Source organism: Corylus avellana, chromosome 4, assembly GCF_965113065.1.
Source record: "Corylus avellana chromosome 4, dhCorAvel1.hap1.2, whole genome shotgun sequence".
NCBI classification, from domain to species: domain Eukaryota; kingdom Viridiplantae; phylum Streptophyta; class Magnoliopsida; order Fagales; family Betulaceae; genus Corylus; species Corylus avellana.
This window is the reverse complement of record NC_142493.1, coordinates 5921049-5993137: the sequence shown is the minus strand read 5'-3', so window position 1 is coordinate 5993137 and position 72089 is coordinate 5921049. Positions and strand designations below refer to the sequence as shown.

Sequence of the window (72089 nt, the reverse complement as noted above, 5' to 3'; positions counted from 1 at the left end):
TCTCTAGATATTTAATTGTTGTATTAGTATGAATTAGTATACTTATGAGTTATGTCATATTATATATGTATAATTTGTTATTATATAATCAAATGATTTAATAATCAATCTCATGTGATATAATCATATAAATTATAGTGATAATATATTAATACTCAAATTGTGATTTAATTATTTTTTTAAAAAAAAATTGTGATTTAATGATCAAGTGATTATATAATATAATCATATAAATTATAGTGATAATATATTAATACTCAAATTGTGATTTAATTATTTTTTAAAAAAATTGTGATTTAATGATCAAGTGATTATGTTATATGTATAATTATAAAAATATATTATATAAAAAGGCGGTTAGCGGTTAGCGGTTACGGTTAGTAGACCCAATAACCGCTAACCGCTAACCGCTAGGCGGTTATGGCGGTTAGCGGTTAATGCGGTTAAACGGTTAGGCGGTTAGGCGGTTGGCGGTTATAGCGGTTAGCGGTTAGCGGTCGGTTAAAAACCGCCCGCCTTTGCACCCCTAGTCAGTTGGGCAATTGAGTAGATTATTTGCTTGCTGGACGGTGAGTTGAGGGTACAAATTCTTGAAATTGTTTGTTGGAACATGGAAAGCCACTGATTATGTGGTGCAATTGATGGGGATTATACATATTTACTAAGATGTTGATTTCCTTTTGTCAAAAATTGAGATGAGGTGGGAAACTTATTGAGTAGAAGGTTATAATTTTTTATTTTCTTGGTGCTCTATATGTAAATTAATAGTGTGACCATTCTTTTCTATTATGGTGAGGCTATGTTACCTTGAGAAAGTAGAGAAACTATTCTTGCATTTAATTAGATTTGGCTAATTTTTGTTTTCTTTGTTGTCTTTTTTTGATACGTATGTTTATTCTGTTATCATTTCATTGTCTTAGGTTATTTTTCTAGAATAACCTCTTTTAATGGTTCTATAATTGGTACGCATTTGATTCCAAACCGGTGCCACTCACAGGGTGGACTGTTAAGTCTCATGGTCTTAAGTTGTCTTCCTTCATGTACATCCTAGTTGAAGTGGTTGTTTCTGTTTCATTGGTTGATCAACTCCTCATTTCATGATCTACCTCCTTATTTTTTATTTTTTATTTTTTTATACTACTGTCTTTCTGTCTTTCTGTCTCATGTTATGGGTTATGTCCAATATCATGTGGTTCTTCTAGTTGCTTGTATTGTAATATGCGTGTTCTAGATACTTTATTTGTTATTTATAACATAATAGATAAATATATAATGATCATATGGATCTCTATATATTAATGTTAATCTATATACATAATAATATATATAAAGTCCTATTCTATATATTGTGCTTTGCTTAATTAGCCTTCTCTCGTAAAATTATTTCCTTTCTCTTCTTTTGTCTTCTCTGAGTCGCACCACAAGTCTTTCTTTAAACAATTCTCGCACTCTCGTGTAGCATGTATTTCATTGAGTAAAACTAGAGTTTCAACAACAATATTCTTGGCAATAGGAGATCCGTTGAATTGATCACTTCTTATTCTTAGATTTTTAATCAATTTATGGATCTTGAGATCATATAACAAGCCCATAGACCCTTTTCTCTTTTCAAATTCCAAAATCATTTCGTTGTTCCAAAAATTGAACATCGGCCAAAACCATCCATCTTTCGATTTCAATTAAATATTTTAGTTTATATTTTTGGAACAAGTAGTAATTTAATAGGTTATGTTATGTTATGGAGATTAACATCTTAGAGCGTCTTTCAAATATAGCATGTCACTTAAATTAAAACTTAAGCTTATAGATTTGAAAAGTTACCTATCTTGAGTATCGTCACTTAACTTGTATAACAGCAAACAACAAGCAACAGAGTCCAACAAATTCAGGACACTGGTGATGCATTAAATAAATGATGACAAGTTATGCTGATATGGCAATGTTAGTAATCTTTCTTCAATCTTGAACTCCTTTTCGAACGATTTCAACAAGACCACCGAATGAGCCAATTTAAAACTAACAAGTTTTTGAATGTAAGGTTTGTTTAAAAAAAAAAAAAAAAAAAAAGCTAACAAGATTTATTAATTGTTTACTCATTAGAGACTTTCTTTTCTGCAGTGAATTTTTTGAGGAGGTTGGAAATTTTGATTGTGGACTTTTACTTGATGGAGTTTTTCTTGATGACTTTAGGATGGTTTTTTGGTAATTAATATGGATGTCCAACATCTTTTATATATATATATATATGGTTATAGAAATTTATGTGATGAAATTATTAGTTGCTCCAATTGTTCTATATATATTTTTTTTTTTTTGTAACAATTGTTCTATATATTTGATTATGAACATTGTTGCAGACATATATAGCTTTTATCATGCCTTTGGGGATTGGGGCGTGACACAGATTCTATATATGTTATATCCATCTCACATGTTACTTATTTGATTAACAGGTGAATGGATGGTTCTCGTTACAAGAATGACAACAATGACATAGGTTGGGATTATATGGGCGTCAACCAAATTCTTTGACATGTCATATACAAAGAATATCCAAACCTAGCTAGCTCGGATAACATTCAGATATTTGCACTATAAATGAGAATGAAATACACCAGCAAAGGATCATTATTTCCATTTTATTGTTCTAACAAAGGACAAAAACAAGAAAAGTACCAACAACCTCATGAGCACAAATGATTTGACTTCTCTAGACGTACACCTGAACTCGGATTATGGCTCATTCCACCATTCCATATTCCACTAACAAACAAGAAAAAGTAACATAGCGTAATACATCACTCAACATTCAGCAAACATCCATGTGATTCGTGTTATAGGGCATAAGATGATTAACTATTTATTAATCAATCATCGATTATTAACCAGGAATTTGTGGCACAACACTTATTCTCTGTGAAGTGTAAGGGAATTTGCACATATTCCATTAAAATGACACTTTTAATGTAAAACTGAAAGTGCAAATTAATTATATCATACTACATCATAGTAAATGCATATTACAATATCATAGAAATTGCCATAGTTCAAGTATAAGCATAAGTCATGACCAATGTTCCTTTGTGACAGAATGATGCAATGAAAATAATCAACTGTCTCACTGCCTCTCAGTCTCCGACTTTACACTTGCAATACCAATCTAAATTATCTTCTTCCGCTCTCTAAGATATCCACCAATTGACTATCAACCAAGTTGCTAGCCAACCCGTTGGTGTATTGAACAGCATAAATTAAACATAGACAATTCATAAATCAAGAAACGGAGCCTAAATGTGACAATTGTATGAAATAACATGGTTTTTTATTCTAGATTTAACATAGTTTGGTGGCTATTTTGTTTAAAACAAGTCTGGCATTTAAAGGTCATAGGCATTGAATCTCTAACCTCATCTTCCTCCATCAAATGTAATAGATCCAACAATTGAAACCATTAAACAGTTTTTACTATGAATCCAAAATTTAGCTTGAATTCATACATATATACACACAATATATAAATACTTAACACAAACATACATACATAAAGGTTTAACAAGCCATTCAATTTAAAAGTTCTTGGCGATACCTATTTTTCTTGTATGCACTCTCTTTTTTTATGCATCGATCCTCATGCCAAGGCAATATGACAATTATATAAACTTAAATAACCGAAAATAAGTTATTGCTTCAGAATTTTCATAATGTCCTATTCTATATATTGTGCTTTGCTGAATTAGCCTTCTCCTCTCAAACAATTCTTTCTTTTCTCTTCTTCGATCTTCTTTGAGCCGCACCACAGGTCTTTCCTTACACAATTCTCGCACTCTCGTATAGCATGTACTTCATTGAGTAAAACTAGAGTTTCAACAAAAGTATTATTGGCATGAAGAGATCCGTTGACTTTATCACTTCTTATTCTTAGATTTTTAATCAATTTATGGGTCTTGAGATCATATAACAAGCCCATAGACCCTTTTCTCTTTTTCAAATCCAAAATCATTTTGTTGTTCCAAAAACTGAACATTGGCCAATACCACCCACCATCTTTAAGGGTAAGTTGTTTAGTCCAAGACTCTACCACGCCATATTCCTTCATCAACCAAACACTCGCATCTTGCAAATTATCCTCCAGTAAAGAAAGCAATCCACCAGAAACCCCAATTGTAGTAAAATCTTCATCCAAACTACTTAGACAATCCGGAAGCTTCATCACTCGGAATTCCTCATCACACATATGAAACAACAAAACCACCAATTCAGGAAAATCGGACCCCATATCTCTTTTATGATACCCAACCCAGTGGCTTGCCCCATTCACTAAAGCCTGCCTATTATTTGGTATGGCATATTGAAAATCTTCGGCAACCCTAACAGTCTCCCAAGTGCCTGTGCGAAGTTTATAAAGCTCCGCATGAGATAGAAATGGCAGCGTGGATAATCTACTACCTAACTCGGCAATTAACACCATTCTCAGCACCTTGTAATCATTACTTGTATGATCAAAACCGAACCCGTAAATAAGGTATTTTCTGTCGGTGCTATCAAACTTGTAAGGTTGAGAAAGAGTCATAGACATTCTAATTGCAGGGTTCCATAGAACTAGGGACGCCAAACCATTTTTTCTAACCAAAGGCGCAAAAAGTAATAGTCTCTTGCAATCAAGGACCACTTTATAACTTCCGCCTCTAATTTGGCATGGATATTCAAGTTTTTGAAACTCGTTGAATGAATCATTGATATGGAATAATTGGTATTGCCCATCCATCACTCCGTCTTCTTGATATGCATAGCAATGTAGAAGGTGGTGAGCGTGATTGTGGGTGCTCTCACTATGATGGGCGTGCATTGAAATAAATGTAGGGCTAGAGATAATGGATTTCCATGATTTTGAAACACACTGGAATCTTAAAAGCGATTTCACGGGTAGGCTTACCAGGATTTCAATCCAAAGATCGTCTGGAACTGGAAGTCGAACCCCAAGCCGACGCCGATTTGACATCTCAATGCGGTGCGTATGCGTCTCGAAGAAGAAAACAATCCAAAGGTTCAGATTTTTCTCTGTTTTTTACACCCAAAGCAGAGGCTCTTTCTTTGTGTTTTATAGAAGAAGATTAAAGTCGGCGAAAATCAGAACACCAAACCCAATAGGAAAAGTAAAAGAAGGGTGGGGCGGTGTATCAAATAAATATATTTACTTAATATACCGCGAATTATTTATCAGCTCAAGCAAGTATTGACTGTATTGTTATCTATCTTCTTTGAAAATAGGAAAAGTAAATAAATATATAATATTTTAATAAATTTTTATAGAATTTTATCTAAAAAAAAAAAAGTATTTAGAAAAGAATCAAATATTTTATATAATTTTCTCTCAACATTTTTTTATAATTTTTCATATTCTTCTAACTCAAATGGACGTTGGAGAAAAAATTATGCATGTTGGAAAATTTTATGAAGGTTTGACTTTGATGCATATAAAAATTGGACTTTCAAAAAAAAATAAACATGATGAACTTTTCAAATATTTATGGACGTTGAGACTTTTTATGGATATGAATAATGACTTTTAATCAATAATTACTATTACCATATTATTAAAATTATTCTCTTCATTTCTTTTGAAATTGAGAAGAACCAGTTAGGCAAAAATATGAGGACAAAATGGTCTTTTCAATTGAACTAACTGGATTCTTTTCTTTCTTTTCAAAGGAAATGGAGAGGATCCCATTCCCATAAATTAGGGGCTTAATTATATACTATTAAGAATAAAACTTTCACCCATTTTGCACTTTAGGATTGCGTTTGAGAAATAGAGCTTTTAAGTCAAAAAAAAGTTTTTTTTGACAAAAACGCGTTTTGCACATTTTTTTTAGGTTTTTTGGACCCTTAAAAACGCTTTTAATTTTTTTTTACTAAATGAGTACTTTTCTCAAACAGACTTTTTGAGTGTTAAACGCATTTTTAAGCCACTCAAATATAATCTCAAATAGGCCCTAAGCAATAATTCCCAAATGGAGTGTTACAAAATTCAGTAATAGCCCAAGAGATGGTAAGTGGACGACTAAGTTATGAGACTTCGGGCTCGTTTGAAAGTGCGATTTCAATAAGTGCGATTTTAAAAATTGAATTTTTGAAATCGTTATTTTTTAAAATCGCATAGGTATTTGGTAAAATATGTTAAAAAGTTTTTTTTATTATTTTTTTATCAATTGAGTGTTTTGATAACATTAGCATATAATTGCACTTTCATGGCCAAATAGGTAAATATTGCGCCAAATATTATTTTAAGCAAAATCGTGATTTTGGTTTAAATTCGCACTTTTTCAAATAAGCACCTCCTAGACAACTTATAGAAATCGCAAATTTTTCCATGAATTTAAAATTTGTGTTTTTAAAATCACAATCCCAAACACTCAAAAATTGTGATTTGGTTAAAAAACGCAAATTATTTTTTAAAAATGCAGTCCCAAACGGACCTTTCATTTTATTGCTAGGAAATGATCGTTTATCTTTTTTGTTTGTTTATTTGTGTTAAGGTCCAAAGATTTTAGATACCGTAAGCTAGGAAGTTATGGTTTTTGCTTTTTGTTTTTATTTACTTTTTTTTCTATTGAAAGCGGGAACAAGGAAAACCTGAAAAGAGAAACAACTGAAAACTTGATTAAGCACTAAAAAGACTATTACTTTTTTATTTTTATATGCGCATAGCTTTATTTTACATCAGTTTGTTCTTAAATCAAAAATGGAGCATTCCGTAATAGTAATAGTCTTTTTAGTGCCTAATCAAGTTTTCAGTTGCTTCCTTTTTCAGGTTTTCTTTGTTCCTGCTTTCAATAGGAAAAAAAAAAAAAACAAAAGGCAAAAAACATAATTTCCTAGCTTACCGCATCTAAAATCTTTGGACCTTAACACAAATAAACAAACAAAAAAGATAAAAGATCATTTCCTAGCAATAATATGAAATTTTGGAGTGCAAAAAGAATTAATCCATTGGATAAAAGTGCAAACCTTTTCAACGAAAACAAGGAAGGGGTACTCAAATGCTTTCAAACAACTGTTGATAGAAGAAGGGGGTATGTGAACTTCTCTTCTTCCTTCATACCAAACAGGACGGCCCAGTGTTGCAGGACCAACAGACTGTTTAAGACTCCCAATTAGAGCAACACCAGTAATGCCATGTTCAGTGGCTGCCACATTAAGGTATAAACCTGCACATAGTATAGTAATTTCTTGCTGTTTGGAGGCTTAATTTTTGACAATTAAGAGAAACTTTTACAAAATATATGATTGTTCGTAAAGTGGGTGTGAAACTGATGTGAATTACATCACAAAAAAGTCACTTTATGGAAACAAATCATAAATCGCCAAAAGGGCCACATCATGGCAGGTACTTGTAGAATTTGCCCTCTTGTTTGTCTCTTTCAATATATCCTCTTTCGATTAGAGATTCAATGCGGATCTTTACAAGCGTCCTATCAGGCTGCAAATTCACATTCAAGAAACAGCTGTGAGTTAAAACTTATCAAAAGAAACAGGACGTTAGTCATATAATGAGGACAAACAAGTGCCTAAAAATACCTTGAACTTGCCATCCAACTGAGCATCTAACTTGGCCAGCAGGTCCAGGTGACGTAAAGACTTACGGCTCTTCATGATGCGCACAATAGCGGCATCAATTTCATACCGTCTATCGCAGACAACATCTTTTATCTCATCAACTGCTTTGTTCTTAACAAGAGGAATCTGCAAGTCATACAAAGCAATAGATATATTATAGCCAGCACCATCAGTGAATTAAAAGAGAACAAGATAATTTAGAAAATATCTAAGTACCTTGATCCTACTATTTATGTCAGTGAACTTTGAGTTGAACTCAAAGTAATCAGTAGGAGATATATTTGTTGTGTTCGGCTCCTTGTTCAGAATCTTATACTTGGCGCCTGATAGGGAGTGGAGTAGTTGAACAACGTCATCATCGGTCAAGTTCAATTCACTCTTTATGTCTAAATAACTCAACCTATCTGAGGAATTGAAAAGTAAGAGGACCGAAGCCTATCCCAGAAGAAACCCTATATTAGTATAAAGAAATCCAAAATAGCATTCATAGAACTGAAAGGATATTAAATATCACCTGAACCGTGCTCACAATAAGCTCAATAGCTCTGGGTTCAAAATTTCCAGTAATATGACATACACCCAATGGGTGTATCCATCTCAACCTTTTCCTCTCATCTTCCGTCCCATAAAATTCGTTGAAATTACTAACACAATTTTCCTAAGATTAAAAGAGAAAGAATGTTAGTGACTTCCAGAAAACAATTAACAAATTTATAAAATGTCGAGAACAAAATTTCAAATCACCATCTCTGGGGGAAGCTTGAGGACAAAAGACTTGTAATCTGGCCATGAGTTAGAATTCAGAACAGTAACAGTAAAGTCAATCTCCCGATTTGTGTGTGGATTATTGCTTAGATACTCCTCGAATCTGGTATGATATTCCCCTACCAATCTTAAATCTCTGACCTACAAGAATAAAAAGCAATATAAAATGAAGTCTAAGGTTTCAATTGACAAAAGATTACAAGGGCAACTGACCATTCCCTCCATCTTATAGGTTAATTGATGACCACACTGCTGCGTAAGCTTTTCCAAAGTACTCCTCTCATGGTCATCATTTGCAGTATTGTGAAAAAGAAGTCTTCGAGCAAGCTTCTTTCTGCCAGCAATCATGCAACATAAGTAATATTCATATATATATATATATATATATATATATATATATATATAGACGTGAGGTATCGATCCTCAAGAAATCATCTAAGCAATTAGTCTGATTACCCTACCATAGAGCTACATCCTCCAGTAAATAAGGTTAATCATATACAACTTTTCATTAAGTAAACACAAAGCAACCATCAATGTGCTTTCAATTATTAATATAATTGATAGAACTATGTACCTGTAGAGTTCTATGAACTGAGCGACATGATCTTTGTCGCTATTATAAGCAAGCAACTTCACTGCCTGCAGGCAATAAAAAAAAAATGATGAAGTCCACAAATGTCTATGAGAAGTTAACCAAAATAACTCATCACAAGTAGGTAAGACCTTTCCAAGTGTTTCTTCAACAGCTTCATCACTCAATTTCTTGCTTCCACCTTTCTTAAGAATGTTATGAAAGAAAGTAGCAAGTAGTTTTGCACTTGGCCTTCCTGCAACACCATCCATCCAGAATACCCCAAAAGCCTCCTTGAGTGCCTAGAACAATAGAAGGAACATTTAGATGTAAAGGAAGATATGAGTGCGCGTGATCATGACAAAACGTGAAGCCATTCTCTAATACAAACCTGGTTATAAATGGTATGGTTTTGGAAACAATCATTCACATATGCAAGGTACTTGTCATGCAGCTCAATCACTTTTCTAACAAGAACCTGAAGAGCACACCCTATATCAATTTCCAATCATTAAATAGTCTAGACAAATTCTACAAGTACAAGCTTCATACAGTTACCTGCTCCTGCAAACCAACCACATCCTTCTTCTCCGCCTGTGAAAATAAGAAAATTAAGAAAAAACCGTAGTGAACATCAAAACAAAATCAAAAGTTCAAGACAATGGTCTTGATGGTTACACTTTACTACATTGGATAAAAATGCTCCACTTCGGGTGGGAGTCAAAATTCAGTACTGATGGGATCTTATACATGATATGACAACGGAATAATCCCAAAATCTCTTCACGAGATCATGGATAGATCATATATTAAAAAAAAATGCAAAGAGAAAGGCACTCAGTTGGGGTTTACATGTCAATGAAGATAATATATGTTCATTGACATATAAATGGAAAATGAACCTCTTGGAAAAGTATTGTAAAAAAGAATAAAGAGGAAAAAAAAAAGTCAAAGCAAAGACATCAGCAGTAACATGCTGCAATATAGAATAGCAGAGAAATTTGTATTAAACACTTAATGAGAGAAAGGCCAATAAACCTCTCTTTAACTAGAAGAGAAAAGAATGAAGCCTAAGTTGGAAGCTACTAACCTGCTTATATATGCTGGAAACGGGATCTAAGCCTCGAGATACTTTAGAAAAGAGCCTGGACATTCTTGACAAATCTCCCACCTTAGCCGTCATTAAGCCGGACAAGATAAGATTATAAGAAAGCAGAAATAGTTGCCTGATTTTCAAATACTTTCTGCAAAACCATTTAAATAATAAGATAATCACCCAATACCTTGTCACCTCTAAGCAACGCAAGGGGCCGTATAGAGACATCTTTGCGAAGCAGTTTGGTTGCATACACAGACAACAACTCACGTCGAACTTTCTAATTAAAAGGAAGAATAAAGGATTTACAACAACGAAGTGACAGTCAGATTTGCAGATTATGCAATAAAACATGGAAAGGGATTGTAAGAATCAATAAATGTTTTTTAAAAAAATTTCATTAGCCTAATAACTCATGATCCATTAAACTAATACACCAAAAAGCTGGATTATATTAAACAAAAAGGGAAAAAAAAATCAAATTTAGTCCCTAATTTTTTATGTGATTTCAATTTAATCCTAGGTTTTCAATTTCGACAATTAGGTTCTTAGGTTTTTCTCCGGTTTCAAATAGGTTACTCTATCAACCTACTGTCCATTAGTTAACGGTATACCATATCAAACCAATCAATTAATGCTAAGAGTTAAGTGGCATTACCAATATACCCTAAAAAAAAATTTTTTAAAAAAAAAAAAAAAATGAAAAGAGAGGTGGCCGACCACCCCTAATTGGTGAGCGGTGGCAGCCCCCTCTTATACTCTACTACAAGAGGCAACGTCCCTTCACAGGGGTTTGGCTACTCATGGCCGCCCCTCACAGGAGGGCCACCAACCCCTCATCTGATGAGGGGTGTCTTTAATTAATTGGTCTAATGTGTCATGCCGTTAAATGGTAACTTGACAAAAAAACTTATTGGGAACTAGAGGAAAACTTAAGGACTTAACTACCAAAATTTAAAATTTAAGGACTAAATTCAAAACGCATGAAAACCTAGCGACTAAATTTTATTTTCCTATAAAAAAGTACAAACCTGCAGTAGCTTTGGCTCACTACTTGGATGCAAGTAATGAGAAACCCTATCTTTCTCTTGTTTCAAGCAGTCCTCGCCCTGAAATACCGTAACACACATTAAAATTCATTATGGGCTGTGAAATTTACTTCGTAACCAAATGACATAAATATATAAAGCTTACTTTCTGTGTATAATCTGGACAAGAATCTTGTGAAATCCAGTTATTAGCTTCCAAATAATAATAAGCAGCAGTTTCTTTAAGCATAGCTGCTTCAAAGTCATTTTCATACAGATCCATTTGCCCCATTCCAATCTCAACAAATATATCTAAAACATTCTTCAATAGAACTCGGTCAATCTGCTTTCCCTCACGTTCTTGACCAATCTGATTTGGAAAAAAAAAATTAAGTAAACCTATTTGGGAACTATGCAAGTGTAGTCTATATTTCAGGCGAAAGTGCAAACATACCAGACAAATAACAGCGTCTCTTACTTTTCCATTTAATTCCTGGTAGACCTGAAATCACAATAAATGCACCCTTTGTATCATGATTTGATATATCTTATGAAGAAAATGAACACTAAATTGGATACTGAAAAACACCAAATTGGATAGAAGATATTGTAAAGTTTTAATGCTTTAATTTAGAATATGAAGTTACCAAGAGGCAATGAAATGATCTATACAACATGAATTAGGACGAAATCATCATGTCAGGGTTTAATCATGACACACCTGATCACGGAAGCATGTAAGTCCAACTCCATTGAGGGGAGGAAGTGACCTCCATGTGATAAAATATCTATCAAGATAATGGAAGAAATGAGAAAGCCACCTCACCATAACTTTGTGATTTGCCCACCTTTTTTGAAACTCTCTCAAAAAAGTTTCACCATGCTTCTCCCTTATAGATGGCAATACCTGTACACAACACGAAGCCATCAAAGTCAATTGCATGAGAATTTAATATATATATATAACAAATTAGAACTAAGACTCCATAAGACAATTCTTGAGCTAAGAAAGAGATCCTGATCAAACAAATTAACATCCTACACATCTTGGTAATTTGGCTTTCCCCGTAGTTTTCCTCACACCAAATAACTTAAGATGCTGATATTTAATACTAATATCGAAACATAAAAAACAACAATGCCATTAATTTTTATTTTATTTTTTTCTAAAAGAAAAGAAAAAGAATATTTCTTTTTATTTTATTACGATAGTGGTTGCCATTGAGAACTTGATTGGCAGCAAACTTCTGAGAATGGTATTAGAAGCAGTAATATTATATGGCAAAGATTTTGTTTCCAATGTTTCCTGGAGATTCCATTTTCAAGGGGGGAAAAAGGCAACAATATATCAACTTAAGCTTTAATAAATATGCAGCGGATGACATCAACTAGTAAATGGGAAACCTATTGAAAAATAACAAATAGTTCTCTAGACTAAAACCTTTATATTGAATTCTCTACCTCCCAACGTGATATTCAACAACAAGTAGTTTTAGCCACAGAAAGCCACATTTCACATTTTATGCTACACCAACAAATTCAAGTGATTTCAATGCCATAGTAAATGCAATAACACATAAATACATAAAATGTTCCTTACCACTGAAGTTATGTAATCTTCAAATGACTCCCGGTACTTGTCATAAAGCTGTTGGGAGTAATTATGAGGAGGCTCCTGAGTACACATGTCATAGATGGTCCTGTACATAATAAATAAAGGAAAAAAAAAATACAAGATTATAATCATCTCCATTAAACTCAAACTTCAAAGTATACTACAAGTACAACAATAAACAAGTAAACTAGCAAAACAGCATAGAAATGGATACGTGTAGAGCATCATGTAGTCCTCAGAGCTGAAATGTGGCTCGGGCAGCCCTTCTAGAATGTTCTTCAGCTTTATGATCCCCTTCTGCATGAACTCCCATCCCTGTTCTAAATGCATGGTCTTTCCCTCACTCATCGTCACCTAAATCCTTAATCCAAAAACCAAAATCTGCAAAACAATGCACCGAAACTTAAACCCATGTCAGAAAAGCTATCACAATGCTACATTGACAACCTCCAAGGAGATATCCATAATGACCAACTCCAAATTTTAAAGAACCCCAGTAGAGAAAACGAACGAATTCCCTAGCTAAGAACTAACAGCAAAGGGAGTATATAACAGTAGCTTTATATAAAAAATTACAGAAAACAATGACAAACAATTCAGGTAAGTACCTAAAACAATGAAGAAGAAGCAAAAAAACAGAATTGAAATTGAAAAATATATTCATGAAACCATAACATATTCATGAAATCAATACAGTATTTGCCTTCCCTTCCATTATAAAAGCTTCTTGTTCTCTGCATTATGAGCTTGAAAGGAACTCAAGAATACATGGGGGGGAAGCTTAGAGTTTGGATACTGCTCCAATATTGCGGTCTCCTGATCTTTTTTATTTTTTAATAGTTACTTTCAACATTCAGGCATTATGTGGTATGGCTTGTTAGCACATTATTATGGTACCATGGTACATGAATTACTTCTTTTCTTATTCCATGTTCAATTGATTCTGTTCTGCACAAAAAAACCAGCTTTACTAAACCATCCATGTAGAATTAGGTTCTCCTAAATCACCATCCTAGCGCTATTTAAATCCCAGAATTTTTCAGAAGTTTATCTTCTTTTAGATTTTCTAAGAAAATTTGTTGAATGTACAAGGTAGATCAAGTATGTTGGGTGGATAAACAGGCATTGCTAAAAAAGAGCAGAACCAACATTACCAATAAAATGCACCGTTAAAACTAAATCCAGGACATAAAAGAAGTACACCAAATATATATATATATATAGTTATTAAAGAAGTAAAAAATTCCCCAAACAGGGGAGAATTAACATTAATACAAACCAAAACATCCAAATTGTTTCTACCTAATTAGTCATTCGTTTCACTTCTTTTATGTCATGTTCATTGTTCTGCTGCTGGTCATAGTCAGAGGCATCCGGAATAGTTCAGAGTTCAGAGGAATGCTGAAAAATTCCGATGAAATAAAAGAGGAAAAGATGATTGATGTATATATGTATATATGTATGTAAACTTCTTAAGGAGATAGACAAACTCAAATCAAATAAAATTTTTTGATATTAATTTGTTTAAAGCAGGAAAAGACTTGTTAAGGCGTTGGTTGTGCTTTGATTTGATTATAACAAGTACAAAATTTTCATGTTGTCACTTAACCACATATGACATATAAAAAAACGGAGAGAAGCATATTTACAGATCAGAGCACCCTGCCTCAAAGAAAAAAAGTGCTCACACACACACTATTGCAGGTTTTGCTGGGATAGATCGATGATCCTTACGAACCACCATTATTGAACAGTGAGGTATGTAAGTACGTACTCACACACATATACAGCAACAAATAAACAATTAATGCACTCAAAATAAAATAAAATAAAATTGTTCTTAAGTAGAGGCTAACGTTTGAAGCTTCAAAAAAAAAAAAAAAATACCATTACAAATTTCGGAGTACAACTGAGAACGAAACTACAAGCATGAATTATTTGAAAGAAAGGGCATGCAATTATTGAGAACAACGTTTCACCTTAACTAAACGTTTTCTTGTTGGCAACTAATGTGAAATCCCTAATTTTATTCAATGGCCGCGAGTGGATTAGAAATGCACCTTCTCTTCTCTTCCCTTCGGTGGCCGTGGAATCGCTGATGTTATTCAATGGCCGTGAGTGTATAAAAATGCAGCTTTGCTTCTCTTCAATGGCCGTGGAATGTATAGAAATGATTAAGGAATGAGAGAGTCTGAGAGAGAGAGATAGCTGGGAGAGAAACTCACCAGAAAACAGTGGCATTTGGGCTGTTTAGTCGTTTGGACAAACAAACGAGCGGATGTTCATGTTAGTGCAATTTATGTGGGCTTTTTCGTCTTTTCTCGTTAGTATTGTTAGTATACCCGCTCTTTTTGTTTTAAACATTGTAATTGACTCTTTTACCATTGACATCAAGCATGTTGAACGAATTGACCCATAAACGAATTTATCAAGTATGTTAACCGGGTCCGGGTCCGGGTCCGGTTAAGGGCATTTCGATTTCGTCGTTCGCAATCCAAGGTTTGGTTTGTTGGTGATTCTTTTTTCGAAATTGTTTGGTGTTCTTTTCTTATTCTTTGGGAGTTTGATTGATAATGGGTATGGTTTTGATCTAAGCGAAAAACTTTCTTTTATGGGGTCGCTTTCTATTTTTTAACCTTTTTTTATTTCTTTATTGAGTGTAATTTCAATTGGGATGATTTGATATGAGTGGTGGTTCGAATTTATTGTACATTCTTTTAGAATTATGCTACTCTTTTGCGGTGTAGTTGGGTTTAATTTGATAATGGGTAGGGTATGTTTATCAAAATGTTTTTAATCCAAGCTTTGCTTTTAATTTTTTCAACTTATGCTTGTTCTTGGAACGGAATTGCAGTTGGATAATTTGATATATCAATGTCAAGATTATCAGTTTTGTTGAACATGAATATATGATTTGATGCTTTTAGTCTTATTTTGTGTAGTCCATTCACTTTGGGTTCTCCTTGTTTTAGGGTGTTCCTCCATCATCAGTCGCTGATTCTAATGGCTATAGAGATAATAGGTAATTTTGTACAAATTAGCATCATTTTGTTTTGTAAATTCAGAATTATCACTTTAATGGATCTTTTGTTGTGCTTCCCGTAGGGATAGAAGCAGAGATGACACATTGACCACTGTCAGAGATCGGAAAGTAAGTCGATGCTTTTGTTTGTTGATCATTACAAGTTTAAAGAAGGCATTGTGATAATATTTTAATTACTTTGTTGTTCACCTAAAGGGATTTAGGGCATGGATAAAGAAATTGTTTGAGTTCCCTTGTTTAGAATCGGTGAAATTATTAATTAATAAGGATTTGGAAAGAAATCCACACAGCTTATCTTCTGCCCAAAGTGATTGGATTTGGCTGGAATTGGAATGGGCAAAGGAGCAGTACTTTTTTGTACCCCTGTTCTAGTTAATTTTGAGGACAAAAACCTTCAATGTCAATTTTTGTTCTTTTTGTTTACATTTTTTCTATTTGCCAGACAGGATAAAGGAATTATACTCGCTGCCACCCCATTGGCATCCCTAAGGCTCCCTAATTCTACACCAGTCAACTATAACTACAAAAAGAAATGGACAAACACAAGTTGTAGTGTGTTTTAAGTTCTATCATTTGGAGCATTGATCTTTTATGAAAACATTTTTGCAGTCTATAGTTTATAAGAAGAATGTCAAAAAGACATTGAGTATTTGGCCTTTGGTCTTAATTCTTTTGTTGCTGTTTATGTTTGTGGGTCAGAATAATAGATGGGGCTTCTCTATATGCACTTTGCCGATCATGGTTGAGGAATGGTTATCCAGAAGAAAATCAGGTTTGCATCAATTACAATGGGAATTTCCCTTTCTGTGCATTTGGACTGTGCTGCTTTCTTCTTTTGTTCATTTTTTTTATTTCTTTCCTGCATAACATATTGTAACAAATTTCAACATGCATAGATTCTTAATGAATTTACTTGAAGCTTTACATGTAGATACTTAACATACTTGATTGCACAGAGAAGTAAATGTGTCAAGTCTTACTGGAAAAGGTGATGGCATGTGTGCTTATAGGCTAGTTTTGTGGATTCTGGGATAAGCAAATCATAAAGCTAACATTTGCGTGTGTGTGGATTATAGAGAGATTTGGAACAGTTCTGAATTATTACTTGTGTGTGTTTTTGGAATAATCTAACGAGAGGAAATTTGATACTTTTTGCATTGGAGAACCTGGTCCTAGTAGGGAAAATTAATTTCTAAGAATCTTAAAGATATGCTTCATTTGTACTTAAAAGATATCAGATTGTTAATAGTAAAAGTGCTAGTATTTTGTTCATCTGGAGGCATGTGTGCAGTGTTCTCTCTCCCCTTTTTCTTCTTCTCCTCCTCCTCCTCCTTGTTGCAGTTTCACAGCTAAAGAACAGCCTCTTGAACCCTTTTTCCTACCCTCTTTTGCAACCCCAATTCAAAAATCTTAAGACCGACCACATAAACACACATAGGGCAGTTTTCTAATCTGATCTTCATCACAAGTTCATGGGCTTAAAGTTTGTGGCATGTGTTATGATCTAAGCAAAAGAGAGAAAATGTGACGCAAATTTGTACTCAACTGTTCACATTGCTTGTATATTTGATTCTCAAAACTTATTTGGAGATGTTACATATACTTTCAATTCAGACTACTGTTTTTTTTTAATTATTATAATTCAGACTACTGTTACTTACCATTAGCCTTTTGACTCAGAACCGATCTCTCATAGACTTTGCTGTGAACTTGGAAACTGAATCTTCTCTTTTGGCTTTCCTCTTATATATATATATATATATATTCTAATATGGGTTTCAATTTTCTCTTTCCTTAAATTAAAAAAGAAAAGAAAAAACAAAAAAAGAAAAAGAAAAAGATGATTGAAAAGATGAATATAGTCTTTTTTTTTTCTTTTTCTTTTTTTTTTTTTTCTACTTATGATTAAGAAAGATGAATATGTCATAACTCTATTTGAAGTTCATACATTGTAGTTAGAGGGTCTTCGAGCAAACTAGTTTTTGGGTAAAAAGATTCATATTCTGCTTAAGTACATTTATCTGAGTAATTTTTCATTCAGTTCTATCTTGGGCTCATCTTCTGTTGAAATCACTATTCTATAGTTTTCCCACTGCTTGAAGTCATGTTCTTTTTTACTGTCCTCTTGTCCTTATAGTGCCTTTTAACATGAACCTGATCACACCTCTTGTTTGCTTAAAGCCACTTTATTTCTATCTGTCAAATAGTTGACAGTATTGGCTTTTGTTTGAAAATATTTGTTGTTGAAAGTATTTAATAGTGCGGTTTCTCACTTTTAACTTATTTTCTAATTTGTAATTCAAATGTATGTGTAAGATTTTGGCTAGGAAAATGCAATTTCCACCCCCTCTTTCTCCAACTTAATCTCTTCATATAGAGTATCCCAAGCAAGGTGGATGGTGGAGGAATGGTTAAGTTGAGATTAAACTCCTTGTCAAACATCTGTCACCATTGAAATGTTGAAGTCAATATTATTCTTAAGGGCAGTTACTGTCATTTCCTGTTTTATTAGCATTGTAGTAATTTCCTTGTAATTGCTTTTAAGAACAAACTTACATCAGTATATAGTATATGCAGAATATGCCCTTTGGTTTCTTTTTCATTGTGATTTGGGCCATCTGAGTTGTGTGTGGGAGTTAAAATGTTTGGAGACTAGAGTAAGACTTTATTCTTTTCACCCCCTGCCCTTAATAAATGTTTTGGTTTTATTTTTTCAATTGGCAGCCACAGTATGGGGATGCTGTGAAGTCTCTTCCAAAACCTTTGCCTATACCCGTGTCAGCCACTCATCTGCCAAAGAACAAGGAAGCTGAAGAAGAAGAGGCAGAGGATAAGGAGGTTGTCTATTGGGTTATCAATTTTTTGTTGTTATTTTTACTGTTTTTCTATTTTACCGCTCATCTGCCACAGTATTACAGTTAATTTTTTTCTTAGTATGATTAATCAATTGAATAATATTTTTAGAATAAAATAAAAAGAAATGTATTTGATGGGCGTATGAGGAAACATGGCCATAGAAGCGTCTGGAGAACTTTAAAAAATTTAATGAGAATGCTTAGATCCATATGTGTGTGTCTGCTTGTCTTTGCAGACGTGTAGATGAAATGCCAAAAGGTGTTTGGTGAGTCTTCAATCGTGAAAATTTGCATGTCACTTTTCCCTTCAGATTAATGGTTTTTATATAATATCTAGCCGGAGTTTGGTCTGTGCCACAAATATCCTCATTTATGTGGTGATCTTTTATCTCTATGCTTCGAAATTATAAAGATTTATCCCTTTGATCAAAGGAGTTTTTACTCAATATTTAGATGTATTTGCATGCATATATTTTGGTAGAATAAAACAATATAACCCATTTTAAGCATCTTTATTTTCCTTTACATTCCACAAATATGAGGTTATAGATATTTATCAAAAAAACAAAAAAAAAGCGAGGTTATTGTTGTTTATTCATTTTAGTTGGCTTTTGGATGAACCCTGAATTATTTGTCTTGTTTTGGTGTATTTCTTAAATAATCCACTGATATCTTGACATGAAATGATGTAATTTATTTTTTAAACTGAAAACCAGGCAGTAGTTTTAGTAGTAGATTAGTTGGATAATTCTAATGTTATCTGGGGTTTATTGCAAGTCAGTCAGCCCACTTTTCTAAGTTATAACTTATGTTCTCTGACTGATAATCATCCTTCATGACCAAACTTAATTGCGGTCATTCTTCTTCTATGGCATGTAGGAGCTGTACCCATTAGGTATGCATATTGAAATTAGCACTTTAACTTTGGAGACCATATTCGGTAATTCTTGTATCCTCTTGGGTGAGTAACTTATGATTTTTCAATATTAGGATATGAACTTGTTAAGTATAGACTTAAAAAGCAATTCTAGGAAAAATATAGAAAGCTATGACAAGTTTTTGACTAGTGTATATTGGGGAGGCTTGCATATGATAAAGTTGCTACACCATGGAATATCACTATTTGACAACAAATTGACATATATTTACAAAATATATGATTTTTAAGTGACATGGACATGTTTTAGAGTTGAATATTTATACTACTGAACCTTCAAGTGTCCTTTGTGTTTTTACGGGGCTTAGGAAATGAAATAAGGCTTTATTTTCATTGCACATACGTCGATAGAGACATACATACATACGTGCATTTTCAATTGAAAGTTTTGATCTATTGTAGATGCTCCTCTAACTCCTCCAAGCTAACTTACCTGTTTCTGCATTCAGGATGAGGAATCTGTTGAGCATTTGTCACCGCATGATCTTTTGAAAGGACACATCAAACATGCTAAAAGGTTCGAGCACGGTAAGTTTCTATATTTCCTATTTGGTGCCATTTTTTTTAACTTCTCATCTTTTAAATATTATTCTTTCTAGTCAGAATGAGGCATGGTTTAGTTAATTTGAAATGGTGCTGAAATTTTTTGAACTTGATTGTAGTTGAAGTAGGACAGTCTGATAGTGCTTCCTATGAGAATTCATAGATGGATTATGAAATTAAATGTCCTCGTCTAACTTGGAAAATAAGTCCAAGGAATTATAGTACCTTTAAATGATTGTGTTGAAGTTCTTTACTCATTCTCTATATATCGTCTTAGGCATCTAATGTAGAAATATAGAGAATGATTAAAAATCTTCATATGTTTTTTATCGACTTAGAGAAAGCATATGATAGGGCACCTAGAGGTAATATGGTGGTTTTGGAAAAGAGAAGGGTTCCCTATAGAGTATGTAATGTTATTTGGGATATTATGATAGAGCCGTAACTAGTGTGAGAACTATAAAAGTATCTAAGCGAGTTTCCTATCACAATAGGTTTATATCAAGGATCACAATAGCTAACTAGATCGATCCAGGATGAGGTCTCTGGGTGTGTATGTTCTTGCAAATAATATCATGTTATGACGAGACTTGAGTGGAAAATTACTTCAAGCTGGAAGTTTAGAGGGATATTTTAGAATCTTGAGGTTTTAGGTTAGTAAGACTAAACCAAGTATATGGAGTGCAAGTTCAGTACAACTAGAAATAGAATTGGCAGGATAGCATAATTTGATGGTCAAAAGACACTAAAGAATGATTACTTTCAGTATCTCAGATCATTAATTTTATAAAGATTGGGAGATTGAAAAAATGGGGCTCATAGAATAGAGCATAGTGGATGAAGCGAAGAAGTGCATCGGTAGTATTGTGTGATCTTAGAATACTCATTTAAGTTAAAGGGAAAGACTGTAAGACTGCTATAGGACATGTTTTTACTATCATTGTAATGGTTTTTTGTTTTGTATAACAATCTTCTCACTCTCAAGGAGTCCAGAAATTCCGCAAAACTAGAAAAGTGAGGACTATTATACATCACCAAGCATAAAGAGATTTGAACATAACATCTTTTAAACACCAATCTCTCGCAATATGCAAGGATCCTCGCATTCTGCACTCTCCAAATGCACCACATTAAGCACAAATGGGCTATTTTCCATGTAACGACCCAGGAAAAAACGTTAATCATATCTACACTATCACTCCAAAAGAACTAGTCAATTTGGAGTTTCCTTAGAATTCCTTCACCTAGTACTTAAGCAATGTGAAACTTAATTCTCATGACTATTTTTATAAATCACCCATTATATGTGGGGTACTCTTCATCTTCCCAATGTGGGAACAGAGTGTTACAAACTCCCCTCATTAAATCCTTGATGTCTTTGTTAGGATCATGTCATGCAGTGCTCAAGTATAACATGGCGTTACTAGGTTGTTTTGATACCATTTGTAACAGCCCAAGGAAAAGCGCTAATCACATCTTCGCTATCATCTTAAAAAGTCTAGTCAATTTAAAACCTCCTTGGAATCTCTTTAAGAAAGCCCATCATTATAATGGATATATAGGCTTTCTTAAAATCGTACTATTTCATATGTTTGTGTTCATTTTTGCAATGGCTTCCATTCTTTTACCTAATAGCTTGTGTAAATTTAGAAGGGGTATTCATTATACATGAGACGTCCAAAGGAAGTATTAGAATTTGGATCTGGCTTGCATGCGGTAGCGAAAACTACCGCATGCATGCTGTAGCGCAAAACGGCCGTGTTTTGGGCAATAAAAAAGTAGTTTTTTTAAAGAAATAATATAAAATTCATTAAGTATTAAAAAAATAAATAATTTTAAAAAATAAAAATATTAAAAAACTAAAACTATTAAAAAACTAAAAAAAAAAAAAAAAAAAAAAATCCAAATGAAAATCAAAGGGCCGGCCACCCCATTTTTGGCCAAGGGGGTGGCTCATGGCTGGTCTGGGATGGACGAACCACCCCCATGGCGTTTGGGGGTGGTCTGGCCACCCCAAAAGGCCAAAAAAAAAAAAAAAAGTTTGGGTTTTGGGGGTGGCCGGACCACCCCCCCAAGGGCTTGAGGGTGGTTTTGGCCACCCCTTACGGCCGCAACCATCTATTGTTTATCATATTTCATCTATCTATTGTTTATCAATCATCAAAGTATTGCAATTATATTCGATGATTGTGTTTTGATAAGAAAATTGAATGATCAACTACTTCGATTGGAAAAATAAGAAAATTTATGGCTTATATGGCATAGGGCCGGCAATTTTGACACGACCTGCGAACCCGACACGAAAAAATAGGTATTGGGCGTTGGGCTTATCGGGTTCGTGTCGTAATCAGGTCTACCCGATTAAGACCCGGTAATTTCGTGTCTGGCGGGTCGACCCGCCAAACATGGTTACTGTGCAGGTCTGGCGGGTCGACCCGCTAGACCCCCTTTTTTTTTTCTAAAGCAGGGGCGGGGCGCCCCTGGAAAAATCCTAAAAAATTTCTCTTGCCCCTACTGATCTCCGGATCTCCCTCCTTTTTTCTTGCCCCTACCTCTTCCTCCTCCTTTCTTCTTCTTCTTCTCTCGCTCAGCTTCTCTCTTCCATCTCTCTCCTCCAGTCCTCCTCATGCTTCCCCTCTTTTTCTCCGTCTTTCTCACAGTTTATTTCTCCTCTCTGGATCATTCTCTCTCAACAGTCTCATAAATTTTTCTCTCTCTAGAACATGAGACTATGAGAGACCCACTTTTTGACTTTCCTTCTTTTTTCAGCCTACCACGCGGACAATAAATTTTTGGCATATATATATATATATATTTGGGGGGGTTAATTTCATCCACTTTAATTGGTTCAAAATTTGCCCACTCTCAAAAAAGAAAGAAAAAAAAAAAAAATCTCCTCTGCCCAATGCACTTATACAGCCACTCTTAAGATTACAAATAAGAAAAATACAATTTGATAAAGAGTGGACTTATATCAATTAACGTGAATATATTTTCTAAATGCCAAATAAAATAACCCAAAAATAATTAAATACCATTAATAGATATTTAAATATTAAAAGTAATTAATTGGACATGCAATATTTTTTTCAAAGTGTTTGAAACTTTGAAATCACAAAATAATTTATATTGGTTTTTGGTAGATATAGTATAATATAATATTATTTTATATTAATTAAATATTAGTCTTACATCCCGCCCCTACAATAAGGAAATTCAGGTTCCGCCACTGCTCTCAAATATACAGATATCATATTTTGTGTTGAAATATACATAATTCTTTTTTAGTGGAATGTAATTTGAGCAAAATTAAATTTCTTTATACTAAAAATTATTTTAATAAATGAACTTAGTTAATATGCTTGCTTGTTTTAAGTTTAGGTGAAATCATGAGTTTAGTAATTTCTTTTGGAGTACAATTACGGTCACTTTCCATTTTTTTTTTTTGGTTTCTTATCCTTTATTAAAGCCTTTAATTTCTTGGAACTCAATTTTTTGCATTGACTATATTGATGTATTATTATTACAATTTTTTTTTTTTGGTTTTTTTAAATTTTATAGTTTAGGGTTTTAACGGGTCGTGCCTACCCGATTAGACCTGGTTATTTTAAATGGGTAAAACAGGTCGTGTCGGGTTACCCGGCTATTTTCGTGTCATAATCGTGTCAGACCCGATTACCCGTTTAGCTAAACGGGTCGTGTCTGTGTATAGGCTAATCGTGTAATGGGTACCCGCGGGTCGTAATCGGGTTGTATCAGGTACCCATTTTGCCACCCCTAAATTGTGGCAAGTGTGACATGTGGGAGTGGACGATGAAGTGTTAAGTTTTGTCACTGCGTATGTGGCAATTTGATTCTTAATAGACATTTAAATTTGGCCAAAAAACCTACTGAAGAATGCATTTCAAATTCACAATAAACTTATGCAATGAAAGCCAAAAAAACAAAAGCTTAATGAGAAATTTAAATAGGCGTGTTGGCTCATGAATTTATCTTACATGGGACACTTGTCATTTTATTATTATTGGTGATGCGGTAGATTAACTATTCCCATCAAAATTTCTAGGGGTGATCATGCGGTTGCGGTTAGCGGTTAGTGGCTAAAACCGCTAACCGCAACCGCTTAAGCGGTTAGTACATTTTACTAACCACTTCTGCTAACCGTATCCGGCTAACCTCTTTTTTTACTAACCTTTTTTTTTGGCTTCGTTTGGGCCGAATTTGAGAATTAGGCTTTATTTGGGCTCACTTTAAATGTCTTTTTCCACTTTTTTTTTTTTCCTGTTCAGGTTTTTTTTTTTTTTTGTTGCCTTTTGGTCCAATTTTCAGTTTTGGGCTTATTTTGCCCCTTTTGGCCTTTTCTATGCCTTTTTGACAATAAAATATGCACTATTTAACAAGCATATAGGTTGCGAGAACTTGAAGCTTGAGGCTCATCTACAATAGAACAAATTAAATGAAAATTTCATGTTTAGGGTTAGAAAATCATCAGGATGAAATGAATATATAGAAGTGCAAAACGATATATAAAATAAAAATATATATAGTATATTAAAAAAAGCGGTTAGCGGTTAATAAAAACCGCATGAACACCCCTAAAAGTTTCAAACAAAAGTTGAGAACAAAAATTTATTTATCAATTTTGCTTGCCACAAAAATTTTTTACACCCTAAAGACTAATAGTGGGTTCGTTCGATAAAAAAATTTAGATGGTGTTTTCGACTTTTTAGTTTAAAAAGTGTTCTAATGCAACATAAATGTGAAAATAAGGTTGTGTTTTATAAGCATTTTGTGTTTGAAGTTATTTGGTAATATTTTTATTTTTTGACTAAAAAGCCAAAAAAAAAAAAAAAAAGCAAACCTAAATACTCTTCATACCAACACATTTGATACATATTTTTTTAAAGTTTGATACATTAAATTGAGAGTTTTTAAAGTTTATAGAGATGATTGCAAAAACGCTTAAAGTTTAGGGGAGTTAAGTGAAGTTTCTCAAAAAGCAAAAAATTCTCATCTAAAGAGGGTTTTTATAGTCTCGTCTTTCTATTGGTTTACTGAGAAAATTCTCATTCTCAATTCAGAATAAGAGTATATAATTTAACCTTTTGGTCATGAAGTTTCTGATTGTAGTTGTTCAGGTGCTAAGTGGGGTGGTTTTCCTTTCTTTCTCCATTATTTTCTTCTTGGGTGGTGGAATTCCAAAACTAGTTACTAAAGAATGGATGCATATACCTTTGATTACAATATTACTGTGAACATAGAGAACATAATAGTTTGCACTTATGTTACTTGCTATGTCTTGCACATACCTTTTAATATGTACTTTCTAAGACGTTAGGATAGGTATAAATGTGATTGCGGCAATTTTACCTTATACCTTGCTCTTAGGGGTGGGCAGATTAACCGGTTACCGATTACCGACCGATTACCACATTTAACCGAACCAATAGTAACCGTAACCGATAAGCTTATTGGTCGGTAATCGGTTAAAAATTTTATACCGATAAGCTTGTTGGTCGGTAATCGGTCGGTTAATAATTTGTTATCGAAAAACCGATATGACTGATAAGTTTTTGTAATTTTTAATTTTTTATAATTTTATATTTATTATTGAAACCAAAACGACGTCGTTTTGGTTTTTATTTTATATTGTAGTGGATCAATATAAAAAAAAGCTTCAATAAGCTATTTTAGCCAAAAATATACCCCAAAATAACTAATTTTTAATAAGGTATTTTAGGCTTTAGCCCAACAAAACGTATTTGAGCCTCCAAAACAATTAATTTTTGGCCCAATTAGCAACCAGCTAAAAGCCTAATAAAAGGCCCAGAAAAAACCGATTTAACCAACCGGTTAACCGATTACCGATATGACCGATAATTTTCGGTAACATTTTTTATCGGTTGGTAATCGGTTAGGATTTGGTTAACCGATAGCTTATCGGTCGGTAACCGGTAAGCCCATTATCCGGACCGATATGACCGATACCCAGCCCTACTTTCTCTTATACATTGCTCATGAGCTCACTCTCCAGTAATAGTATCATTAAGTTTGGAGCCTCATATAATATATCTCCTTTCTCGTGGTTCCCATTTTTTTTTATCAAGTTTAGAAACTTGAATAGTGGCAAGCTGAGTGTACTTGACTCGTGCATGCCTTCAAGCACACATATTTGTGTAAAATTGAACTTCTCTTGAGATTGTGGCCTAACTTTCTTGTACTAGAGGAGGTTGGTAATAGATGTGTGTTTCACCATTTTGGATGTGTAATGAGCAACTATGAAATTCGAAATAATCACTTTTTCTCATTAAGAAATATTTCCTGAAGGACTGTACATCCTGCGTATCATATGACATGCTTGCATGAAAAAAAAGAACTTGTATTAGCATGCACAAGGAGTTACCTCAATTTTGGAGATCATTGACCTTAATACTGAATCTGAACCATCTGTTCATTTCAGCCATTTAATCTGGGTATCTTTTCAGTGAAAGGTTATTGTTGTGTGCCGTGTACTTAAGTAAGCAAAACAGTGATCTACGAACAAATATCTCAGATGGATGGCAGTGATGTGTCAATTGTACTGAATACCTCTCAATTGAGGGTTGCTCGTATTATATAGAAAAATTGTCTAGGTAATTACAGGCTGTATCTCAGTGATTACAGTAATCTAGGGAAACCAATAAGGCAACTAAAATCTATCTATTAATTACAATATACTATTGCTATAATACAAGAACATGCCATAACTAGAAAGACTAATTATGACTAAATATATATATGGACCGTATCTAATTGACATCCCCCCTCAAATTGATGCTGGTCGATCAAGAAGCATCAATTTGCCCACAAGAAACTGATGACGTTGTCGTGTCATAGCCTTCGTGAAGACGTCAGCTATCTGGAGATCCGTGGAAACATGAGGAAGAGAGATAACACGAGTGTCCAAGGCTTCCCGAATAGAATGACAGTCTACCTCAATATGCTTCGTACGTTCATGGTAAACAGGATTAGCAGCTATTTGAATGGCACTAGTATTATCAGCATGAAGAGGAGTAGAATCAGTTTGAGAAAAACCAAGCTCAGCCAAAAGCCCACGAAGCCAGACAATCTCAGAACAAGCAGCAGACATTGCTCGGTATTCGGATTCAGTAGATGATTTAGAAACACGAGCTTGCTTCTTACTCTTCCAAGAAATCAATGAATCACCAAGAAACATGCACCAACCTGTGACAGACCGTCGAGTGTCAGGACATCCTGCCCAATCCGCATCACTATAAGCAACAAGGCGAAGAGCAGAGCCAGTTGGAAAGAACAACCCACGACCAGAAGAGCCCCGAAGATATCGAATGATACGCCGAACAGCAGCTAAATGAAGATGGCGGGGAGTTTGCATAAACTGGCTAACCTGCTGGACAGCGAAGGAAATATCGGGCCGAGTAATAGTCAAATAATTCAAGCTGCCTACCAACTGTCGGAACACAGTAGGATCAGAAAGAAGCTCACCCTCCTCACTTCGATATTTCACATTAACCTCCATAGGAGTATCCACCGAAGAAGAATCTTGAAGGCCAGCTAGACTAATCAAGTCCTGGGTGTATTTGTTTTGATTCAAGAATATACCAGAAGAATCAGTGTGCACCTCCAACCCCAAAAAATACGTAAGAGGACCAAGGTCTTTCATATGAAAAGAGTCTTGAAGATTTCGCTTGAGATGTGCAATCAAACTAGAGTCGGTTCCTGTAATGACAATATCATCCACATACACAAGTAAAAGAACAAGACCAGTCGGAGTCTTGCAAAGGAACAAAGAAGAATCATATTGGCTTTGGACAAAGGAGAAGCGAAGCAAAGTAGACCTGAATTTTTCAAACCATGCCCGGGGAGCCTGTTTTAAGCCATAAAGAGACCGTTTCAACTTACACACAGCGGCAGATGGAGAAGAAAACAACCCCGGAGGAGGAGTCATGTAAATATCTTCTTTGAGATCACCGTGAAGAAAAGCATTTTTGACATCCATCTGGTGAAGTGGCCAGCCTTGGGAGGCGGCAATAGAAATAATTGTACGCACTGTAGTCATCTTTGCAACCGGAGCAAATGTCTCCTCATAGTCCACCCCATATTCTTGCCTGTTCCCAAGAGCAACTAATCGAGCCTTATACCGATCCAGAGTCCCATCAGAGCGAAGCTTAATTGAGTAAACCCATTTACAACCAATGGCTTTAACATGAGAGGGGCAAGGAACCATGTCCCATGTATGATTGTCCTGGAGAGCCCGAAGTTCCTCATCCATCGCTTTCCGCCAACATTCATATTTAACAGCCTCGGAAAAACATGTAGGGATGGAAATAGAAGATAAAGTGGCATTAAAGGAAGTGTGGGGAAAACCATACCTATCAGGAGGACGTGATACCCTAGCAGATCGTCGAGGACCAGACTCATGAACTGTCTCAGATGGCGGGTCAATCGGAGGAGTTGTCGGAACAGTTTCAGATGAAGGATCAGTCTCGGGAAGGGGCAAAGTTGGTGGACGTCGAGTATACACAATTCCAGGTTTGAACCGCTCAGGCAGAAGAGGCAATTCATCAAAACAAGGTAGAATACTAATCTCAGGCAATGATTCAACATGTGTAGAAAAGAAACATTGATGCTCAAAGAACACAACATTACGAGATATACGAAATTTGTCAGAACAAGGATCATAGCAAACATAACCTTTGTGAGAAACACTATAACCCATAAAGGCACATTTAACAGACTGAGCAGAAAGTTTGTTACGTTCATGAGCAGGTAAATGAACAAAACAAACACACCCAAAAGTATGCAGATTAAGATAGCTAGGATGCTGATGATACAAACGATAATAAGGAGAATCAAAATGCAAGACCTGAGAGGGCAGTCGATTAATTAAGTAAACTGCAGTAGATAATGCCTCGACCCAGAATTTAGAAGGAACATAGGACTCAAGTAATAAAGTGCGAACAACATCCAAGAGATGGCGGTTCTTTCGTTCCGCCACCCCATTTTGCTGAGGAGTATAAGGACAAGAGCGCTGAGAGACAATTCCTTTATGACGTAAGAAATCATGAAACTCGTGGGACATGTATTCTCCACCAGAATCAGACCTCAAAATCTTAATGCCTGTAGAAAATTGATTCTCAATATATGCTACAAAGGTTTGAAAAATAGACAGAACCTCAGATTTGGCCCGAAGAAAATAGACCCAAGTATATCGACTGAAATCATCTATGAATGTGACAAAATATTTATATCGAGCATGAGAAATTACAGGAGAAATGCCCCATACATCACTATGCACAACATCAAAGCATTTTGTAGCATGACTACCATGAGAAGAAAACGAAAGAGTTTTACTCTTACCAAGTTTGCATACAGAACAATCAAATGACAAATTTTGAGAAACTCGTTCTTTATTGCCTAACAAACCAGAATTTAACATATGAGATAGAATAACAGAATTTGGATGACCCAAACGTTTGTGCCATACTTCGTTCGAAGTGTTAACTGTCCTACAAGCTAAAGATAAACAACTAGGAATGGAAAAGTGCAGTGGAAATAGTCTGCCAACTTTAGGCCCCTTCGCGAGTATCTTCCCCGACACCTGATCCTGCACAAGACAACCATCACGAGAGAAATGGACATCACAGTTTTTTTCAACTAACTGGCCAACTGAAATAAGACTATTAGAAAGGCCAGGAGAGACATAAACATCTCTGAATGAAGGATTAATATCTCCTACTTCATTAATAGCTAAATGACTCCCATTAGCTACTTGAATATGAGATGAACCATGATATGGACGAACATTGCAAAGAGTATCAGATGATCTGGTCATATGATTGGATGCTGCAGAATCAATAAGCCAAGACTTAGACGAAACAGTACCATTACGTTGGAGCCCTAAGGCAGAGAAGGCTGACATAATCATCTGCTGGACCATTTCAGGCGTAAGAACAGTTGATCCGGCCGCAGAAGAAGAGGCTGAGGACATCACTGGAGTAGAAGAGGTGTGTACTGCAGCCTGATAGGCAGTAGCTTGACGATTCTGAGGCCGAGTGGGACATTCTTTGATAAAGTGGCCCGGTTTCTTACAGTAATTGCAAGATTTCTTGGCACAATTGGCGGCAATATGACCATACTCCTTACAGCTGAAACACTGGACCTTGCGCATATCCTTACCCTTCCCTTTCCCATAGGCTGCATAGGCTACTGGGTTGGAATCGTGCTGGAACGTAGCCTGCGTGAGAAGACGCTGCTCCTCACGAAGTAATTCTCCAAAACAAACATCCAAAGATGGCGAAGGATCCCGATTCATTAAATTTGAGCGAGTAATCTCAAATTCAGGGCGTAATTTCATCAGGAATTGATCTCTCTTGCTCTGCTCATGAACAGCCTGAACAGCAGTGAGAGATGCAGCAGGTACCTTCGCATAAACCATATCAGAAAATTCTCCCCACAAATTCTGAAAACCAGAAAAATACTCCGGAATGGAGAGATTGCCTTGAGTGTAATTAGCAATCTCATATTCCAGCTGAAAACGGCGTGCGGTATTGTCCTGATGATAAACCTTCAGCAAATACTCCCACATAGTCTTCGCAGTCTTATAGGGCCTCAGATTGAGCACAATAAGAGGATCAACAGACCCTAAGATCCAAGACATCACACGTGCATCCTTAACCTTCCACTTAGCCAAATCCTTAGCTTCCGTAGGAGCTGGATCACTACCGTCAATATGGCCCCACAACTCTTTTCCCGTAACAAATAATTGAAATTGGAATTCCCAAGCAGAATAATTTTTTCCAGTAAAACGAACCCCAAAAGTCTCGCTAGAAGACATAATGAAATCAAAAAATTAGAAATTAGACAACTTGATAAAGAAGTAACAGGCCCACCAAATCTGTTGGACAGCAAGTCCAAGTCCACTCAAGTCAAACAGCAATCTGCAACCCTGAACAGCAACAAAGCCCAAGCCCAGCAAGCCCAAAGTTATCAGCAACTCAGCAAGTCTAATCCCTGCAATCAGCAAGTCCAAACCCAACAAAGCCCAAGCCCAGCAAGCCCAAAGTTACCAGCAACTCAGCAAGTCTAATCCCAGCAATCAGCAAGTTCAAACCCAACAAAGCCCAAGCCCAAAAAAAACACAATTTCAGCAACTCAAATCAATAGCCCAACTCGCCGGAAACACCTCGCCAAACGCACCACGCCGACAGCCCAACTTCGCCGGAAACACCACGCCGACTGCACCACGCCGACAGCCCACGTCGCTGATAGCCCAACAAGCCGGAAATACCACGCCGACTGCACCACACCTGCACAGCCCACGTCGCCGATAGCCCAACTTCGCCGGAAATACCACGCCAACTGCACCACGCCTGCACAGAATCTGCCGACAACCACCACAGATCGCCGGGAATGCTCCAAGGCGGCACAGAACCTGCCGACAACCACCACAGACCTTGCCGACAACTACCAAGGATCCTCCACAAACCAAGAAACTGCTGAACAGCAGTTTAGAACCCACCAGAATGATCGACAATTCCCTTGAAATTATCGACCGCCACAAAAAAACAACGACCCAGTCCCAACCCAAGCTTGACAATTCCTACGGCCCTCAACAGGTAACTGAAAACAACCCTAATTTAGATGATGGCTCTGATACCATGTCAATTGTACTGAATACCTCTCAATTGAGGGTTGCTCGTATTATATAGAAAAATTGTCTAGGTAATTACAGGCTGTATCTCAGTGATTACAGTAATCTAGGGAAACCAATAAGGCAACTAAAATCTATCTATTAATTACAATATACTATTGCTATAATACAAGAACATGCCATAACTAGAAAGACTAATTATGACTAAATATATATATGGACCGTATCTAATTGACATGATGTACTGATGGAAGTATCAAACTAGAGTGGTTGGTCTCCTCTTTAGAGATCCTTGTTGGCTAGTTCGTTTGAAACATGTCCGGACGATCCAAACTTAAAGAGTTACAAAATGTCTCGTTTGCATATGCGGCTGTATCCCATCTAGACGGGATGGTCTTGACTCTTGAAGATTCACAGTGAGCCTCGTCTGCAGTTACGTCTGCATACCGTCCGGACAAGATGGTTCAAGAAAACTCAGCGTCACTCGTTTGCAGTCTCGTCTTCAGTGTGTTCGAACGAAGACTTTAGTTTAATTTACAGTACTTTGCGTCTGTAGTTCCGTCAAGCAAGGCGTCAGGACGTCACGCTCTAAGATCTAGTGTTAAAACATATTTCCGTCCAGACAAGTATGAAACTTTCCCCCGTGACCACCATCCTTCAATTCTACTCCCCCGCATCAAGAAACACCACCCCTCTCTCCAACACAAACACAAACACCTCCACTGCCCCTTTCCTCCACCAGAAACCCACCATAGCTCTCTACCAAGCACCCAACCTTCGCCTCATACCTCGACGCCCCCGACCTCCCTCCAAAAGTGAAGCTCCTCTGCAGGATCGTTGCTACCACCGACTCCCTCTCAGTAGAGGAGGCCCTCCAAGACACCAGCGTCTGCGTCACCCAAGCCGACCTTGAGCATGTCCTCAAGCTCTCCTATGCCTTCCCCGGCCCCACCCTCAAGTTCTTCCGCTGGTCCGGCCGCCAGCTCAGCGACAACCACAGCCCCTACGCTTTCATGAACCTCGTTGAGAACCTGTTGGGCAAGAATTACCTCTTCGACCCCATGGGGAGCGCCATTAAATCCATGAGCTCGGAGGGCCGCTTGGTCTCCTTGGCCACCTTTGCCTCCGTCTTCAGCGGCTATGTCATTGCTGGTCGCATCTGAAAAGCATTCCTGACATTTGACGCCATGGATCAGTACGGCGTTCTGCACGATATTGTGGTGTTGAATTCGCTTCTGAGCGCGATTTGCAGAGACGGGGAGACTGCGGATGTTGTTGAGTTCTTGCGGGATGCGAAGGAGAAGATCAGTCCGGATGTGGATACATATGCAAACCTGTTGGAAGGTTGGGAGAAGGAAGGCAATGCCGATTGCGCTAGGCAGACATTCGCAGAGATGGTGTTTGAGATTGGTTGGAACCTGAGCAATGTGCCCGCTTAATGATTCGTTATTGAGCACTTTGATTAAGGGCCCTGATGGCCCTCACGAGGCCATGAAGTTCCTCGATATGATGAAGGATAAGCGGTGTTATCCGTGGTGAAGTTCTTCAAGTTTGCTCTCGACGAGTGTTCGAAGAAAGACGACGCTCGTGGAGCCGCATTGATTTGGGACGCAATGGTGGGTGATATTGGTTTTAGACCCGATACCCAGATGTATAACATGGTCATTGCTTTATATTGTCGATGTAAGGGTACAGATTTAGCTAAAATTTTGTTGGATGAGATGGTTTATTATGGGTCATTTCCGGATTCACAAACTTATAACGTGGTGTTTCAGTACTTGATGAAGTGCAGGAGGATAGGGGAGGCTTCGGTGATGTTCAATGAGATGATTAAAAATGTGTGTGTTCCAGACCATCTTAATTGTAGTTCAGCAGTTAGGATTTATATGGATTCTCAGGAATATAATATGGCTATAAAAGTTTGGAAATGCATGATAGAGAATTATAATTCTGATTTGGAGAAGACTGGGAATTTGTTGGTTGTGGGGCTTCATGATATGAATAGGCTCCCAGAAGCAGTCTAGTATGCCGAGGATATGATTGGTAGAAGAATCAAGTTGAACTCTTCCACATTGTCGAAGCTGAAACAGAGCCTTTTCAAAGCAGGAAAGCAACTTGCGTATGATGAACTTTTAAGAAAGTTGAAATATCAATAGGTAGGTAATCTCTATATGCATTTTGATATTTATGGCCAAGTACTTACAAAAAAAATATATTTTTGGCCAAGTGATACGTGGAAGTTCCAAGGACCTTGTGACATGGTTTTATCTTTGTTTTGATGGGATCATTTCACATGGTCTAGACTTGTAATTAGGATTGTATAACTTGTAACTAAGATTGTATGACTTGAATTAGAAAAATGCAAATAGAATTCGATGACATTAACTAGTTAACAACTACTTTAGAAGCATCAGTGTGGATCAGTTGAGTCAGTTATCTGACAGATTTATGCTTTCTTCATTATATATATACACCAATAATCTTCAAGGAGAAAAAAAAAAAGAAGAAGACCTAAATGGTTTGTGCCTCAAATAGGTTATTAGGACCGACTTATCCTTGTGGCAATTAGAAATTCCAAAACCGGGGCTGTGCTGCTTTTCTTCATATGCTTGAATGCAGTATTCGGTTGTCTTTGTCTTGTAAAGGTTGTTGGTTCCATAAAACCAGTTTCTAGGTTCATGAAATTGCAGATAAGCATTTAATTTTCTCTGTGCCTTTTAAATCAATTTCAATCTCTCTCAGATGATACTTTGATTGCAGCATGCTGGTCTAGTAATGGTCACTAGTAAAGAGCCCCTCTCCCCCACCTCTTCAAAAGTTATGTTGAGGTTGAGGTTGGGGTATCTTCCCCGACTGTTCTAAAGGTTCTGCAAACACATTTTTATAAAGGCAATGCCTAATTTTGTGGAATCCAGAGAACTTACCTAGTTTCTGGCAACTTTTAGGAAGGAAGCAGTTTTTAAATCCTTTCCATGGCTCTCTTTGTTGGACTGCAACCATTGTCTGGAAGGGGGAAAGAGTAACATTTCAATCGATTGTGTTATTAAAGAAGCTGGATTCTTGGTTTTGGCTCCTCTCTGGTGACTTCTTGGCTGTATGTTCCTGTCACCCTGAGAATGTTGCTATTTCTGCTGCACATCAGTTACAAAAAAGCTTTGAGAAGCACCATGTGGCAAGCATTTTGTGGTAGCTCAGGTGAACCCCAAAACTGTCTGATTTGTTGATTTAGCTGTTTGGTTCAAATTGAATTCTAAGATGATGGGTCGGTTTGGAGATATTGTGTGTGAGAGAGTATTTAGATCACGAGGTCAACTATTATCCAATCAAAACTGATTATTTTCTGCACTTGGTCCTGCAACAGTGCAACTTATTAGATGGTGGATATTTATCTAAAACTTCAGTTGGAAATGGTCACAAATTACAAGATTTCAGTGCTTATTGTCAGAGTGAAGTTTCTAGTAATGAGGCATAGTAAATTTTCTTGCAAGTTTATCTGTTGGAATTGGAAAGTTAATGCATAGGATTTCTTCCCAGTTATTGCTTGGTTTTTACTAATGCTGCGAAAAAGCTATCTTGTACGGTGCAATTTGGTGTTATTCATAAAAAACAGTAAGTTACAAGTTGGTGTTGAGTGTTTTCACCACTGGAAGTGCATATAGAACTATTGGTTGCATTATTTGACACTAATATTGCATTGTTTAGATCTCCAAGGAAATAAATGCCACGGCCACATGCAAATGGAGCCTTTACATTGAAATGCCTGAATTCTGTAAGTGTCTGTGTTCATTGCAATATAAACACTTCTGTATACGTGTTCTAAAGTTGATTTTTATCCATTAATTCTCCTTTTAGTTCCCTTCTCTTTTCGGGGAGAAGGTGATTGGTATTTGTGACCTCATAGCGCTGCAAAATTTTGCAGATGCATGATTAATGACTGAAAAAGGATTTGGAGGAGAACAAGGATTTTTTATGATCGATTGTCAGACATCGCTTAGAAATTTTGGTTGTCTGTCTCTGTAGACATTCTATCAAAGTAGAAATTGTGTTTATCTACATTTGGCTACCCTTTTCTTTTTTCATGTATATGAGCTTGTCCATTTGTTTGCCATAGAAAAGAATACTCTTCGGGTTGCCGCTTGCTGTTTATTGATCTTCACCTGAATATAACAGGTTTTATTATTAAGTGCATTGCAGGCAGTGTTCTTGTGAAGATTTTTTTCTGTTGGTGGTGAGGAATATTGCACATCTTTGTACTTGTCATTTTCTCACATATTATGGTGACGCTATGTTACCTTGAGAAAGTAGAGAAACCATTCTTTCATTTAATTAGGTTTGGGTAATTTTTGTTTATTCTGTTATCTTTTTCTCATGGTCTTAAGTTGTCTTCCTTCATGTACATCCTAGTTGAAGTGGTTGTTTCTGTTTCATTGGTTGATCAACTCCTCATCTCATGATCTACACCAGATATTTGCACTATAAATGAGAATGAAATACACCAGCAAAGGATCATTATTTCCATTTTATTGTTCTAACAATGGACAAAAACAAGAAAAGTACCAACAACCTCATGAGCACAAATGATTTGACTTCTCTAGACGCACACCTGAACTCGGATTATGGCTCATTCCACCATTCCATATTCCACTAACAAACAAGAAAAAGTAACATAGCGTAATACATTACTCAACATTCAGCAAACATCCATGTGATCCGTGTTATAGGGCATAAGATGATTAACTATTTATTAATCAATCATCAATTATTAACCAGGAATTTGTGGCACCAGTGGCGGAGCCACGTTAGGCTTTTGGGGTGCCGCAGCATCCCCAAAGATTTAAAAAATAAAAAAATAATAAAAAAAAAAAATTCTGTTTTTCTACCCAAGTTCCACATTGCACCTCCAAAAAAAAAATTATTTTCTCTTACTTACGATCGACACTCACTCATCAAACATAAGGGGCAAACGACTCAAGCAGTGCCGGATCTCTGGAAATTTTTCTGCAACAATTTCAGTGTTTATGGCTTTTAGGTTTAGGTTATATGAAAAGGGGAAGAAGACGATGACAAACATTTCACTTATTCAACGCATCGTTTAAATAAATTTCTGTCTGTTTGTGGACTATTGCAGCTTCTTTCTTACAATAAGTCAATCGGTCAATGGGCTTAATGCATTAATGGACCACTGCCTTACCTAGGGGTGGGCAGATTAACTGGTTACCGATTACCGATCGATTACCGAATTTAACCGAACTGATAGTAACCGTAACTGATAGTTATCGGTCGGTAATCGGTTAAAAATTATATACCGATAAGCTTATCGGTCGATAATTGGTCGGTTAATAATTTGTTATCGAAAAACCGATATGATCGATATGACTGATAATTTTTTTTTAATTTTTAATTTTTTATAATTTTATATTTATTATTGGAACCAAAACGACGTCGTTTTGGTTTTTATTTTATATTGTAGTGGATCAATATAAAAAAAAAGCTTCAATAAATTATTTTAGCCAAAAATATACCCCAAAACAACTAATTTTTAATAAACTATTTTAGGCGTTAGCCCAACAAAACGTATTTGGGCCTCCAAAACAATTAATTTTTGGCCCAATTAGCAACCAGTTAAAAGCCCAATAAAAGGCCCACCAAAAATCGATTTGACCGACCGGTTAACCGATTACCAATATGACCAATAATTTTCAGTAATATTTCTTATCGGTCGGTAATCGGTTAGGATTTGGTTAACCGATAACTTCTCAGTCGGTAACTGATAAGCCCATTAACCAGACCTATATGACCGATACCCAGCCCTAGCGTTACCTTCTTTCTTTTAACACATGAGTGGGCCAGTACGCTTGGTTGAGAGACCAAACTCCAAATACTTTCCAAAAGTCCAAACCTTTTAAACTCTCATAGCAGCACTTTATAACATGATTAAAAAAAAAAAAAAAAAAACAAAGAAGCCTAACGTTTATACTTAAAAATAAATAAATAAATAAATAACCCCCAAGTATAGGTCTTAAAGCCTTCAATAATTGATACCAATTGCTTGTAAAATTTTATGATTAAACTTTTTAGGGAAAAATCCACTTTACCCCCTTGAAGTTTCAGGAGTTTTTCAATTTGAACCTCAAAGTTTAAAAATTGGCAATGTACCCCCCTAATGTTTCAAAAATTTTCAATTTAAACCTTCTGTTACTAATTTCCGTCAAATTGGACGGAAATCTATGAAATTACCTAATTACCCTCAGGCTTTTTAAAAAAAATTTCCGTCCAATTTAACGAAAAATAGTAACGGAAGGTTTAAATTGAAATTTTTTGAAACATTAGGGGGGTACATTGCCAATTTTTAAACTTTGAGGTCCAAATTGAAAAATCTCTGAAACTTCAGGGGGGTAAAGTGAATTTTCCCCAACTTTTTATATTTAGCTTGTTCAATTAAATTATTTTTCTTATGAATATATATTTTTGTTACATGTTTTAATTGTATGAAATATTTAATTTTAATTGCCAACTATTATGAAGATCACCAATGATTTCAATAAGTTCCAATCAAATTCTAACCAAGTCATGTTGAGGTAGTAAGTCTGCCAATAAATCTTTGCTTAAGGAAAAAAAAAAAAAAAAATCTAAAATAGAGACCAAATTCTAAAGACATATCTACAAAAAAGACCTTATCAACCAATTATGAAGAATTGTAAAGGATAATTGTTTTTGTTTTGACTCTTCTAGTGTCTACGGTAACTACCGAACAATCATTTTCAGCAATGAAAATTGTTAAAACACGACTTTGCAACAAAATGGAGGATGATTTTCTTGCGAATAGTATAATTCTCCATATTGAAAGGAAAATTGTTGAGAGCTTCAATTTAAATTCGCTATTTAATGATTTTGTACTTCTAAGAGACAGTAAAGTGCAATTCTAGATACTTTTTTTGTTTGTATTTTTGTCTTTTTGATATAGTGCCGACATGTTACATTTATAATATATTAATTTGAGCACAGATTTATGAACTTTTATAGATATTTTTTTGTGATGCATATATTGTTTGAATTACCAAATTTTTAGGATAGAGAAAATTGTTAGGACACCCAAAAAAAATTTTGCAGGACCCTCAATATGAATTGTTTGGCTCCGCCACTGTGTGGCACGACACTTATTCTCTGTGAAGTGTAAGGGAATTTGCACATATTCCATTAAAATGATACAGGTCATGGAACTTGACTTTTAATGTAAAACTGAAAGTGCATACTAATTATATCATACTACATCATATTAAATGCATATTACAATATTATAGAAATTGCCATAGTTCGAGTATAAGCATAAGTCATGACCTGATGCAATGAAAATAATCAACTGTCTCACCGTCTCTCAGTCTCTGACTTTACACTTGAAATACCAATCTAAAATATCTTCTTCCGCTCTCTAAGATATCCACCATTTGACTATCAACCAAGTTGCTAGCCAACCGGTTGGTGTATTGAATAGCATAAATTAAACACAGACAATTCATAAATCAAGAAACGGAGTTTAAATGCGACAATTTTATGAAATTACATGGTTTTTTATTCTAGATTTACACACAGGACATAAATACATAACACAAACATACATGCATATGCTATATGTTATTACACATTCCTTCATATTGAATAAAGGTTTAACAAGCCATTCAATTTAAAAGTTTTTGGAGATACATATTTTTCTTGTATGCACTCTCTTTTTTTATGCATCGATCCTCACGCTAAGGCAATATGACAATTATATGAACTTAAATAACCGATAAATTAATAACAAAACAATGATAAGTTATTGCTTCAGAATTTTCATAAAGTCCTATTCTATATATTGTGTTTTGCTTAATTAGCCTTCTCCTCTCATACAATTATTTCTTTTCTCTTCTTTGAACTTCTCTGAGTCGCACCACAGATCTTTCCTTGCACAATTCTCACACTCTCATATAGCATGTACTTCATCGAGTAAAACTAGAGTTTCAACAAAAGTATTCTTGACAAGATAATATCCATAGGCTTGATCACTTCTTATTCTTAGATTTTTAATCAATTTATGGGTCTTGAGATCATATAACAAGCACATCCCTTTTCTCTTTTCAAATTCCAAAATCATTTCGTTGTTCCAAAAACTGAACATCGGCCAAAACCATCCATCTTTAAGGGTAAATTGTTTAGTCCAAGACTCCACTATGCCATATTCCTTCATTAACCAAACGTTAGCATCTTGAAAATTAAACTCCACTAGTGATGTACGTCCTGTAATAACTAACCATTTGGCAATGATTGCGCCAGTCACAAAAACCATTGGATCCAAGGCCCACATACACACACATGACCATAAAGTTAGCATGTATAGTAAGCCAATGGCTGTTATCTCGTACGTACCGGTATACCATGTCATATGATGCAATTAATCTTATCCGTCTTTTACATGCATGCTTTTACAAGTATCATCATTATCTTATTAATCAACATACGTTTTCACAAAAGAGAGTTCACAGTAGTTTCAAAATGTATTTCATGAGAGTTGCAAAATATGTATGTTTGATATATATATAAAATAATCGTGCATTGCAAGAAAAGTAACAACAAGCATATATGTGAGTTTGTACTCACCCGGGTCGTGAGGCTTCTCCATAAAATCTCCTTGAGGCTCCATAACCTCAAATTACTGAGAAAAGGCCTATTATTAGTTCTAAATCCAACTAAAACGAACCTAGAACATGAAAACAAAGGCTATTAGGCGACTAGCCAAAGTGGCATTCCTTGGAATGCTTCTGGCCATACGTCCGGGCTTGTGGCAGTACGTCCGCCCAGAAGGTTCAGGTAGAACCTCATTTGGTTCAACCATCCTCCTATCCTCCCAAACTGCTTCTAAAGCTACCAAAATGATTCCTAAGACCTCCTATCTCAAAACAATACCTCCATGAAAAATGAAATATGCCCAACAAGAATTAAACGCTAACCCATGCTTAAACCAAGATTAAGGGCAACAACATGACTAGAAGCTACAAACTATCAACTAAGCAAACTATGAAAAGCACTTAAACATCATAATGACTGAGGAACAAGCTAAGCTTAGAAGATTACCTCCTTGAAGCAAAACCTCCAAGAAATCTCTCCTTCTCCTCCAAGAACTCTCGCAACTCACAAAATCACTCACATAGAGGATTTCAGAAAGCATGGGGGCAAAAATGAGCATGAGGGGGCAAGGGGTAAGGGGTATTTATAGGTAAGAAAAAGCTGAGGGAGTTGCAGGTTGTTATGAAAAGTAGCGTATGTACAGTACTATAGGGGCGTACATACGATACTGTTTACCCAATGGACCAAAGGTTGCATCGTACATTCAGACATTATCCAAAAGTCAGGATACATCTAGATGGTCCCCCTACGTACATCCTCGTACTATTTGCAGGCGTGCGTATCATTGTCCCCCTACGTACTCACTAAAGACAAGAGTGTACGTACAATGGTCCTCCTACGTACATCCGGTCATAAAGTCTAAAATTTCTAAAATGCCCTTCTAGCTATTCCTAGTGACCCAAAACCCAAATTAACCCTCTAACTAAGCTACCTAAGCTTAGTTAATTATTAGGTCACTACACGTGGTCCTGTTCAATGTATGCCACAACCCTGTCAATACCCCCAACATATTAACCTGAAGCCCACCTGCTTCTCATGACCATGATAAGTTATTTGAGGTTTAATGTGTTATAGTCTAGATGGCATTCTCAATTCCATTTATGACTACGAACAACAGGTTTTATAAGTTGTAAGGACATTTGAGTATAATCTTCTGTGATACCCACACCATCACTCAAATACAATACATCTTGGGGATCTTAGATGCATATATTCGGACAATACACAATCAAACATATATGACATGCAATAATATAAGTGTATATGTCTATTGTTCTATAATAATAATCAAAACATTATACAATCAATTGGAGTTTTGGACACCATTTTCGACAGATCACTTGTCCTGGATATTTAAGGGTTGAGAACCAACTGCACCCTGCCTAGGTTTAAGGGATAAGGATCCCTTGTACCTTCCACATTAAATCGCACTCCCAAACGGGCCCTTACTCAAAGAGTTAAAGAAGCTCAAAATCAATGCTCCCATTGATATCCGTTCAACAAGCTTTCAAGCATTGCTATAGATTGAGTGTGATTGGAACATTCTCTAACACCATAATTATGTGATGTAGCATGTGGTCCCCATCCCAATAAAAGATAAAAGGCTTTATTTATTTATTTAGGGAAATTTCACCAAGGACCCCTGAACTATCACGTGTTTTGAGAAGACCTCCCAAATTTCAAAATCTCTCATTTTCACCTAACGAACTTTCAATTTGATCTAATTTACCCCCTTCCATCAAATTTTGTCGTTAAACCCTAACAAAAAACCCTAAAAATGCCATATTACCCTTCAATTTTTTATTTTTTATTTGTTGTTTAAAAAAAAAAATGAAGGAAAAAAGGGTCACAAGGTGACCCAACCGTGGGTCATCTTGTGATTTTTTTTTTTTTTAATTTTTAATTTGAAATTAATGGTAAATTTAGAAGTTTTTTTTTTAAAAAAAAAAAAAAAAATCAAGGGTATAATGGTCATTTTATCACTGTTAACGTTTAAAAACTAACGAAGGAGGGTACATTACATTAAATTCAAAGTTCAGAGAGTGAAATTGAGAGTTTTTGAAATTTATGGGAGTCTTCTCAAAACGCCCGGTAGTTCAGAGGTCTAAAATATGACTTTATTTTCCTTTCTCTATTAGGATTATGTTTACTTTTCCTACTAAAATTAAGTTTGCTTTCCCTACTAGAAGCAGGTTTACTTTATTACAAGGATTTTTCTTCTATAAATAGGTTAACTTATTATAAAATCAAAAGATTTCTCTCAAAACTTTATGGAGTTTATGTTCTTTCCTCAACCTGGGGGTTTGAGTTTATCTTTGGGTAGAAGTCGAAAACGCTTCTCCTTGCAGAATCAAAGACACTGCTCTTTAGTTAGTTAATTTAGTCTTTCGCTACGTCAGTTGGTATCAGAGTAGACTTTACCTTTATCCTGTCCAATCAGCGCAACGGTGACGACCTTCTCCAACAACGCCGCTTGTAGGGAAGGGGCTTTTTCGAGAGCCAAATTCATGGGGTAACCGAGCCGGCGTTATCCAGATTCGATGGCCAACTTGTACTGCAGTAACAACTTCTATAATGATGTCATTCGTGAGAGAGAGGTTCTTTCGAGAGTCGACTACAAGCAATACGTTAAGCGATCAGAGGCTCCTTCGAGAATTGAATTCCAAGAGCTCCAGAAAACGGTGCAACACGAGATGCTCCAGATGCAGGAGATGATGGAGCGCATGCACATGGGTCCTATTCGTAAACACAGAGACAATCTTGCACATGATGATGATGGGATCCAAGTGAGATCTATTCCTCACCAACAACCTGCTCCCACAAACCGACCACCGGCCTATGACGATTTTAGTGACGATGAAGACTTCGCTGAAGGAGTGTTTGGATTGGACGTTGGGCTAGATCGAAGGGGTGGATTACATAGAGGCGCCAGTCGTGGAGGATCAGGCTTCAAAGGCTACGAGCGAGGTGGCGCTAGCCATATGGGTAATGTCTATAAAGGCGCCGGCTACCGGGATGCCTATGGAGAGCAACCCAGACATCAAGATTACGGTAGGGAGGAATCCTGCGGATACCGTATTGAGATTAGGATTGCAAATTAAAGTATTTGCGCAGCGGAAAGAATCAAATTTTCATGCCAAGATCCTTTACGAAGAACATGTGGAGAACAATTGCTATTTAAAATTAAATTTCAAGAACAAAGAACACTTACTTGGATATCAACGGCCATTCCCGGCTTTAGGAAAAATTCTTTTTGCTTCTATAAGAACATGTTCTTTATTATTCAAGAACACGAAAAACAATTTCTTCTTTCTTCAAGAACACGAAGAATAATTTCTTCTTTGTTCAAGAACATAATAGATCTTTAGAGATGTAAAGACCTCTAGATCTTCTCACCAACGACTAATAATAACCAAGAGAGTGTGGGCTCTTACTTGGCTCTTCAAATCTTAAACTTTTGTTCTTCGTGACTTAACACAAGGAACTAATATAATTTTCAGAGAGTTTCTAAAAACTATGTATCAAGATAACTTGATTGAATGATTTGAGAGCCCTAGACTCCTCTCTATTTATAGGCATAGCAGGGAGGCAGAGAATTGGATTTAAGCAATGTGGGACAAGTTGTATTAGAAGATGAAAGAACAACGAAGATCATGTTCTACCCCCAAATCAAACTCATAAGCAACTTATATAAAGAAAATAAATTGCAATGCACAATATCACCAAATTAAAACATGCACTGCAGAATTTAAAAGCAACATCACAAACACAACGCAAAGTTTGTTTACGACGTGGAAAACCCTTTGAGCACCTCAAAGGTAAAAACCAATCCGGGGCAGCCAAAAAATCACTAAATGAAGATTCACAGTTACAGAATAGACGATACTCACAACCTTGAGGACCTCTAAACTTAGTAAGAACAACAATCTTCTCAAGTTGTCTCCATTGTGACCATCTTCAAGCAGTGCATCTCCTTATCGATCCTTTGGTAGACTTCTTTCTTCAAGCATCCATAGCAGTAAACTTTGTGTAGATGAACGAGCAAGGCAACATGCCAAAGGCAACACGCCAATCAGCAACCCCAAGTGGTGGAAAGCTCCAAGCTTTTTAGGAACTCCACTTGGTGTAACAATGGTGTAGCATGAAAGAAAGCTTCACAACCATCAAGAGAGGGAAAGCAATGATGACTTCCAACCCAATCCCACTTGAGGAGTAATCAACCTCCTCTAGAGACTCTTCCTTCTAATTTCCGTGCTTGGAGGTCCAACCTACCCAAATGAGCATCATTTTCTCTATATACAAAGAGAAAGGGCAAACTTGTCATAAGCTGAAAAAAGTCATTTGGGGAACCAAAACCAGTTCGGGTATTTTGGCCATAACTTCTTGATCCGAACTCCAAATGATGCCAACTCAATGGCTCTGGAATATCTTTCCAAGATCTATAACTTTTCCTCCAATGAGCATCTTCAAATTGGGACGTTTGCTAGGTCAAAAGCGGCTTTGAACTTTTTCTCAAATGGGCCTGCAAACGCCCAGCGAATGGAGCTCTCTGGAATTAGTACTGGAAGATTTCTTGGACTCACCATTCGAACGGCTAGCAAATGGAGCTCTTTGGAATTAGTACTGGAAGTCTTCATCCTGCAACACGTCCGAACGGCCACTCTTACCGGCCCTCTCTTGGAAATGTTGTAAAGTGCTCCTAAAGTGGCCAAGTTACATGTGGGATGCAATTGCAAGGTTTTGATCACTGAAATAAGCTAATTACATATTTGACAAAAATATCCAACACATCCACCTATTTCTTTCTAAGAATTACATGTTTTTCACAAATACAAATTCTATTATATCGCTTTTTATATTTAAAAAAGTACATAAAACAACGATTACAATAAAAAAAAATAAATAAATAAAAAAAAAACAACAAATGAGGTTTGGACAACTCAACAATAAGCCCAAAAATAGAGTAAACCAAAAAAAAAAAAATAAGGGAGGGGAGGGGGGGAATGCATTAAATGAATGACCCAATCTTATGCATTCTTGGCACGAACACCAAAAATTTTGACCGCCGGTAAAGGCGGTTAAACAAAGCACAGGCAGGGACATGACCGTCACGCGACCCTTCAACCCTATTTAACCCCTAAAGTGGGAGACATAAATAACCTTCAACCCTACTTGAATGCCTGTTTAGTAACAACTACATCAGAAACAAAGAAACAGAAGGAGAGATAGACAACAAGAAAGCAAAAAAATAAAATAAACAATAGCAACATTGGTGTGGGCGGGAGGCAGAAAACGACCTTAAGAAACCCACCACAAAGGTGGAAAGTGGCAGATGGGAGGAAACTAGGAAAGGAGGCGTCACATGTGGAGGAGAGCTACCCATGTGTGGAACACACGTCTGTCAGTAAGATCTACTTGCAGGAGTAAGGTGGTCAGATGGAGGAGTGGCTGGTGATATCTGGAAGCAGAGAGGCCCAAGAGTAAGGTGGAATGCGCATATGGGAGTGGAACTTCCTGAAGTATACATATCTAGATTGAAAAACTCAAATCCAAAAACTAAAAAAGAGGCGGATGTGGTGCTGGGAATGGCTGGAGGAGGTGAAGACCAGATGATCTGAAGCGAAGGAAGAGATAACGGAGCTATTGAAATAGGATAAATCGCCCAAAAAAATTGGATAAGATCTCAAAATAGACAAATAAGATCTCCAAAGAGGCAATTGGAGCCTAAAAAGGGCAGGAGAGGGAGGAGGAAGATGGGAGTTTAGGTGAAGGGGGAGGGAGGAGGGTCTCCCTCCTCCCATGGCAACCCGAATATCTTAGAGATACGAGGTTTCAAAGATGAGAGGTTTCCAAGAAAAGTTGATCCTACATAATTTAATTATATTTCAATATGCATGTTAAGTTCTTATTAACTTAGTTAATGAGAAATAATTAATATATCATAAATATCCATTGCTAATAAGATTTCAAAATTTTGAATCTCATATGTTGCTAAGCATGTGGCTGCATTACTGGACCAAATCTTGCAATTTTTACTTGTTTTTTTTTTTAATCTTCATTTTCTTTGATTGTTGTATGAGTTGTTAAAGTATCGATTAAATAATTAAATTTAGATGTTTTTATCGGTTAACTTTTTGAGATAAATAGTAATTTAACATGGTATCATAATGGAAAAAATAAAATTTACCCCCCTCCCAAACTACCAATTATTTCTCCTCTAATATTCAAAAAGTGATAAAGTAATCCTCCCAAACTACCAAACAGTTGCAAGTTGGCCACTCGGTTTGTCATTACGGTCAAATAGGATGAAAAATTCAAAACTACGTCGTTTTGGTATGGTTAAGTTACTAAAATGTCCTTTTTTTTAAAAAAAAATCAATTTAAAAAATGCCCCCCAAAACAATATCATTTTGGAAAAAAAAAAATCGGTGGTTTAAGGGTGGCCACCCAGCTGCTGGGGGTGGCTGGGCGGCAAACCCCAAGCCTGTTGGGGTGGCTAGGCTGCTTCTTTTTGTTAAGTTAAAGGGCCCAAAAGGAACAAAAAAAAAAAAAAACCATATCTGTTTTTGATCATTTGACTGCAAGACTTCAAATTTTAATTTAAAAGATTTGAGCACCAATCAGAGGATGACTGCAGTCGTGGTTACCCAACCTTTTTTATTTTAGGTTTCCCCTTTTGCATTTATTTTTCAATATATATATAAAAAGGGCAAAATATAAAAAAAGCCTCCAAAACCATCAGTTGTTTGCAATATAACCCCATAATATTTAAAAGGTACTAAAATAACTCCCAAACTATCAAAATGTATCAAAAATGCCACTTATTTTTTATATTCTTATAATACCCCTATTCTTTTAACAAATAAAATAATAAAATAATTGTAAAAAAAAACAAGGGGTGAATAAATACTAAAAAAAAAAATGTTTTTTGGAATAACTAAATAATTAGTCGCTGTAATTGACATAAATTGCAAATTGCTTCATGTCATATTAATGTAAAATCAATTTGGTAGTTTGATGGGCTACTTTAATACCTTCTTTTTTTGGAATATCTCAAGAACCGTACCTTTTTTTAAAAATAAAAAAAATTTTGTTTTTTTTTTTTTTAAAAAAAAAAAAAATTGTTTGGTTTTTTTTAAATTGTTTTATTTGTTAAAAGAATAGGGGTATTATAGGAATAAAAAAAAATAAGTGGCATTTTTGATACATTTTGGTAGTTTGGGGGCTACTTTAGTACCTTTTAAACATTTGGGGGACTAGATTGCAAATGGCTGAAAGTTTGGAGGGCTTTTTTTATATTTTTCCCATATAAAAATGGCATTACTATATTTTTATAGCCATTTCTGTTATTTATTTGACGGATAGCTTTTGTATTTGTTGGGTGTGTGTTTGAATGGCCTAAAAATGCGTTTAACACTCAAAAAGTTCGTTTGAAAAAAATAAAAAATAAATAAATACTAGTTTGGTAAAAAAAAACATTAAAACGCTTTTAAGGGTTCAAAAAGCCTAAAAATAGCATAAATGCATTTTTGGCAAAAGTTTAAAAATAAAGCTTTTGACAAAAAGTATTTTTTGACTTAAAAGTTCTATTTTTTAAACACAATCTCAAGCATGCTCTTAGAATGAACATTATGTTTCAAATCTACCAAAATAAAAATTTAAAGAATAAGTAGAGGATCAGGTGACTTAAAAAGTGGTAAGACAAAAATACCCGTCTAATATAACCAACTGGATATTTATCAAATTCAAATGAACTGAAGAGAATCCTGTTCCGGTGACTTAGCACTTCTCACCTCTCCATTATTATTCTAATTAAGCTCGTATTGAACACCTCTTACGGAGATCAAAGCTCACTTGACACTTAAAAAGACTTTATCTGAGCTTTCCTTCCTTCTTCTTTCTTTTGGCTTAAGAACATGTTAATGTTATTCATATTTGAACTTGATTACAAACATACATATTGCCAGTTTTTTATTGGAATAAAATATTCAAATGCTCGTAGGCAATTTATTGCTTACAACAATTTCTGGCGTTTTAGACTTCACTGATCACTGCCTTGGAAGCTTCAGCTCCAACTTGAAATCATGTCCAATAGGTAGCCACAGTTTTGAGACCTCAACGGTAACAAACTGCCCAGAGCTGTCCAAGCTTGCCTTTATAACTGATTTTCCCTTCAAGTTTGTTCTCTTTCTAAATTCTACTTCATATTCCTGAAATCTCTTAGCCTTCTCCAACCCTATGAAAGTCACTTTATTTATGATCCATTTTTGACTCAAAGCAAACTCCCCATTCACAACCTTTGAACTAACTGATACATTTCCCCCTTCTTTTCCACCAGAAAATCTCACTAAGCTCCACCTCCCTCCCTTTCCTCCCATCTCAACTTCCTCTCCATCATCCAAGAAAACTTCTCCAACACTATCACCACTATTGCTCACCACCACCAAGAGTTGAAACGCAGTCTTCCGAGCTGCTCGTGTTGTCATTGCCGCCCCTTGCAAGGCCAAAATATTGCCTTCCCGAACGTGCACGTTTATATGATCAAGCGGTGCGTCAAGCCGGATATTCTTGCCTGATTTAACACTCAACGAATTCGAGTAGTCGAAGAGGTCAAACCAGTTTCCTGCAGGGAAGTATGCATCGACTGAAACTGCTCCCGACTTCAACACCGGTGAGACCATTACGCCTTTACCAATCAGAAATTGTGTATTGATTTCATAAGTGTTGATATCTTGAGGGAACGAGAAGAAAAGGGGCCTTGCAATGGGGAATCCTCTCTGGTTTGCTTCATACATTAATGTGTAAAAGTAGGGGAGAAGCTGGTAGCGAAGCCCCAACACCTTCCTAGCTGTTGCAGCAACTGAATCCCATAGATAGAGTTCTTGACGAATAGTAGACTTCGCCGAGTGATCTCTTGCAAAGGGATAAAAGGCCCCTAGCTGCACTTAGATCAAATACTGATATTAGATGTTTTATCAGAAAATAAGCACCAATTTTTCTTAATTCTGTATAGAAAGGCACTCAGGATTCCTTCATTATCACTTTGTTTCTCAGCGCCTTCGTAAAGATTTTGAAATTTTTTTTTAAACAAATGACAAAAAACCAAAAAGACAAACAAACATGTGCGCTCTCGCGCACAGAAATTAAACCACCAATTATAATTGAGATTTGGAAGCGTAACATTCCTATAATATCAACAAATAAATAAAATGGGAAATTTCACTTAATTCCCCTTAACTTCCACTCGTTTTGAAATTAGTCCTACCAAAGTTTCAAAACTCTCAATTTAAAGTATCGAACTTTCAATTTTTTGCAATGTTCCCATTTCATTAGGATTTTCCGTCAATTCTTGTCAAAACTACCAAAATATTCCTATTTTTTTATTATCAAAAAATAAAATAAAAAATTGTAAAGATTCAGGTATTGGTCAAGATTTAACGAAATTTGTAAAAATACATAGGCCTAAATCTTTGCAATATTTTTTATTCTTATATATATATATATATATATATATATATATATGGGAAAATTACAGTTTACCCCCCCAAAGTTGACAGTGTTTTTCAATTCGAACACCAAAGTTTCAATTTTTGCAATCCACCCCACAAAGTTTCAAATTTTTGCAATTTGACCAATTGTATCCAAAACTTCACATATTGTCCCTAATTTTTATTTATTTTTAATTTTTATAAAAAAAAATTTTAAAAAAAATTCGGGGTGGCTACTTTGTTTGTTTGTTTGTTTTTTTTTTTTTTTTATAAAAAATAATAAATAAAAAAATCAAGGGTAATATGGGAATTTTGGGATAATATTGGTCGAATTAAAAAAAATTGGAACTTCGTGGGGGTGGATTGCAAAAATTGAAACTTTGATGTTCGAATTGAAAAACGCTGTCAACTTTGGGGGGGTAAACTGTAATTTTCCCTATATATATATATATATATATATATAAAATAAAAAAATAAAAAAAATAAAAAAAAAGAGTATTTTGGGCAATTAAACAAGATTTAACGAAAAATCCTAACAGATTGGTATATTGCAAAAAATTGAAAGTTCAATACCCTAAATTAAGAGTTTTTTTAACTTCGAGAGCATAGTTTCATAACATGTAGAAGCTCAAGAGAGTTTTGTGAAGTTTCCCCTAAATAAAACAAAGCAACACAAAATAAAGAAATAAACTTGGGGAAAAAAAGGTCTCACACAATCAGAAGGCATAGACTACTTTCATGTGCTAAGAAATCTCAAACACTCATATCAAAAGATAATAGGTAAAAAAAAGAAGAGAAAAAAGGTTCCACAAAGTCAGAAGGCATAATACACTACTTCCAAGTACTAAAGAAATGTAAAATACTCATATCAACATCTAGAGAAACCAAACATAATGATACAATGTCTATTTATTTGTTTTTGTGAAGGAGTATCATTTTTGTACCTGAATCCAGCGCCCACAGAGTTCTTCAGTTGTATCACTAGCAAAACCACAGATATCTGCCCCAACCATTGGAATTCCAAAGAGCCCAAAGTTCAAAATTGCTGGAATTGTGTATGCCAAATCATCCCATGTGGCAGCGTTATCTCCAGTCCAGTGTGCTGTGTACTTGCCAGAACCAACAAAAGTTGACCTAGAAAGTATAAATGGCCTTTTACCAGTCACCTTGATTAAGGCTGCATTAGTGACTTTGGCTTCTAGGAGTCCATAGAGGTTATGGGCATTATACTCTGTAATGTTACCAAAGTGTAAGGATGATGCAGCTACAGTATTATTAATAATGGGCCGCAAAGCTCCATAATCATTAATTTTGTAAGGAGGGTTATCAAGAGAAGAATTTGGAGTGGGAGAAGAAGTCTTAAAGCTGGAAAGCTCGTTCATGTCGAGCCAAAGACCGTCAACGGGAAGCATATCTCGAAAGATTTTAATCTCATCACCCCAATATGCTTCACTGGCTGGATTCAAAAAGTCAGGGAAGTGGACAGGGCCAGGCCAAACTTCACCCAAGTAAGGGACTCCATCACGTTTTATGAAGACATCAGCTTGCAGCCCTCTAGTGTAGGCTCCATATGACTTATTCACACTGATACCTGTAAACTAATACAATGTTACATCAATTGAGAGAGGGAGAGAGAGAGAGAGGTTTCAGCTCAAGAAAACAATGACAAGTCTAGTACAAGGTACCAGGATCCACGATGAGCACATATTTCTGATCATGTTTGTGAAGAGAGTGAACAAACTTTTTCATTTGCTGCAAGGGAAAGTTGATGGGATCAAGAGTAAAATCCTTATAAGCATCCATGTAATCAATATCTGTCCACATAACTTCAAGAGGTATACGGGCTTTTGCATAGCCAGCAACCACAGCTTTAATATCAGAAACGTTTTTGTATCCCCATCGACACTGATGAAATCCTTCACATATAGACAACAATCACCAACTGGGTCAGCATTATTTTAACCATTTATCATCATATAAAGTCTTAATCTGGACTCAAGTTTATATACCATAATAAAATTTGCTTTTCGCAGAATGTAAATGATATAGGAAATTACAAAACAGAGAGTCACAATTATTGCAGGTAATTTACTTAAATGTTCAAGGTTATTTTTGGGTAGGACCACAATTTACAAGCCAAGGATTCAGATACCATAGAGATGAATGAAAAACTCAAGCCTCCGATCAAATTAGAGCATGTTTGAGATATGTTTGAGATTGTTACTGAAAAATACAGCTTTTAAGTTAAAAACTGCTTTTTGGCAAAAGTTTCATTTTTATAAGTAACTAAATATGCCGGCTTTTATTTAACACAGCTTTTTAGGTACTAAGGGCATGTTTGGGTGTGTGTTTAAGAGGCCTAAAAATGCATTTAATACTCAAAAAGTCTATTTGAAGAAAAAAAAGTATCCGTTTTGTAAGTGCTTTTAAAAGTCCAAAAATCATAAAAATAGCCAAAAACACATTTTTAGCAAAAACTACATTTTTTGACTTAAAAACTTTATTTCTCAAACTCAATTCTAAATATGCTCTAAAAGTAAGCAATCTCAAACAGGTCTTAGTGATTCAAAAGGCTCTAATCATAATAAATCATATTATGAAAAATACTGAAAAAGAAAAACTAAATAAAACAAAACAAAAAAAATTTACCGAAGGACCAGTACGGCATGGGGGTAGGCCGACCAATAAGCTCCGTGTATTGCTCGGTCACCATCTCCGGCGACGGCCCAGCAAAAATATAGAGGTCAACAATCCCGCCAATCACCTTGTACGTTATCCTATCACCGCTGTAGAGGACATCCATGCCATTGCTGTTGAGAAGCAGAACTCCGTGGGTGGTCCCCTCCGCCACTCTCCCATCACGGGACGGTGATCGGACGTCCATGTAGAAGGGGTGGGACCCGTAGAGGTTGAGGTCGATATTGAAGCTGGCAATGTCGGCGGCCCAGAGAGTGAGCAGCTGCGTCTCATTGGGCTGGAGCTTGAAGGAGCTCTTGGTGTGCTCGCCCAGGCCGTAGAGCGAGGAGCGCTGCTTGGGGAGGGAGGAGGAGAGCTGGATGTACTGGTCCTTGAAGACGAGGAAGTCGTTGGGCTTGGCGGATGCGTCGAAGACGACGTCGTTTGACGACTTACGGGCGACGGAGTAGCCGAATGGGGTGGTGTTGTAGAGCGTGAAGATGAGGTCGGAGCTGGGGTGGGAGAGGGAGAAGTGGGTTTTGGGGCGCCGAGACGACGTCGTATGATGGTGTTGGTCTTCCGTAAGGAAGCAGTGCGAGGAGTCGGTTTGGCGGGGGACGATCTCCTGCGGGACCTCCCATCGTTGCCGCTCCGAGTCTGTTATTCGGATTCGCAGCCGGTCTTTGGTTTCAAAACTGCAAATTCCATGGTCACATTATATTTACTTTCTTTTTTTTTTAATTAATATTTTTAAAAAACTGAAAGGACAAAAATGTCCTCCCAACATAATTAACTTAATATTATTAAATTAAAAATAAGATTATGTTCCTATTCTCATATCTTAATAAGATCGACATTTATACTCCTAGCATGACAAGACTCAACATAATGTCTTCCAAATTGTTTACATTCTTTCTAAATTGACATAAATTTAATATAAAATTAAATAGTTAAAAGTAAGCGATTCAACATTTTTAAAACATTTTTAATTAAATAAGTTGAATTATAATTTATTTATATAACATACAAAAGAATTATTTGAAAATCAGGAAAATTTTACCCCCAAAAAATACAAATAGGCAAATTTTATAATAAACGAAGATTTTATGGGTCTAAAACGGAATTATAATATAATTTGATAAAATATATATTTTATACTCGTACGTATGGCGGTAACACGTGCCAGCATTTTTTTTGACACGTGCCAGCATTTGTTTTGTATGAAAAGACAAAAAGCCGCAGACGAGCTTCACCAATGGCAAGAAAGAAAATAAGCGAGAAAGGCCAAAATTCATCAAACCATTTTGAAGAATTTCGTAAGAAATGTAGAGAGTGATACGGTGTCGTCGAGATCGAGTTGAGATGAAGAAGCATACCTGGCGATGAAGTTGAGATTCTGGATGTCGGGCCCGAAAACGGAGGAGCTCTTGATGAGGCCAAGATGAGCGGTCAACGTGTTGCCGGAGGGATCGACGGCCACAGATTGAATTGTGTAGCCATACCCAACTGATTCTTTTTCATTTTTTCCGTTCAACGGAGCCAAGTGAGAAAGGAAGATACAGAAGACGAGGAAAAGGAGATGAGGATAAGATGCTCTCTCTCTCATCCTTTTCATTGCTATTTTTGGGACCGGACCTGGCTTCTATGCAGTAGTGGCCTACTTTTCAGTAAGAGCATTCCTAGCAGTTTTTTTCTTTATTTTCTTTATATTTAAGGATTCAAACTACTTTTTACTTTTATATGTCAAAATACACCCCAATAGCTTCTCTTAATCATTTCCTATATCATTAAAATATTTTTTTTTTTAATTATATTATATAGATGAGAGGAGAAAGGAGAGAGAATTGTAAGAGGAGAGAAGAGAGATAAACGTTTTTTTATAATTTTAATAATTATAAGGATTGCAATAGTGGAACCCTATACTTTGGGTTCCACTGTAGCGATCCCCATGGTTGAGGCTCATTTAGAGAGTCTGCTGTGGGACCTTTTTTACAGACTCCCTTATAGGAAGTCTGCTGGGAATGCTCTAAGGAGGAAATGTGGAGATGTGGACTACTACCGTATGGAAGCCAGGTCCCTATTTTTCAGTAAGGAGGAAATGAATAATCGAAGTGAATAATGTGGCAATTAAAAAATCATTTTGTTTTGAAAACATCGCGTACTCTCTATTATTCTTTACAGCCTTGTTGAAACTATTTTTAAGTTATTTTCGTGAAATAGTTTGGTGAAAATGCTGAAAAAGTTGCTTTTTCAGTCATACCAATTTGATGGAAAAAAAAAAAAAAAAAAAGTGAGCGAACACCCTCATTTTTAATAGTAAGTACTATTCACTCACCAATTACATAAAAAAATAATAATTTATCTCTCTCATTTTTTCTTTTCTGTTTCTCTCGCATCCTTTAATAGTTAAAAATAAAAATAAATAAATCATTGAAAATGAATATTGAAATGGAATAGGGAAAGTCGATTATTAAAATAGCTAGCTCAGAACCCGCGCAATGCGCGGAATTATTCATCATAATTTAATTTTAAAAATTAAAACACATCTCCATTGTATTTTTTATTAGAAGTCAAAAAAGTTGTGTAAAAAAATCTATCATGCCTATTTTAATAAAAAAAAAATACTAAAAGTTATACAATAGTATATTACTGAACATAGTGACACAATTACACATAAGATTGCATGAATATATAAATCACATAAAAATATACTATCATAAGAACCATATATAATTTTAGTTTTAATCCATACAAATTAAAACATATTAAAACATTCCCATGTGTATAATTTAAAATGGAAAGAAAGTGTATAGAAAAAAGAAAACAGCAAGAAGAAAACCTGGAATGAGTTAAAACATAAGACCCTTAATTAATTTTAATTTAAGCACATTACAAAATACATAGTAAATCACACAAAAAAAAAAAAAAAAAAAAAAACACATAAAACTTTGACATCAATTAAAACATAAAACCCTTAAAACATAAGACCCATAAAACATATTAAAATATTTATTCTCATATGAGTAGTTTTATCTCTTTCATAAACGAAAGAGGTAAATAATCATTGAAGGAATATTGGAACACAAATAATAATAATAATAATGAACAATAAAATCAATTAAATTTACAAAAGAAAAATAAGAAATTTAAATGAAAAATAATATATAAATTAGAACATAAAATAAGGAAAAAATGAAAAATAAAACAATATGAAATAAATATCTCTTTCTCTATATTTCTCATAGATCCAATGAAATTCAGAGGTATAGGAAAAAAACGTATTGTCAAATAAAGTTTGTCCTTTTTTTTTTTTTTTTTTTTTTTTTAGACTATCCTTCACATATATAACATAAAATGCACTACTTTTAGGACAAACTGAATGAACATCAACATAATCTAAAAATCCATACCTCATACCTCATACCTCTTTTTCACTATCATTTCCTTCAATCCAACGTAAAATTTACAAAAGAAAAATAATCAATTTGAATAAAAATATATATAAATTAGAACAAAATATAAGAAAAAAAAAATTGAAGAATGAAATAATATAACACTCTATATAACGTAAAAGGAACTACTTTTAGGACACATAGGAAAAAAAAAAAAAAAAAAAACTCAATAAACATCAATGTCATAAAAAAAAAAAAAAAAAAAAAAAAAAAAAAAAGTCATACCTTGTACCAAAAATAATGATAGGAAACTCTCTCACTATCATTTCCCTGAATTCAATGTAAAATTTACCAAAAAAAAATAATCAATTTGAATAAAAAATAATATATAATTTAGTAGAAAATTTAAGGGAAAAACAAAAATGGAAGAACATAACCACATGAAATGAAGATAAAAAACTAAAAATAAATTTTTTAATATAATTGAAAGTATTGTCTTTTTCTGCTGTATACGTTTCCTGATTCCAATGAAACTTTGAAAACCAATGTCATTCGTTAATTAAGCATGTAAATAGAAAAATGAATTACTCAATGAACAACAATGCAAACTAAAAAAATCCTCAACTAAAAATAACATAGAGAACTATCTCTCACTATCATTTCTTGAATTCAATGTAAAATTTACAAAAAAAGAAAAAAAAAAAAAAGTAATCAATTTGAAGAAAAAATAATGTATATATATATATATATATATATATATATATATAAGGAACAAAAACGAAAAATGGAAGAACATAAATACAGGATAAAGATTAAAAAAAAAAAGGAAAACAATGTGAAAAGAACTATTCTAGCAAAATAATAATAATAAAGAAAAAATAAAAACAAAAAAAAAAAAAAGAAAAAAGAAAAAAGAAAAGAACTTAAGTATATTTTTTCATTCAGAAACAACAATTGGAAACTCTCTCTTTTTATCTTTTTTTTTTTTCCTAAATTGAGTGTAAAATTTACAGAATAACATTGAGATATAAATAGAAAGTAAGAGAAGAAAAAAGAAAAATAAAAAGAAAGAGAAAGAGAGAATTTTGGAACCTTTTGTTTTCTTCGCTAAGACATTAATTAAATGTGTCCTAAATAAAGCCCCTAGGTTTTAATTGTAGGATATAAAGAAAGATAGAGAAGGCATACAGACAAAAAGAGACAAAAAGACAAAATTTAGGAAGCTTTTGTTTTTTTCATTAAGATAATTAAATATATTACAAATAAAACCTCTGAGTTTTAATTATAAACTTTACAAAAGAGAAGTAATCAATTTGAATAAAAATAATATATAAATTTGAAAAAAAAAATATAAGGGACACAAACATAAAACAGAAAATAAGGAAAAAAGGAAAAATAAAACACCATGAAATAAATATCTCTTTCTCTATATTTTTCCTAGTTCCAATGAAATTCAAAGGTAGAGAAAAAAGTATTATCAAATAAAGCTTTTTTCTTTTTCTTTTTCTTTTTCTTTTTCTTTTTCATTTCGACTATCCTTCACATATATAACATAAAAGGAACTACTTTTTTTTTTTTTTTTTGAATAAAAGACTGATCTTATTCAAAAAATCTGCAAAGTTACAAAAAACATCTAGAGCCAAGAGACTCTAAATATCAAGAGCTCGAATGGGCTCTAACCAACAAGAGCAGCTTGCTCTAAAACAACTACATCACGAATAGAATCTAGGACTTCTTCCATCCAAACTCTCGCCACCCCTGTGGAGACTCCTGCCCTTGCCAAAACATGAGCTGCTTCATTAGCCTCTCGCCGGACATGTTCCACACTCCAACTCCTAAAACCCGGCAAAACAGTGTGGATGTCCTCAATAATTTGTCCAAAGCTGCACCATTTTAATCCTCCTTTAATAGCTTGGACCACAATTTTGGAATCTCCTTCCAGCATAATATTTTGGAAACCCAGATCACAGCAAAATTCCACCGCATGAAGAGCACCCATCGCCTTTGCTATTGTGGGTTCCGGACATCCAAGTAATGTTGAATTGGAAGCTGCACATACCATCCCCTTATAATCCCTAATAATTATACCCACACCAAAATTCTTTGAACCAACTTTCACCGACACATCCCAATTAGCCTTGTACGTGTCATATGTCGGTGCAGTCCACCGAATTTGAGGGGCAGTGATGCTGTGTTCTGCAGCGTCCACGTCCACCTGCTTCTCAAGAGAATTTTCCCATGCTTTCCATTGTGTCTCAACTTCCTATGCCATTCTCACTGGATGCTTGAAGTGGCCACCATGAATGACTTCATTTCTTCTTTTCCAGATTGCCTGTGCAGTGCAAGCAAAAAGTCCCAACTCCTCCATGTTACACCGATGAGATATATATTCAAAAATTTCCAAAAAGCCTTCCTTAGTGCAACCACTTTTCTGAATGGAACGTGTACTGTTGCTCCAGGCATCTTGAGCTGCAGGACAATGCCATAGAGCATGAGCAATTGTTTCACCTTCTCTAGTGCAGAAACTACATGATGCATCCTCCAACATTCCTCTTTGTTTAAGATTTAATTTAGTGGGGAGAATATTGCTACACGCCCTCCAAATAAAGACCTTTGTGGCATTTGGAACCCTTAAGTCCCATATGGTCTTCCAGATAGTTTTTCTGCATTGGTTGTGATCCTTCACCGCTGTTAGCTGCATTTCGCTCGAGCTCTAGGTGATATGCGCTTCTAATCGAAAACTCTCCAGAACTTGTATATTTCCATATCAACCGGTCTCGCTTGTTGTATCTGCTCAATGGTAGCATGTTTATCTCATCTGCTTCTTCCTCCCAAAAAATCTCCTTAATAAGAGGAATATTCCAACTTAAGGAAGTTGGGTCCATCAACGCATTAACCTTTGCATCTTTTGGTAGGATTCAGCAGGGAGACTATATAGAGTAAGAGGAGGGTTTGGGGATCCATTTATCCCCCCAAATTGACACCGACTTTCCATTCCCAATGCGCCAAATCAACCCTGCAAAAAACAAATCCTTCGCCGCAAGAATGCTCCTCCAAGCCAGAGACGGTCTACTCCCTACTTTTGCCTCTTGTAAAGACCTTCTTGGATAATATTTGGCCTTTAGAATCTTAGACGCCAAACTGTCCGGCTGATTTAATAACCTCCATAATTGTTTTGCAAGGATTGCCTTATTGAATGCATGAAGATCTCGGAATCCCAATCCCCCTTGAGACTTTGCTCGCCCCATCTTTTCCCAACTCATCCAATGTATTTTCTTTTCATTCTCCTTATTCCCCCACCAGAATTTTTGCATGATGCCATTTATCTCTCTACATAGGGCTTTTGGGAGCAAAAAAATACCCATACTATACGTGGGAATAGCTTGGACCACGGCTTTTAGTAATGTCTCTTTTCCGGCTTGCGAGAGTAATTTCACCTTCCAATCCGTCACCTTTTCCTTACTCTTTTGAAAAGATTCTGGAATTCTCTAATTCGAGACTTCCTCACGAGAGCTGGAAGCCCCAAATATTTGTCATACCGCTGTGAGACTGGCACCCCTGACAAACGAATGATAAGCTCTTGAACATCCCGTCGAGTATTGCGGCTGAGAAAGATCGACGTTTTATCTCTATTCAACCTCTGGCCCAACGCTTTTTCATAGCATTCCAAAATATTTGTTAAACGTTGCCAATCCTGTGTCGTGGCTTTACAAAATATCAAACTGTCGTCCGCAAAAAACAAGTGATTTAAACGGGGACCTCTAGGTGATGTCGGGACGCCTCGGAGGCTCCCGGTTTATTCGGCATGAATAAGTTGGGAGCTTAAGGCCTCAACACATAAGATAAACAGGTATGGAGAAAGGGGGTCTCCTTGTCGTATACCCCGTGTGGGCTGAATCAGACCTTCCGGAGTCCCATTAATGATGATTGAATACCTCACCGTTGAAATGCACCTCATAACAAGCCCAATCCACTTCTCACCAAACCCCATTTTCTGCATGACCCCCTTCAAGAAGCACCATTCCAGCCGATCGTAAGCCTTGCTCATGTCTAATTTCAGTGCCATATATCCAACTTTCCCCCACATCCTGGAATGCATGGTTTCATACGCCACTAGCACATTATCCGAAATGAGTCTTCCCAGAATAAACGCGCTTTGGTTGGGGGAGATAATCTTATGGAGAATCACCTTCAATCTATTTGCCATTGTCTTTGCAATAATTTTATATAACACGTTACAAAGACTAATAGGTCTAAAATCAGAGACCTTTGAGGGATTATTTTTCTTGGGAATCAATGCAATATGGGTAAAATTAACATCATCACTAATATTACCCGAATTGAAAAAATTCTTAACAACATTACATACCTCCTCCCCAATGATAGCCCAATTATCATGGTAAAAACAAGCAGGCAAACCGTCCAGCCCCAGAGCTTTTTGGCCACCCATCTGTGTAATAGCGCCGCAAATTTCCTCCGCTGTGATCTCCTTCTCCAGCTTCTCATTCATGGTCTGAGTGACTCTCCTTTCCATACCAGCTAAGCACTCCCATACGCCCCTCGGACTGGATGAAGAAAATATATTTTGAAAATAACTCGTAAAAGCACTTGTAATATCTTCATTTGATGAGCATACATGCCCCTCTTCATTTTCAATACGAGTAATCTTGTTCACCCGACGCCTTTGATTGACACTTGCATGAAAAAACTTCGTATTTTTATCTCCATATTGTAGCCAATGTTCCTTAGCCCGCTGTCTCCAATACATTTCCTCCTTTTCAATAAGATCATTCACCTCTTGCTGCACCATAGTAATTTTTTCCCCCTCCGGTTGAGTCTCCACCATCTGCAAAACCTTCAATTGCTCCGTTTTCTCCTTAATCTGTTGTTCGGCCTGCCTCTTCTCCTTGATTTGCCATTTTTGAATCACCTTTTTGCACCTTTCCACCTTAGCCGATGATGATTGCCACGGGTTGGAGACATAATTTCTATCCTTCCACACCGATTTAACAATAGTATTATGGCTGTTTTGTTTCCCCCACCCAGCAGCATAGAAAAAACGTTTCTTCCCTCTTCTTTTATCATGTGTTGTTTTATGAAATTGTATAAAAAATGGAGCATGATCCGAAGTTCTATTAGCCATTACCTCTACACCATAATTTTGAAAAAAAGATATCCAAGCATGATTAGCAATGGCTCTATCCAGTCTCTCCAAAATACATTGTCCATCCTCCCTCTTATTACACCAGGTAAATTTTGGACCCACAAAACCCAAGTCATGGAGTTGGCACCGGTCCATGGTTTGTTGAAAATCCCGCATCTGCCACCGAGGCCGTTTATTAGCACCAGACTTCTCCGAATCTTCCAAAATTTTGTTAAAGTCCTTAACACACATCCATGCATGACAAGACAATGACTGAAGGTGCCTGAGGAGATCCCATGATTCTTTTCGTTTTGACGCTTCAGGGTGCCCATAAAATCTGGTAAGAGTCCAATCTTGTGTCCCATCGACCCCCTTTATTTTTGCGTTAATATGACGTCGACTGTAATTTTGTATTTCCACCATTCCAACATTATTCCAAAAAAGAGCTAATCCACCACTCTTTCCAACACAATCAACTACAAATACATAGTCAAAGCCCAATTTATACTTCACACATTCCACCCGAGTAGCGGTTAGTTTGGTTTCCACAAGGAAAACCAAACTGGGTTTCTTTTCCTTTACCAAGTGGCAAAGGTCTCGAACTGTCCGGAGGTTCCCAAGCCCCTGGTAGTTCCAACTGAGGATACTCATGGCTCTTGGCGGGGCTGTACAACATCCTCCGCCACCAGTTTTCCAGAACTCCTTTCATGCTCCACCTCCTTCTTCCCTTTTCTTCTTTCTTTTTCCTTCTTTTCAGCACACCCATCATTTTCTGCTTGTCTCTTCCCCAAAGTCAGGAAAATTTCCGGTCTTGCAATATCCCCTTCCTTCTTTTCTCGGGCCCTTTTTTTCCATGAACAAAGTGAGCTTCCAGCCGTGGCAGCAGGCCCAGCAGCAACATGTCGTAACGGAAAATCACACTCCACGTTCACTTGGGGCCCAAAAGCCTCCTTTGCAAAAAAACCGGAATCCTCCACGTGCTTTTGGGCGAACGTGGCATGGAGGTTCGATTTCCCTGGATTCCCGTCATACATATTAATATTCTCACCAGATTGATCGACCTGCGCCCCCAAACGCTCCTGACCTCCGCAAATCTCTCCATCGTATCCAGCATTAACACCATAATGGGAGGTAACGGACATACTCCTTGAGTTTCCTTGCTCGCTCTCGTTTCCCATAGCTAGCAAATTCTGCATTAAATTTTTTGAAGCTCCACCAGAGAAATCGCCCAAATCATCCCCAGTGAATTTTCTAGACTTTAATGATATCCCTTCATTCCCGCCCTGTGTCTCTTTCCATTTTTGCTTGTCGTTACAGTTCATGGTGGTACCCTTCGCTGGCCGGAAACTAGCTGACCTCATCTCCGGTGTGAATCCAGAAGAGCCGTTCTCCTCTTGGAGAAAATCATCTCCATTGTACCCCCCTCTTCTTGGTTCCGTTTGCTTTTTAGGAGAACCCATTCGTAACCATGGCCCGTATTCATATTCCTTCGGCTTGCCATGTTTCCATCGTAGTTCCTCATTCACACATCCGCGAGCACCATGGCGAATAATCCCACACTGGAAACAAAACTTTGGTACCCTTTCATATTGAAAGGGGATCCATAAAGTTTTGTTCTTCATTTTGAGTATCCTTCCTTGTGGCAAGGGTTTGTGGACGTTAACTTGAACTTTTACACGTAAAAATTCCCCCCAACCAATGTCATCTTCATCCGTGTCAACATCCTCAACAACCCCAATGATTGTACCCAACTTAAATCCCATCTCTCTTCCCATGCATGACAGCGGGAGTTTGTACATCCTAACCCAAAAAGCCGCTGTATCAAAATTCATCTCACTTGGCAGCGTGGTCCCATCATATTCTGCCACCGAAAATAATTGACCTTCAAATATCCATGGGCGTCCCTCCATAACTCGGATCTTATCCCATTCATGTTCAAATTCCATGAGGAAAAATTTTTCTCCAAGGACCTTAAACTCCAAGGACCCTGTCGGCCTCCAGATTCTTATTAACTTCGCCCTTATTGTTCTCTTCCCAACAAACCTATCCGAAATAAGTTTTCCCACCAGACAATGAGTACCTTTTGCCGTGATCCCTTCCACATCCTCTTCTACCACCTCTAGCCCATCTTGCTCTTCTTCCATCAAAGAAAAACAACCCCATAAAGCCTCCAACTCTTCAGCCATCCCTAGTGCCGAGATCTCCAACTAATCAGCCAAAATGGATTATAGTTTAGTCTTGCTACGCACAGACTAAGAAGTATGTGATGGAAGAAAATTTTCTTCTCCTCTAGGTTTCAGAGAGACCTAGAGAGAAAAAAACTCGTGCCTTGTGATCTTGTAAAAAAAAAGGAACTACTTTTAGGACAAATTGAAGAAAAAAGAAAAAAAAAAAAAAAAAAAAAAAAAACTACTCAATGAACATCAACATAATCTAAAAATTTATACCACATACCTCATACCTCTTTTTCACTATCATTTCCTTCAATTCAACGTAAAATTTACAAAAGAAAAATAATCAATTTGAATAAAAATATATATAAATTAGAACAAAATATAAGGAAAAAAAAATCGAAGAATGAAATAACATATATATATATATATATATATATATATATATATATATATATATACTCAATAAACATCAACGTAAAAAAAAAAGAAAAAAAAGTCATACCTCGTACCAAAAATAATAATAGGAAACTCTCTCTCACTATCATTTCCCTGAATTCAATGTAAAATTTACCAAAGAAAAATAATCAATTTGAATGAAAAATAATATATAATTTAGTAGAAAATTTAAGGAAAAAACAAAAATTGAATAACATAACCACATGAAATAAAGATAAAAAACTAAAAATAGAAATTTTAATATAAATGAAAGTATTGTCTTTTTTGCAGTATACTTTTCCCGATTCGAATGAAACCTTGAAAACCAATGTCATCCATTAATTAAGCACGTAAACAGAAAAATGAATTACTCAATGAACAACAACGCAAACTAAAAAATCCTCAATTAAAAATAACGATAGAGAACCATCTCTCACTATCATTTCTTGAATTCAATGTAAAATTTACAAAAAAGAAAAAAAAAAGTAATCAATTTGAAGAAAAATAATGTATAAATTAGAATATATATATATATATATATATATATATATATATATATATATATATATATAAGGAACAAAAACGAAAAATGGAAGAACATAAATACAGGATAAAGATTAAAAAAATGAAAAAAAAAATGAATATACTAATATAATTGAAAAGAACTATTCTAACCAAAAAAAAAAAAAACTTAAGTATATTTTTTCATTCAGAAACAACAATTGGAAAATCTCTCCCTCTGTTTCTTTTTTTTTTTTTTCCTAAATTGAGTGTAAAATTGACAAAATAACATTGAGATATAAATAGAAAGCAAGAGAAGAAAAAAGAAAAATAAAAAGAGAGAGAGAATTTTGGAACCTTTTGTTTTCTTCACTAAGACATCAATTAAATGCAACCTAAATAAAACCCCTAGGTTTTAATTGTAGGATATAAACAGAAAGCAAGAGAAGACATAAAGACAAATAGAGACAAAAAGACAAAAGTTGGGAACCTTTGTTTTCTTCATTAAGAAAATTAAATATATTACAAATAAAAGCCTTACACTTTAATATAAAATTTACAAAAGAGAAATAATCAATTTGAATAAAAATAATATATAAATTTGAAAAAAAAAACATAGGGGACACAAACAAAAACAGAAAGTAAGAGAAGATAAGAAGAAAAATAGAGAGAGAGAGAGACAGAGAGAGAAAATTTGGGAACTTTTTGTTTTCTTCATTAAGATAATTGAATATATTACAAATAAAATTCCTACATTTTAATTGTCTCACAATATTGATATATAAAGAAAGAGAATTTCGGAACCTTTTGTTTTCTTCATTAAAATAATTAAATGCATTACAAATAAAACCTCTAGGTTTTATTTTAAATGCCCAAAACTTGTTCATTCTTTAAAACGTCACATGTCGCAGTTCTATGCACTCTCTAAAATATGGGTTCAGGACACGTGTCGTAATTCTAAGCACTTTCTACGTCAAAACAGGGCTTATATATATATATATATATATATATATATATATATATATATATATATATATATATTACAAATAAAACCCCTATGTTTTAATATAAAATTTACAAAAGAGAAATAATCAATTTGAATAAAAATAATATATAAATTTGAAAACAATATAAGGGACACAAACGAAATCAGAAAGTTAGAGAATATAAAAAGAAAAATAGAGAGAGAAAGAGAAAATTTGGGAACCTTTTGTTTTTTTCATTAAGACAATTAAATATATTACAAATAAAATTCCTATGTTTTAATTGTTTCACAATATTGATATATAAAGAAAGAGAATTTCAAAACCTTTTGTTTTCTTCATTAAAATAATTAAATGCATTACAAATAAAACCTCTAGGTTTTAAATGCCCAAAACTTGTTCATTATTTAAAACGCCACGTGTCGCGATTCTAGGCACTCTCTAAAACGTGAGTTCAGGACACATGTCGTAATTCTAAGCACTCTCTACGTCAAAATTCGGCTTTTATATATCAACTAGCTTGTACCCCGTGCAATGCACGGGTTGTTTTTTAAAATGACATGATGGAAAAAAATAATAATAATAATTAGTGGGTGGATAAATGACAGGAAAAAAAAAGTTTGAATTTGAGTTTTTTGTGAGCATTAAACCCCACTACCTATTATCGATGCAACAAATATCAAATAATGAGCCTAAGGAAATATTTTGCAAATTATTTTATGATGATAGAATATTTTGGCATGACAGGTTATTAATATTAGATTTTTAATCAGAACTATGGTTAATTTGGCCATTTTCCATGACTCAATTCTGCCAAATCTTCGTATTACCAATGGACATATTGCTTCATTTATATTCTAATATAACGTGTTATTTTTTACCCATGTTATATTCTAATATAACATTCACGCAATAATGAGCTTAAGAACAATTTTTCATTTATGAGTTTAAGGAAATCTGTTTGAAATTATTTAATTAGGACATGATTTTGAACAGATGTCAAATAGTCATAGCAAGAAGCAAAAATGAGGCAATGTGAATAAGTATTAACTATATATAGTAAAAGGTCAAGCATGCAAATTATGATTAAGTGGTGGAGGTATTTCCCAATTTCTTTTCTATAAGTTGTTTCTACTTTCTGTTTTTTCTACATTCGGGTTTGAAGGCCAAATTTTGAACTATAAGTAATAAATGTTTTGAGATAATGAAGAGAGAAAGCTCATGTAAAAACTGCAGAAAAATTTCAAATGAGTATCTATCAAAATGTTCTAAAACCTTTTGGGTTCTTATTATCATAAAAAATCATTAAAATCATTTAATGATTTATAAAATTTGAATTGGTTATAAATTAAATTAATATCAAAAGCATTTACGAAGAAAACAGTGATCAAAACATTGTTGGTCTGAAAAAAAAAAAAAAAAAAGGGTTAAGAAGAATAATTACCTCCAAGTTGAATTTTTAGGCCAATAGATTATGTATTTGTTAATGTTGGAGAGTGGAGAAAGAGAAAAATAGAGATGGAGAGAAAAAAGAGGAGAGATATTAATGTTGGAGAGTTGACCGAGAGAGATGTTTTGTTTTTTTTTTTTTTTGAAATTAAGAGATATATAGATGTTGATTGGGAGTGAAAGACTTGGAGAGAAAAAAGAGAGAGAGACGTGGAGAGAGAGGAAAAAAAAGGAGAGAGAGAGAGATATGAACCGGTTCAAGAAAAAGAGATGTGGAATGAGAGTAAATGACTTGGAGAGAAAAAATAAATAAATAAATAGAGAGAGAGAGACATTGAGAGAGAGGAAAAAAAGAGAGATTGAGAGAGAGAAAAAAAAATGAACCGTTCAATTTTTCACTATTCACTTTTTAAAATAATGAGTTAAAAAATCGGTTTACTCTTTAAAAAAAATTGGTCTTTCAATCAAGATTTAATGCAATCAAATAAATCATCTACCTTATTTCAATACAAATAAAACCTATATAATTCCGAATATTAAAAAGAAAATAAGCAAAAAAATATTGCTTTCAAAAGTAGAGGAAAAAAAAACTTAAAAATATGCTTGAAAATCGAGTAAATTACACACAAAAAAAATAAAAAATCCATGAACATTCAAATGAATTAAAACATAAGACCTTTAATTTTAGTTTAATTTATATAAATTAGAATGTGTTAAAACATTGTTGGTCTGGAAAAAAAAAAAAAAAAAAAAGAAAAAAAAAAAGGTTAAGAACAATAATCACCTTCAAGTTGAATTTTTAGGCCAATAGATTATGTTTTTGTTAATGTTGGAGAGTGGAGAAAGAGAAAGATAGAGATGGAGAGAAAAAAGAGGAAAGATATTAATGTTGGAGAGTGGAGGGAGAGAGATATATATATATTTTTTTCCCAAAATTAAGAGAGAGAGAGAGATGTTGAATGAGAGTGAAAGACTTGGAGAGAAAAGAGAGAGAGAGGAAAAAAAAAAGGAGAGAGAGAGATGAATCGGTTCAAGAAAGAGAGTAAATGACTCGGAGAAAAAAAATAGAGAGAGACACGTTGAGAGAGAGGAAAAAAGAGATATAAAGAGAGAACAAAAATATCAACAATTCAATTTTTAACTGTTCACTTTTTAAAATAATGAGTTAAAATATCGGTTTAGTCTTTAAAAAAATTGGTTCACGTTGCATGTCGCGATTTGAAGACACTTCAAAAGAAGGCTTCGACTGTTATATATGATATATGATATGATTTGATTTGTATTATTTGTTTCTTATTTGATTTGGACATTGATAATACTTAATTTATTAAATAATTTATATATGAAAAACTCTTGAATTATAATTAAATTTCATTAATTACGCTAATTTAATGACTGGTTTTTTTTTTTTTTTTTGAAAATCATAAGTGCTTATATTGATCAAAACCATGAAGGGTACAATACTGGTGAAAAACATCCATTCAACAAGCCCCAATTTCTCCCTAATGGCCTCAACAGACAATGGGTAGCGCCACCACAAAGGCTACACCCCCCATTGTCCCCATTAGTTTCTGCGAAATCAGGACAGAATGGGTCTCACAGCATACATGATCCAGCTTAAACAGCTAACAAAGACTGCTCCTGAAAAATAATATCTCTAAGACACTCGGGCGGGTCGTTCATCCAAGACTGGTCTGACCTCGTAGAAGCGGCTAGCCGGGCAAGAAGATGAGCTGCTCTATTCCCATCCCGACGCACGAATGTAAAGTTCCAATGAGAAAACCCCTGTAATTCAGTTCGAATATCGTCCACAATGTGACCTAGGGGACTAAAATCACGATCCACCGAGTTAATAGCCTCAATAACCCCTTTTGCATCTCCTTCAAACCGGACCCTAGGTAGACCCAGATTTCTGCAGAGTTGGACAGCCAAAAGTGCCCCTGTAATTTCTGCCCCCGCTGGTTGCGATAGGCCTTGCCTGGAAAAACAATTCGCTGCCACCAAGTGCCCCTGGCAGTCCCGAATGACGATCCCAAATCCCGTGGCTTGCTGACAACGATTACACCCTGCATCCCAGTTGGCCTTAAGCCAACCCCAAGGTGGAGCCTCCCAGTGGCAGTCCTGGTGAGCCGAAACTGAAGGGACTTGTGTATGCAGCCCATTCGCTGTCTGGAACTCAATGAGAGCACTGTGGGTCAGCTTCAGAAGCACTGAAGGAGGGTTAAAAGAGCCCCCATGCACTACGTCATTTCTCCGCATCCAGATTCTTCGAGCCAGCCCCACAAATTCCCCTACTTCCTATGGAGAACACTTACCAAAGACCCCCTCAACTACCTGAAGGAAATGAGGTCCCAAGAAAGCACTCTTCTGAAGCTTTATGTTACCCATGCTCCACACGTCCATAGCAGAGGGGCATTGCCAAAGTATATGAAATCCTGATTCCTCTTCTTGCCCACAGATTGGACATAGAGGGTCTTGGATAAAATGTCTCTTATATAAGTTGGCTCGGGTGGGAAGAATTTCGTGGCAAGCTCTCCATAAAAAGTTCTTCTCCGCATTTAGTACTTGCAATGCCCACAGGGCTTTCCATACCGCCGACTTTGAAGACCCATGGGAGCTACCAGTTTCACTGCAGAGCAATAATTCCTGTTGAATGTGATAGGCACTTTTTACCGAAAAAATGCCATTCTTTGTACCCTGCCAAATCTGAATGTCATCTTGGTTATTACAGCTAAGGGGAATGGACTTAATCCTCTGGACATCTTCACCGGGGAATAAAGCATCTAACAGTTGGGGTTTCCACCATCTTTTGTCTTCATCAATCAAATGACTCACCGTGGCTTCCTCACCTAATATAATAGGGGGAGAAAAAATACGGCCACCTTGGTTTGTGGGGACCCACCTATCTTTCCAAATCCGGATTTTTGTCCCATTACCGACCCGCCATATCAAACCTTCCTTGAGTAAATCACAGGAACTAAGAATGCTTCTCCAAGCATACGACGTGCGTTTTCCCACAGTTGCGTCAAGAATATTGGAATCCGGAAAAATATTTAGCCTTCATAATTTGCCCCACCAAGCTATCAGGGTGTCGCCAGAGCCTCCAACATTGCTTTGCCAACAAAGCTTTGTTAAAGCTTTGAAAATCGCGAAAGCCCATACCTCCCGAATTTTTTTGAGCCGCCCATTTTTTCCCAACTCAGCCAGTTCACCCGTGACCCATTTGTTTGGTTGCCCCACCAAAATTTCTTGATAAGTGAATTGAGCTCCAGACAAAGTCCTTTAGGGAGCAAAAAGACGCTCATACAGTAAGATGGGATCGCTTGAGTTACCGCCTTGAGTAGGATTTCCTTACCCGCTTGGGAAAGAAATTTCAGCTTCCAATCTTATAGGCACTTCCAAACTCTATCAATGATACCCCTGAAAGCAGCCATGCGTGACTTTCCAACCATTGCAGGGAGACCCAGATAAGCATCAAAGAGTTGAGAGACAGGAATCCCCGACAGCTCAAGAATCGCTTCTCTATCCACCATAGGAGTATTGGAACTGAAATAAATGGATGTCATATTATTGTTCAACCGTTGGCCCGAGGCCTTCTCATAAACTTGGAGTACATTTGTCATGGAATTCCATTGCTCTATAGTAGCCCTGCAAAAGAGCAAACTGTCATCCACAAAAAAGAGAAGGCTTAACCGAGGGCCCCTTCGAGAGGTCGGGACCCCGGTTAAGACCCCCTCTCCATTTGCTTGGGACACTAGAGCACTTAATGCTTCTGCGCATAGAAGAAACAAATATGGAGAAATCAGATCACCCTGTCGTAAACCCCTCTCCGAGATAACATGACCACAGGGGTTACCATTGATAACAATTGCATAAGAAACAGTAGTCACACACATCATCATGAGATGGATCCATTTTGGAGCAAAACCCATACGGCTCATAATTGACTCAAGAAAATTCCACTCTACCCGGTCATACGCTTTACTCATCTCTAGCTTCACTGCCATAAAGCGTTTTTTTCCTTTCAAACGTGAGTGCATTGTATGCAAAGTTTCATATGCTGCCAGCACGTTATCAGTAATGAGTCTGCCAGGGATAAAAGCGCTCTGAGTCGGGGAAATTAAAAGATAGAGCACTTTTTTGAGCCTATTAGCCAACACTTTTGAGACCAGCTTATAAATCACATTATATAAACTAATAGGTCTGAATTCACTGACACTAGTAGGATTTTTCACCTTAGGAATTAAAGCAATATTGGTATTATTGAGTGAGGGAGGCATAATACCCATGTTGAGAATACCCAAAATTGCTTGGCTAATATCATCTCCCACTGTTCCCCAGTATTTTTGGAAAAAACCAGCAGTGAAACCATCCGGGCACGGGGCCTTTAGAGGAGCCATTTGATGGAGCACCCGATGAACCTCCTCACCAACAAATGGTTTGAGTAGCTCTTCATTCATCCCATCCGTTACCCGTTTAGTGATTGGGTTTAGGCACGTGTCCAAGTCACCTGCATGGTCCGACGTGAACAAACCAGTAAAATAGTTTATAAAAGCATCTTTTACCTCATCCTCCGTCACACAGGCCCTATCATCTCCATCCCTGATTTGCAGAATCTGATTTGATTTTCTCTGAAGATTGGCACAGGCATGATAAAATTTCGTGTTTCGATCACCATATCGTAACCAGTCCGATTTTGCACGTTGCTTCCATATCAGGTCTTGCTTATCCATAAGGGCTTGCAGTTCGGTTTTTGTTTCTTTTAGCTGAGTCCCCACCGCTTCACTGCATTTGTCTTGTAGAGAAAAAATTCGGTGTTGGAGGCTTTTAATATTCCCATGCAGCCGAGCCTGCCATCGTGCTAAGCCCCCATGGCAGCGTGCCAAGTTTTCCCCAATACTCCCCCAGTTCCGGTTTTGTGGTGTAATCCATGCTTGCTGTATCACATCATCATAGCCTTCATCAAGTGCCCAGCTCGCCTCATACCAAAAAGCTTGTTTTGATTGGCTATGCAACGGTCCTCCCGATAATACAAGCGTCAATGGGAAATGGTCCGAACAAGTTGTAACCTCAACTCGAACTTCCGCCTCCGGATATAAAGTACGCCAATCGGGGTTTGCCACACCCCTATCCAACCGTTCCTTTGTAAAATCGGTCCCTTCCCGACAATTGCTCCAAGTGAATTTTGGGCCCACATAACCCAAATCAGCGAGATTGCTTTGTTCCAAAGCATTGCGGAAAGCTAACATTGGACTCCTAGCCCGGGTCTTACCTCCCCATTTTTCTGACCAATCCACCACTTCGTTAAAATCTCCTAGGCACACCCATGGCACCGGAAAATGGTGGGCAATATACGTGAGAAGGGCCCAAGCTTCAAATCTTTTCGAGGGATCTGGGTGCCCATAAAAACCCGTGAACATCCATTCTTCGACCATACCCGGCA

The 72089-nt window shown here is 35.9% G+C and overlaps 3 protein-coding genes, 1 long non-coding RNA gene and 1 pseudogene across 4 annotated transcripts; 2 read left to right on the top strand and 3 right to left on the bottom strand.

Moving 5' to 3' along the window:
* Positions 1 to 3581: 3581 nt before the first annotated feature.
* LOC132177921 (F-box/kelch-repeat protein At3g23880-like) lies at positions 3582 to 5074 on the bottom strand. The gene has a single exon (XM_059590400.2). The coding sequence runs from the start codon at positions 4997 to 4999 to the stop codon at positions 3734 to 3736; it is 1266 nt and encodes a 421-aa protein (XP_059446383.1). The 5' UTR covers positions 5000 to 5074; the 3' UTR covers positions 3582 to 3733.
* A 2304-nt stretch (positions 5075 to 7378) lies between these two features.
* Positions 7379 to 13043, bottom strand: LOC132177920 (cullin-1-like). The gene is made up of 19 exons (XM_088515496.1): positions 12910 to 13043; positions 12681 to 12780; positions 11802 to 11987; positions 11535 to 11582; positions 11247 to 11450; positions 11084 to 11161; positions 10240 to 10332; positions 10047 to 10127; positions 9905 to 9932; positions 9515 to 9558; positions 9348 to 9434; positions 9109 to 9258; positions 8960 to 9024; positions 8596 to 8716; positions 8362 to 8523; positions 8132 to 8275; positions 7834 to 8052; positions 7579 to 7743; positions 7379 to 7480 (listed from the first exon to the last, which is right to left on the bottom strand). The coding sequence occupies exons 1-19, from the start codon at positions 13041 to 13043 to the stop codon at positions 7379 to 7381; spliced, it is 2211 nt and encodes a 736-aa protein (XP_088371622.1).
* A 2602-nt stretch (positions 13044 to 15645) lies between these two features.
* LOC132177919 (uncharacterized) lies at positions 15646 to 35956 on the top strand. Its single transcript, XR_015911987.1, has 7 exons — positions 15646 to 15717; positions 15801 to 15846; positions 16438 to 16510; positions 18463 to 18576; positions 19980 to 20058; positions 35447 to 35513; positions 35664 to 35956. It is a non-coding gene; the product is annotated as an uncharacterized LOC132177919 (long non-coding RNA).
* LOC148586191 (uncharacterized) lies at positions 31617 to 34116 on the top strand (annotated as a pseudogene).
* A 12357-nt stretch (positions 35957 to 48313) lies between the features above and the next one.
* LOC132179235 (alpha-glucosidase-like) lies at positions 48314 to 54225 on the bottom strand. The gene is made up of 5 exons (XM_059591905.2): positions 53946 to 54225; positions 52543 to 53264; positions 51579 to 51809; positions 50838 to 51484; positions 48314 to 49344 (listed from the first exon to the last, which is right to left on the bottom strand). The coding sequence occupies exons 1-5, from the start codon at positions 54182 to 54184 to the stop codon at positions 48454 to 48456; spliced, it is 2730 nt and encodes a 909-aa protein (XP_059447888.1). The 5' UTR covers positions 54185 to 54225; the 3' UTR covers positions 48314 to 48453.
* Between the last annotated feature and the right edge of the window lie 17864 nt (positions 54226 to 72089).

Coding starts and splice junctions, on each gene's coding strand:
- LOC132177921 (XM_059590400.2), bottom strand. CDS start 4,999: ATGTCAAATCGGCGTCGGCTTGGGGTTCGACTTCCAGTTCCAGACGAT.
- LOC132177920 (XM_088515496.1), bottom strand. CDS start 13,043: ATGAGTGAGGGAAAGACCATGCATTTAGAACAGGGATGGGAGTTCATG. Junction 9,559..9,904: donor TGCTGATGTCTTTGCTTTGA/CTTTTTTTTTTC, acceptor TAATTTTCTTAT/TTTCACAGGCGGAGAAGAAG. Junction 9,435..9,514: donor TGGTTGGTTTGCAGGAGCAG/GTAACTGTATGA, acceptor TGTGCTCTTCAG/GTTCTTGTTAGAAAAGTGAT.
- LOC132179235 (XM_059591905.2), bottom strand. CDS start 54,184: ATGAAAAGGATGAGAGAGAGAGCATCTTATCCTCATCTCCTTTTCCTC. Junction 51,485..51,578: donor TGTGCTCATCGTGGATCCTG/GTACCTTGTACT, acceptor ATTAGTTTACAG/GTATCAGTGTGAATAAGTCA. Junction 49,345..50,837: donor TCTGTGGGCGCTGGATTCAG/GTACAAAAATGA, acceptor ATCTAAGTGCAG/CTAGGGGCCTTTTATCCCTT.